Genomic DNA, 72,089 nt, shown 5'->3' on the forward strand with positions numbered 1-72,089 from the left:
ATTTTTCAACAATTGCTGTAAGTTACAATTGTACAGTAGTTTTCGAGCTTTTATTTAACTCACTTCTTCTGTCTGTCTGTCTGACTGTCCAGAAGTCTAGATCAGGGGTCGGCAACCTGCGGCTCGCGAGCCGCATGCGGCTCTTTTGGTGACAATGTGCGGCTCTTCAGCTCGGTGCACAAATATTCATAATTATATTATTTTATTTTTAAAACTCATGAAAATATTAGTCTGCAACATCTCGGTAATGAACGATATAATAATACATATAAATAATAAACACTCGCAATTATATTAGAATATTTAGTTACTCCATTTTTCAATGTAGGCTACTTCCTTATTGTATAAAACTGAGTTATGTAAATGTAAACAATGCCTGTGCTTGGATCATATTTATCGGGGCGCGGGTTTACCTACACTACCGCCCAGCAAGCCATAATATAATCACTCAACGCCTAAGCGTCGGTGACGGTAAGCGGCGCTCTCGTGAACCTGATGTAGTGTGCTCCTTAAAACTAAGGTAGGCGCGTAGTGTTCGCGGAATAGCCCTGGGCTCCAAATTGCACCCTGCAGAGACGCTGGAGGACGCGCCCTGATTTGATTTAGTGAGTGACCCATGGTATTGTAAATGAATATAGGCGCCATGGTGCTCACGGGTAAGCTCGGGGCGCCAAATCGCTCCCTGTCGGCGCGCCTAAAGGCGAGCCTGATTCGATTGAGTCAACAATCATTGTTGCCCATCGTGTCTTTAGTGTATATAGGTTTTTTTTAAACGAACGTAGACGCCATAGTGCTCATATGTGAGCCCGGGGCTCTTTGGGTCTCACACTAGACGAGGTGCTGGCGGCTGCGCCTGTTGCAGTTTTGCCGCTGAATATAGTAGTACCCCTTACCCGCTATGCAGGACGCCGATTAATGGATGCCAAGTGCTAACATACCCGCTCTGGAACTCTGGGAGCCAAACCGTGTATCGACAAAATCGCACCCTCCCGGGCGCTACCCATAAGAAATTTTTTTCGCAGAAATCTTTTTGGGAGTATTCTCATTTACTCTCCAAAGTTTCATGGGCACTAGGATGAACGGTGTCGAACCGCAACCGACTTTTATTTTTTTTATATACCGAACCCTCTGAAGGCGCCGCCCTTGCGAAATTAAAAAAAAAAAACATGTTTCTTGCAGAAACTTTCCCTGGAGTATTCTAATCTACTCCTCAAAGTTTTATGACGATCGGATGAACGGTGTACATTCGCAATCGACATTTAATTTTATAAACGAATCGCTCCCTGCCGGGGCGCCACCCCTGCGAATTTGAAATACTGCTCAGGAGTATTATCAACAAATTCCTAAAGTTTCATGGCGATCGGATGAAAGGTGTAGTAATATATATATATATTATATATATATATATATATATATATATATATATATATATATATATATATATACTATATATATATATATATATATATATATATATATATATATATATATACATATATATATATATATATATATATATATATATATATATATATATATATATATATATATATATATATATATATATATACCTAATCCTAATCACAGATTATAATATTGAAATTAAAATGTTAGCGGCTCTTTAAAAGTTGGGAAATTTGGTAAATTGTAACTTTTGGCTCTTCTGTCTCAAAAGGTTGCCGACCCCTGGTCTAGATCGAAACGTGAAGTGTGAAATTGCAGGCAGTTCTAATTGACATACGGGTACATGGGTCAAGACATGAAGACAATGCATTATGACATTAAATTTGACTTGATTGGATGCCTACTTAATTTTTTATGAATTAATTAAAATTTGGACCGAATTAGTAGGCAGTTCTATCCACACGCGTCATCACGGCCGTCTTGGGCGTGGAGCGATGGGGGGGGGGGGGGAGTCTCTACGACAAAGCGCGTCATCACGTTCAATAGGCGCGCAATGGTTTTTAGTCGGGTCAGCAGTCTAGTTCTTTACCACTAGACTATCCCATACTTTACTAAATTAAAAAGCTTGTAAAAAAAAAAATTAAAAAAAAAAACGTTTTAAACAAGCTTCTATGTAATAATGCACTAAAAAGTAGAAAATAAATTATACACTGCTATTTAAATAACTATAAAGAAAAGCTTGGGTCTCTTCCAAAATATTAGACACTACTATTTAAATTACTATAAAGCGTGGGTCTCTAGTCTCTTCCTAAATATTAGTAAAGGTATCCAAAAAATACTAAAGTGACCTACGCTTTTCTTTATAGTAATTTAAATAGTGTCTAATATTTAGGAAGAGACCCACGCTTTTCTTTATAGTTATTTAAATAGTAGTGTATAATTTATTTTCTACTTTTTATTTCTGAATGGCTTTATCTTTGGTAGGTCAAATTAATAACAATCTACATATTCTTGAGTATAAACTAACCTTACATTTTTTAACTTCATTAATTTAAAAAAAAAAAACATTTGGGCTTGTGTTTAAATTAAAACTCGTTATCATACAAGTTTATATTTTATTTTGCGTTTTTTAAAACGGTTTTAACAAATTGTAATAGGAATTGATCAAAATACTCTGTTAACAGAGTTCTGACAAGGTTTTGAAAAAAATATAGATGTTTTAAGAAAAATTCACAGCAATTTTTAGGGGGGGGGGGGGGTTATGCTGAGGTGTGACGTCATTTTAGGGGGGGGTCTGGCTTTGTGACGACGTGTGATGGGCAGGGGGGAAGAGGAGGTAAAAATCTTCCAAGAAAGCGTGACGTCGTTTATGGATGACCCCTAAGGCCGATTTAGTCAAACAGAAATGAAAAGGCTACAAGAATTGTCACAATCGATTAAAAAAATCAACTGATGCTTTAAGATTAATTATACCATTACCATAGATCATATTAAAAATTGAAGTTTATTTTTATAGAAAAACAATTTCTCATACATTTACATTTTTCTATGCAACAGTAAAATACAGTAAAGCTAAATTTCCAACACTTTTTACCAGTAAGGGAAATAACACAAAAAAATCCACCGGATCATTTGGATTATATCCCTTATTGTGTTCTGGAAAGAAATTGGGAATATTCTATAGACAGACTAAGAAAAATAGGAAGATATTTATTGCATCCGTTGACCAATAATTTGCCTTTAATTTTAATTGCAAGAAATCAGTGTAATAAATACAAACCCAAACACTAATGCAGAAATTCTTCCATGGCATCTCTTCACCCTAAAGAAATTGAATTTATATGGAAAACAAAAGTCTGTAAAACACTGCGCTAATGTATTAATATTCTTGAACCCTCAGTCAAAATATTTTACAAATTTACTTAAGCTTCGCAAAAATAAAATCAAGAAAAAAATATGCATAAGAACTTTTTATTTGACAATGATTTACAACTATTCCAGTAAATATTTTCACATGGGTTATTCTCTTGACATGGGTTATTCTCTTTGGCAAATATTTTAAATGAATAACTACCCTGAAAGCAGTAATATAATTGAAATAAAATCCATACATTATGCCAAGAGTCATAGCATTTAGCTCAAATGTTTCCTGATTTTAGAAAGATTTGCTTTTTAGTTATTTTTACTTCTGACAAATATAAAGAAACGCTCTAATAATATTATAAAAAATAAAATATACATAAAACATGCATATTAAAGGATAAAAAAATATCGTAAATTAAAAATTAATTGGTGCTAATTTATATAAAAGATGATTCCATTAAACGATTCAAAGTAAATATAACGTGTTTTACATCTGAGAAATGTAGGGCTAGCTAAAACAAAGGAATAAACAATTTCTTCGACAATACATCATGAGGCGGTTAAAACCAATGCAGTTTTATGTTAAAGGAAATCTACACCTACAACTTAGATTTGATAAGGGTGCCCTACCCTTGCTTTTTTTTTACACGTTACCACACGAAAATTTAAAAAATATTCTCTCAGGGGAAGAGATTTAAAAATATTAAATATTCAAGAATTAAATGCATGGCCACTTAGCATAGAATCAACAAATATATTTATCAAATGTACATTTAAAAACAGCTCTATTTACAAGCAGTATCAGATTCATGTGTTTATCCTCCGATACCTGAACACCAAGCTAACAAAACAAGTTGTGATGTTCTGGTTTGAGGCTAGACAAGCCTAGCAGTGATGGTTAGGACAGCCAGCAGTATAAAGATGGAACTATAGCCACACCTGAACCCACAACATTGACAACACTTGATCTGACATCCATGAAGAATTCATTGTATTCTTTGACAACTGTGGCTCTGTGGAAAGAAAGTGGACATTTGACATTTTGACATGGACATTTGACAAGTTTAAGTTTCTTAATAGGGTTTCTTTCAAACACTTTGAGGTAGGGGTTCAGAAATATTTCCCTGTGGGGTGGGGCTATAATTAAAGTTATTTTTAAAATTTAATATTTTCCTATTTTGTCAGTGAACCCCCCCCCCCCCCCCCCCCCCCCCCCCCACTCTCCCTGTCCCAGGTAAGATGCTTGAAAAAAAACATTACTTTATTACTGTAAATCCCTAAAAATTTCTGTCAAAAATCACTACTTGAATTATGGCCCAGAGATTCCTAGTTTAGCTACAGACTTCCAGCTCTCATGACTCAGTGGAGGGATATGGTCAAATATCAGAGCACAGGTCTGATTTTTTCAGTACCTCTACATGCAACTTGTGAGACTACTCAGCTTAAAAGGATACCCGACTGGTCAGAAACAAACCTGCTGGTGTAATCTTGACCTGATGGTACATCTACCACAAAGTCAAGCATACCAGAGAGCAACATTCCCTCTAAGGGGAAAAGTGTGCAACTTTTGTGCGCTGTGTTCTAAAAGTCTTGTACAAGAATATAAGTATTTTACAAAATGACTGCTGCAGGTTTAAAATTACTGCATGGCCGTGCAACTGCACAGCTTAGAGGGAACACTGTCAGAGAGTACTATAACCATTACAGACAGTTGCTCAAGCCCTTGGAAGGATTTGAACTAGGAACTAGAATGGTAGGCAACTAACATTTTATCTCAACATTTTGAACCTAGATCTAGCTGGTAATTGGTTCTTACCTGAATTCCAAGTTGTCAATGGGGTTTTTTGGTGCAGTCCAGTAGACTGTCTTGTTGGTCCACTGCTTGTGGACTTTATGGGTGAGGCCACCAGAGTTCTGATACAAGACATTAATATTTTTTTTTTACCAAGCTAAATTGCAAACACTACAGTCTATACTGCTCATGAGCATTGAGCGTACATGTCACATGTCTATAGCTAATATTTAACACTTTTTAGTGTAGGCATAGTTATTTGTTAATCTCTAAAAGTATAAAACACTGCTCTGCAGTAGGGGTCTATTGTCTGTTCTGAATAAAGCTGACTAAACTTAATTTTAGTCATTTTGGTTACTTTAATAATACTTTCCTTAGTGCTATATTAAAACTAAAACAACTTTAGAATATAGCCCTTATATTTCTGCACAGTTGTCCAATCCAAACTTACACAAATGGTTTTAGTTTCATCATCAGCCGTGAAGGTTCCATACTGGACTTGGTCGCTGATGTTGGTCTGGCCAGCCATCCGTACCTGGAGTGAGAACCCCTGGAAGTAGTGCTGGTCAGCTTTGATCATCACTGAAATTACAAGGAAAATGTCAGCTTTGATCACTGAAATTACAAGGGAAAAGGTCAGCTTTGATCACTGAAATTACAAGGGAAAATGTCAGCTTTGATCACTGAAATTACAAGGGAAAATGTCAGCTTTGATCACTGAAATTACAAGGGAAAATGTCAGCTTTGATCACTGAAATTACAAGGGAAAAGGTCAGCTTTGATCACTGAAATTACAAGGGAAAATGTCAGCTTTGATCATTGAAATTACAAGGGAAAAAGCTTTGATCACTGAAATTACAAGGGTCAGCTTTGATCACTGAAATTACAAGGGAAAAGTCAGCTTTGATGATCACTGAAATTACAAGGGAAAAGTCAGCTTTGATCATTGAAATTACAAGGGAAAAGTCAGCTTTGATCATTGAAATTACAAGGGAAAAGTCAGCTTTGATCATTGAAATTACAAGGGAAAAGTCAGCTTTGATCACTGAAATTATAATTCAAGGGTTTAGGCATGTCTAAGTTACAAAAAATGCCAAAGTGGTCTGAGGTCTACAAATCTTCCTTTGGGCTTAAAAATTAGTGTTACAGAAATATGACGGTAAGGGAATTGAAGAGGTATAACCTAGGGGTAATTGGAAAGGTTAATCTTCGGTAAGGTGCAAGCTAAAAAATAAAATAAAATATAGCCATATTGATAGAGCGAGAGAAATGGATTTCGATTTTGGGACAAGCTATATGAAGTATAACGGTAGTAGTTTCAATGACAAATGGTTGCTAGTTTCATGAATGGTCAATTGAATATATTAGGAGTAGTCATCCTCCCTCCTCCCCCCCCCCTCAATAATCTGTGGTCCTATTCAATCATGTGATTTAGACAGGTCAGAAGAAAACGTTCTACAAATAATGTAGAGAAAAAACAAATCTTCAAATCACCCAATCCAGGAAATGGAGCAAACCATCCTGTGCACCCCTCCTACTTCCACATTTGACCTACCTTCTACTTGACTCTCGGCTGTGATGGTCCCACTGAGAACATGGATGCTGAAGTATGGGGTCCCTCCCAAAGGTTCTTGCAGGGGTGATGACCAATTCCCCTTCACCACGTGATGCCCGGGTCGCATGGCTGCACACGACTCCTCTGGCGCCCCACCAGAGTAGGCCTCCACCATCAAGTTCAGTGCGATGGTGTGGCAGACGATAAAAGCAACGAATCTGAGAGAAGCCATTTCTGTCGATGTAAACATTTAGTATGCGATTAGAAAAAAAAAATGTTACAACTTTCGGTTTTGGACAAGGATACGAATACAAGGGGAAAATGGCAGAGTAACGCGAGTAGGCACTGCTAGAAACACTACAACACTCATGACTACGCTTTTTCTAGCTACGCATAACATTCAACAATAACACACATGCCCAGAGGCGTAGCGAGGGGGGGGGGGTGCGGACCGCACCGGGTGACACCATTTAGGGGGGGCGACACCAAGGCAAAAAGTAGCAAAATATAGAGAAAACTTGAGGGGGGGGGGGTGCAAATCGAAAGTTGGGGGGGGGGTGCAAATCGAAAACTTGAAAGTTTGTCGCTATGCCTCTGGGGGGTGACAACATTAAGCGCCGCACCGAGTGACACCCGACCTCGCTACGCCACTGCACATGCCTCATATGTTTTGAAAAGTTCATTGACAAAGAATATGAGAAATAAACATTACTGATGTGTGTGTGTGTGGGGGGGGGGGGGTAATATGTGTTTATGATGATGTTGAGCATCGCCTTAGGGACTCAGCTACCAAAATTTGCAGTTTCCGCTAATAACAATATACACAAACTGGTACCAGAGATTAAAATTCAAGCTGGTTATATATGAAATAGTTATCAATGCATATTTCTAAAGGCTTTGTAGCTGGTACTAAGTTTAATAGGTAACTTTTCTTTCTTGGGCCCCACAAGGCTGTGGAGGGGGGGGGTCTGGTTTACGGACCCCATTTTACTCCTGGAATTTTTCCCTGCGGCCTTACTTAGTGGAGGAGGGGGGAAGAGGGTCAGATTTACGGACCCATTCGGCCCCTCTCAACTTGCTGTCCAAGCCTTGCGACTTAAGTTTCACGGCAAAATCACCCAGCCGTCTTTCAAGTTGGCTGTTGCAGCCAGAATAGTGCATGTTCCCAGATTTTATCTGCATACATACTGATACGTTTACATATTAACTTATCTACATTCGGAATTTTCAGTCGAATTTTTAAAAAAAATATTTTTTTAAATCTGTGTGAACCAAGACGTGGCTGCTACTAAACTAGGTCAAGTTTGAGAGGGTTGGCCCCCACCCCTCCCGGTGGTACAAAAGCCACGCATTGAACAGTGTACTGTAAGCAAATAGTCTACTATACAAGGATCTTCAATGCTGGATTTATTTAGGTCAGGTGTTCCGGTTTGGGAAAGGTGGTACATACAGACCAGAATGTGACGACACTTAAATTTTAAAACGCTAGAAATTTAGTTTTTTCTCGTTTTTTAAAGTCGAAAGTAAAAGTGCAAAACCGTTCCAATTTAAATATGTGCATTTAGTAAAAAAAAAAACGCGCACAATCCATAGATTTTTTTACTTTATATGGAGGGCTGGTTAAGAATGTTAAAATATTGATCCTAAATGTAACCCTAACCTTAACTTGTGACTTCCTGCTCAGAATTATAAGCCAAACAGACCTAACTGAATAAGAGCATGATTACGGTTTTTAATACTAGCTACACGGTAGTAGTGATATCTAGCCGGCCCTTGAGCTCACGCAACAAATATGACATTACTGCTTTATTTCCATTTGCCCGTTAGTTACAAATATAACTTAATTTTTTATAGCCGATAGCTTTTTCTTTTCCGAAAAGCTGAAAATGTCCAGTAAAATGGGACGTGCTTAGCGTTATTTGAAAAGTAACCGGCTGGCGGTCTTGCAAAAATGTACATTACTTTGCTCAACTTCACGCCCAATCATTGTATGCAAAACAACGAATGACGAACAATCGTACAATTAACATCACATTTGCTTGACTAAATTTGTGGTCTAAATGTTAGGCTGAACTACTAAACACAGTTGAGTATTTAAAACACTCTAGAAATCCAAACAATAGGTAGATCTATATAGATTCTAAATACAATAGCCCAATAAATTTTTTTATGAAGTTAAAGAAGGTATATTCATGAGTTAGGATCTTTTTCGGTTTTCTAAAATTAATTAAAAAAAAAAACCGGGAAAATAAAACACGATAAAGGCTTAAAGATTAAAGAATTTTGTTGTTAAAATATGGCAAGAAATGTCCAAGCCTCACCTGTATCTTCCGTGGCCACTGGTTGAATGATTCCTACAGGTGGATGGTGGCAGGACGCTCAGGTGTGTTGGTGACGTGTAGCGCGCTCCAAAACTTTCAGGTTAACCAAGATGTCTACCATGGTCCCCCCCCCCACCACTCCCCCAACCCAGGCTTGAACACTTGTCACAAAAGAAAACACCCCGCGACACCCCATCTACCCCCACCCCCCTCCTCGTGCAACTGATCTCACGCATAGGAGGTCAAGCTTGTTTTGTTACGCCTGGGTCGTAGGACCTGATTACAATTCATCATGGGGGTGTGGTGTTGGTGGGGGGAGGGGGGAATGGAAGGGGAGGTACTCCTTCAAGACTAGATGTGTGTGTGTGTATGTTTGTTGACCGTTGACGACAAAGGAAAGTGGGGGAGAGGCTTTGTATAAACTGTCTCACCATTCTAGCCTTAGTTCCTCCTTATCGCTCAACACATTCGTCAACAACACACATTTTTGTATTATGTTTTGAATATTTATTTTCATAATGAGGCACATTCGAAACGATAAAATAATTTTAATTAAATTATTAGAAGCTTACACGATACGCAACAAAATTATTTAAAGAAACACATTTCTATAGAGTAATGTGAAAAAAAGGGACAATAATATTTTGACAAAAAAAAGTGTGATGTAGATCTTGAAAAGATTGGCGTTTAACAAATAAGCAATTCAGCGGCAACCCTAGTAGGTTTATAGCGTCACACCTAGTAGGTTAATAGCCTCAAACCTAGTAGGTTTATAGTGGCAACAAGTGAAGGAATGCAATTATTAGATAACAAATTAATAAATTGAGGAAGATCAAAATAGACAAAATAAAAAATGAAACAGAGTGCAATTGGTCCGTTAATTGAAGCGAGTTAGTGAAGCCTTAGAAATCAGGAACAATGGCATTAAACTTAAACAAAACCGCGTCACAATTTGTGAAAAAGTCACAATTGCTTTACAATGTTTTCATACCACTACAAATCAGAGTTTCTTTCAGGCATCTCTTCGGGGTGGGGGCTAAGCCCCCCCCCCCCCCCCGAAATTTTTTTACTGCCCCCCGAACGAAATGAAATTTATATAATTTATATAGAAATTAAATACTTTTAACAGTGTCCGCCCCCCCCCCCCGAAGAAAGTCTACCGCCCCCCCCCCCCCCAAAAAATTTCAAGTGCCCCCCCCCCCCCCCGGAGAAAAAAGACTGGAAGAAACACTGCTACAAATCACATTGCTAAATGTAGTCACTTTTATACAAAACAAAGATTGTTACATGTTTAAATATACTAACATACAACAATTAGTTATAGCTTGTATGTTACAAATAATAGTATACATTATAATCTTCTATTTCAAGATTATGAACATTTAAAAAAAAAGATTTATTGAAATATAATTTTAATTTACATGACATGAAGTAAACAAAGCATTTATTAAATTACAAAAAAAATAGATTTTTAGCTCTTTCATACGGTTATTCATAACATTTTGAGTGATCTAAGACAATTAGCCAATAATGAATATTGAAGGTTTTGAAGGCGGCAAACACGAAAGGCTACAGGGAAAGTTTGAATATGTGAAGACAGCAGACGATCAGTAGCAGGAGTGGGGCCGGCACAACCGGCATGCCGGCACCGGTAACACTAAACACCGGAGAGTTGACGTCAACGAAAAATTCACGGTAACCCTTGACAACAGTTGCCCTGAAATAAACAGTAAACTTTTTTTTACACAGGAATTGTGAACATTTAGTGAGGTATTGTGAAGGAATATTTAAACACTGTGGGAAGGTGAATAAATAGTTGAACATTTACAGATGAAAACTGAACAAATATAAATATTTTATTAATTTTATCGAGGTCAGGGAAGTTGAAAAATTACGGACATTTCGTGCCAAAACTCGGATTTTAAAATAGACGGCGAAATGACACAGAAATTTAAATTTTCATCTGAATCTTTTATTCTAAGTAAACATCTCCATAGGACATTGACGTTATTTAGGAAACTTTTCTTTCTCAGTTTTTCGATTTAGTTTCCCCAGTTTATATCGTAGGGACTTATGGATATTGTGTTTGTTGTGTAAAATTGTCTACTGCTACTGTACATAATTCCAGTCTATCGTCTCCTGAACGTAATATAATTTGTATTGAAAATATTTAGGCTATTTTAACTTATAAATAGGATCTGTGGCATCTTCATTAAGGAGTCGTGTATTAAAAAAATATCACATTATGTGATATTGTCACATAACCTATGAGGCTTATACCAGCATCTTGCCTCGAGTTGACAAATAGCATGATCTCCCCTGTATAAGCCTCTGCGAGCGCCCACTGCCAAATGTTGTGTGTTCATGTACGATCCGCATCCAAACAGCCCTAGGGGACGCTACTCTACCCTTTCACCCCAACCACAATAAGGGGCCTACACTACACAATTGTCTGTCGTCTGATCGGTGTGTAGACCGACTTTTTAATGACCCGGGGATGATTCACGTGGGGTCAAGGTCAGAGCCTACCCGCTTGTTTCCGTACAACTTCCATAGTTAAAAAAAATATTGAAAAGGAAAAATTAGATTTAATTTTCAGTGTAGTGCACTTATAATATCTTAATGTATGTGTACACTACCTCAACATTCATCTTTTTTTTTCTTTGGGTAGAATAACGATTTTGTTTAAATTTTAGTTGGCTAACACAGAGCTAACTTCAGGTTGAGAGCAGGGTGTAGTAAGTAATTTTGCGAACAGACATTTAAAAAAAAATAATTGTCAGAAGTGGGATTTGAACCCACGCCCACATTCGTGGACCAGAACACTCATTCCGCTGACAGCGTTAAGGTTATTAACCTTGAGTCTGGCGCCTTAGACCACTCGGCCATCCTGACATGACACAAGTAAAGATTATACAGGTTTTAACATCACTTTTATATCACGTTATAGCCCCTTGTATGTCCTATAATATGCGGGTTAAAATATTTAGCTGAAGTTGTGTCTGCAGGACAAGACGTAGAGGTTTCCGCTTGATTAGCTTAATTAGACTATTATAGGTCACGTGATGGAAACATAGCAATACACCGAGCGGTTTAATTAGTTTTAAATTTGATAATTGAATAAATTAGATGCTGGCTGTGACATATACGTCCTTTAAAATATTAGAAAGGGTTAGAATGAGTAATCCGTTAAGTGAAGCATATGAACAAAAATAAATAGAGAAATATAGAAAGAAAGATAAAGAAAGAAAAAAAGGAAGAAAAAGAAAAAAGAAAAAGAAAGAAAGAAAAAAGGAAGAAAGCACTAACCATACCTGTTGAGTTTCCACGTATGATAATACATCTAAAATGAGGTGAAGTTAATTGACGAAATCAAATCGTTAAACCATATAAGGCATCTCGTAAATGTAGCCTATGATTATTAAAACTATCTTATTATTTATCTTCTTGCACAATCATCTCAAAGCTTTCAAAAGAGTTCCAAGACCTTTTCGGTGGAGGGGTCATTTATTTCTAGTTCGGTCAATGACAAGACGTTCCTGAACTAAAGGTCAAGGTCAGTACAAGACTTACCTGAACAGAAGGTCAAGGTGAATACAAGACCTAACTTAAGGTCAGGGTGAGTAGAAGACGTACCTGACCTGAAGAGCAGGTCAGTATAAGACTGAACTGAAGGTCAAGGTGAGTACAAGACTTACCTGAACTGAAGGTTGGACACTTCCTCATTAGGAGCGATCCAGGTCAAGGTCGTCGTGTTCCATTTAAAGTGCTTGGCGTGGGTGATGCCCTGCTCGTTCTGGGGGTAACAAAGAGACACATGAATCACAAATAAAAGCGTGTCGAGAAGAGACAAGATGTAAACAAAGACACAGCAGGAAACATTGCTTCTCACGATCAGGGGAGGTAAATATGATATTATGTAAATTAATGGTTATCGTTCTTTAAACACGATGAGTAATCCGTAGATTACATATTTTCCGTGTTAAGTCTGTTTCACAAGCTGCGTGGAAAATAAATTATATGTTACTATTTTTTCCCCAAACATTTCACTTAACATAAGATATATTAGAATTTATTACATTAAATTATACTGATATATGCTTGTACTCCTAGCGCATACTTAAAAAACAAAATATACGAGGTGGTGGATGAGGGGGGTGGGGGAGTGAAGAGATTCAATGTTCGGATTTCTACGATACACATTCAAATTTTCTCGCCTTGTTACCTATGGCAACAAGATGAAAACAATCGACCGTTCCGGCACTTACACACATCAACTTTGCGTCATCGTTCGTGACCTTGAACTTGCCGAACTTCCTTGCGCTGGTCAGGTTGGTTTCAACTTTGACCTCTCGCACCTGCATGGAGAAGCCCTCGAAATAGTTCTTGTCGGCGCGTATGGTCACTGGAAGAGTTCAATAAGTACATTGTCTTTTTTATTCTTCAAGCAAAGGTAAAATAAAATAAAATAAAATCAGTCGTAAATAGTTGAATATGTACATTGTGTTATTTATTCTTCAAGCAAAGTAAAAAAAAAAAGTCTCAAATAGTTGAATAAGTACATTGTGTTATTCATTCTTCAAGCAAAGGTAAAAAAAATACAACAGTCGTAAACAGTTGAATAAGTACAAGCAATGGTAAAAAAAAACAGTCTCAAAATAGGAACGAAACAATATAAATGATAATAAGCTTGTAGTAATACACATTTTAGTTTAGGTACAATCGTCTAGAGTCTAGAGTCTAGATTTATACATCAACCTTAAACTCTAATTATAACTCAAGCTACAGGTCAAGCGCAGTTAAAAAAAAAATCTAAACCATAACCACAGCCATTCCACATAGTAAGTCCGAAATCTTTACCAGTTAAAAATAATGCAAATTATGTTTAACTAGTGAAAATTTAGAGTCCGGTATTTTTACACGATTACATTTCAGTCTATACCCCGTATACGAAACAGTACAGATGACACGAAATTTTTTTTTTTAATGTTTTGATTGTTCAATGGACTGCTAATATTGGACAAAAATATCATTAAGTGTTAGTGTTAGCTAGTTGAAATCTTTAACTTCTATGTTGGTCAGTTGAGGCCTTTACCTTCTAATTAAAATCTTACCTTCTAATTGAAATCTTTACCTTCTAATTAAAATCTTACCTTCTAATTGAAATCTTTACCTTCTAATTGAAATCTTAACCTTATAATTGAAATCTTTACCTTCTAGTTGAAATCTTTACCTTCTAATTGAAGGCTTTACATTCTAATTGAAATCTTTACCTTCTAATTGAAATCTTTACCTTCTAGTTAAATCTTCACCTTCTAATTGAAATCTTTACCATCTAATTGAAATCTTTACCTTCTAATTGAAATCTTTACCTTCTAATTGAAATCTTTACCTTCTAATCGAAATCTTTACCTTCAATAGTGTCCCCACGTTGCACCTTGTCCTTGTTGATGAGGATGGTGAAATAGACCGGCAGTGTGGACGGTGTCTGCAGGGGTACAGAGGTGTTTCCTTTGACCGAGTAGTGGAAGGGCATCATGCTGCCACATGTGCCTTCTGGTGCCCCATCAGGATACGCCGCTGCCCTCCCTATCACCAGTGTGGCCAAACACATCAACAGATGGCACGACATGGTGTGTATACTTGCTGTGACCTGCTGTGTTGGTAAAGCTAACAATACTGGAAATACTTGCTGTGCTGTTAATACTTGAAATAATGGATATATTGGCTGGTAACTGTTGCAATAATGAATATGCTTGCTGTGTTGGTAATGCTTGCTATGCTACGTATGTTACCCTAGGCCTCTTAAGATTTGTGTCCTGTGAAATAAACACAACAAATATTTACTAAACAAGAGAGCGTAACAAATGTCAACACACTGTGTAGAACACACACAGAACGTCTTGCTATAATTAGCCACACACATTGATAGTAGTGCCGGAAAATACCTGTCAATTAAAAAAATGACAAATTAAAATACCCTCAGGTGACAATTTAGTAGCACGTCAATTAAGGTAATTTTAGGTGGAAGTTTGATTAGAATTACTGAGGGGCTGGGGTAGGAGTTTATATATATATATATATATATATATATATATATATATATATATATATATATATATATATATATATATATATATATATATATATATATATATATATATATATGACGTCACGCGCCTGAAGATGGAGTAGACGTTGATTATGATGTGGTGGTCTAAAGCAGTGTTTCTTTCAGGCATGTCCTCGAACACACCGCAATAGTTTAGCTGATGAATAGAGAACCATAAACGTCCTGGTGATTCTTTAAAATAAATGGCCCTTAAGGATATGGGTATCTAGAGTTAGGGCACATTTCTAATGATAAGGGTAGAGTTAGGGCACATTCCTAATGATAAGGGTAGAGTTAATGCACCCTCCTAATGATAACTGGTACATAGAGTTAGGGCATATTCCTAATGATACATTTATTCACTTATTTTTTTAATAGACTATACATATTATGCGTCACTGTATTTCTGTACCAATAAGGGTGAAATATTTAACCTACGTGGTAAGAAATATCTGCAGACTAGTTTCAAAAGGTTAATATTAGTAAGTTTAGAAAGGTATGTATGCGAAAATCAAAGGTAGCATCGCTAAGTGTAATCCCACCTTTGTGATAAAGTGGGATTAAGCTTCTAGATCTTTATCGTACACCCAAAGCAGTTTAAAAAGTTCAAAACAAGATCAGCGAAACGTTGCCAAATTTTAATTCCCGCGGTATTATACTTGTGTGCGTATGTGTGTTAATGAGTACACTATTTTTCATAACTAAGTATTCTATATAGCTATTAATTTTATCAGAAAGAAGTAAACTGAGATATCAACAATCTGACTAAGATTTACTTTCACTTTCATCTTCTGTAAGCAACAAAAGAAAAAACAACAACACAATTTTGTTTAAAAAAATATTTTGTGGTCCTGTTTTCTTAAAGATTTAAATCTTGTCACCACAGGTTATGAAGTGTACATCCTAACTAGTAGCTCAGCCCGAAATGTGGAGGAACTGACAAAAGTTGAAAGACAAATCATTGCTGATAGCGCAAAGGTGTGAAATTTGCGGTACATAAATTAAGATAAAAAGGAAAACACCATCACCAGCGTAAAATAAAAACACAAATACCATCACTTGATTTGAATATTTTAAGATGGTATCAGGAGCTGACGTCACGCGGGGTAGTAGGGTAGTAGGGTAACAAGTTCTTTGTTCTTTATTGTCGAGTACTGCCATCTCGTTTTTATAACGTAAGTAAGTTAATTTATGTTTAACGACATACGAAACGTAGGGAAAGTCTTATGTAAAACTGTTTCTATTTAGTGTGTTAAAGAGTTTCATTTTCTTTTACAGACCGATATACTTACAGACATACTGATTGACATACAGACACACAGACACATACTGACATACATACGGACGGATAGAAGGGCAGACACAAAGATATACAGACAGACATACAGAAAAACGGACAGACAGACGGACCGACGGACGGAGAGACGGACAGACGGACAGACGGACAGACAGACAGACGAATAAATTAAGTTGTAGCGAATACTAGGTCTGTCCGGAAAGCTCGCCTTAATGGATGTTTTTCTAATTTGAGCGCCGAACACGGAAGTTAATTAGCGTCAGATAATTGTCGTTTAGATTTAGTTTATTGCAAGCAACTGATGGGGTTTTAACACGTACATATGTGGGGAGTCTACTGGATTAAGAGAACGCCCAATAAAAATTGTATATAGTACTAATAATTTTTTTAAAATGAAGGTCCGTGCCCCATCTAGTTTTTCCCTTATCTATGTTTCTCCAAACAATCCTGAATGTCCGTGTCCCCAAAAATCTTGAATGTCCGTGTCCCCAAAATCTTGAATGTCCGCGTCCCCAAAAATCTTGAATGTCCGTGTCTTGTCCGTGTCCCCAAAAATCTTGAATGTCCGTGTCCCCAAAAATCTTGAATGTCCGCGTCCCCAAAAATCTTGAATGTCCGTGTCCCCAAAAATCTTGAATGTCCGTGTCCCCAAAAATCTTGAATGTCCGCGTCCCCAAAAATCTTGAATGTCCGTGTCCCCAACAATCTGGAATGTCCATGACCCACCTCCTGGACAGTGTACTATTACCTGGTAAGTGACTACGTCACTCAGTGTCACCACGATGGTCCAGAAATGAGGTCAATGTAAGCCGTGTGTCATTACGTGAAGTCAATGTAAGCCGTGTGTCATTAAAGCATCACGTGACAGATATGGCCCGGCATGCAGCGAAGGACATTTTATCTGCTTGAGTTCATGTTACTTAATTTATTCTTTCAAATATTTCGTGCCTTCCAGGCAAAAACCAAGACCCTCAAAATAAAATTTAAAAAAAAAAGGCTTTAGAATTAACATACTTTGGTATTACTAGGTCCTTACGTTTAATTTTCTACATTTTTCTCCTCTTGAATCTAGTGTTTTTCATATGCATTTTTTAAAGTACGATTTTTTAAAATGAAGTAGTCTTTTCCACACAAGTAGGCGTTAAAACCCGATCAGTTGCTTGCAATAAACTTGATGTTCATTTTCTGGATTTGAAGTCATTAAAAAAGCACTTTATTTTCAAATTTTAATAGGACTTTATCTTACTTCTCATTAATGGATGCTGAATTGTGAAGCTACAACGCCGGATGTTCCAGCTTAGTTGAACACCTATATGAAAGAAAACTCAAAATCTAGACTTAAAATACCGCCTATTGTGATGTTGTATTACATTTTAAAATCATGGTTTCACTCACCAAACAGTAGTGCTAAGCTGTTGCTTAACTCACATTACAAAAAATGTAAAACGTTTGTGTTTTTCTCAACTCACATTACAAACACTTAAACTTTGGTACTGTTGCCCAACAAATTTACAAACATTTAAAACTAGTTCTAGCTCAGCCAGTTGGTGTAGCTGTTGAACACGACAAAAATAGCGCTATTATGCAGAAGAGCAACCACTTAAGCAAAAGTATGTTTATAGACGCTGATGTAATCAATGGAGCACGTCCCACCCAGCAGACATGTCGTCCAGCGGTCCACACCACTTGACCTTGATGGGCACCCATCCATGTCATTACCTAAGTAAAATAGTGTTCCTTTAGGTGACCCTTACCCTGCTTTTCTCACGTCTGTAACAATCGGACAACTTTAATTATAGCTATCCTATTCTTTTGTCGAGTTAGAAAGCAGATACGTTTATAAGGGTATACAATTATAAAGATCTTACAAAACGTTTTAACACCCTTATTTTTTTATTGCTCCTCCCATTTGTAGAAAGTTAACTACGATTAATGGACGTGTGTAACCGGGCGATAGTTTCGAACATTTATTTATCTGATTTATGCATGATGTATTGGGTGGTGGTGGTGGTGGCGGTGGAGGCGGGGGTTGATGGGGAGCAGTATCTAAAAAAGCCTTCTCTTTTTGTGAATATGAAGACATGTTTTGAAATAGCCCCACCACCCCCCGAAGAAAGTCTACCGCCCCCGAACGAAATGGAATTTATATCGAAAACACATTAATACTAATAGTTTCGCTGTCTGTCTATCTATCTATCTGACAAGACGCTCTAGAGAAAACACAAGGAAAATAAAAACATGCATAGTATTTCGAAAAACGAAGTATGACGTCGACACATTTAGCGCACAGAGTAGAAAATAATCTCAAGCCGGATAGTGCACACATTGATATGACGTCATTGATTTGGTCTAATTTGGTCTAATCTAAGTGGTTTGCGTGAAGTTTCTTTCATACAATTCTTCGGGTAGGGGCGAAGCCCCACCCCCGCGTAAGAACGTCTGAGCCCTCCCCCTCTCCCCAACTCAAAAGAAATTTCCTCATCGATACTCTATAATAAAATTACCGCCTAATTAATGTGTCTCATCTAAAAAGTGGTTTTCTTGCAATTTCTTTAATGCAATTCTTCGCGTAGTGGCTATGCGCGACACCAGTGTTTCTTTCAGACTTTTTCCTCCACGGAGAGGGGTGAGGGTACTTGAAATTTTCGGGGGCGGGGGTAGAATTTTCGGGGAGGGGGCGGACACTGGAAAAAGTAAATAATTATATTTCGTTGAATGGGACGGTAGACATGTTTTTTAGAGGGGGGGGGGGGGTGGGGGTGTGGGGGGGGGGTGTGTGGGTGGGTGGGGGGTGGGGTGTGTGGGGGTGGGGGTGGTGTGTGTGGGGGTGGGGGGTGGGGGGGTGTGTGGGTGGGTGGGGGGTGGAGTGTGTGGGGGTGGGGGGTGGTGTGTGTGGGGGTGGGGGGTGGGGGGTGGTGTGTGTGGGGGTGGGGGGTGGGTGGGGGGGTGTGGGGGTGGGGGGGGTGTGGGGGTGGGGGGGTGGTTTTAGTTTAGAGAAAAGAGACAGCACTATCAGCCTAGCGCCCGGTGTATCCTTCCTCAACGGGCCATTTTTCTCGTCTATAATAATAGTTTCGCTGTCTCTCTATCTATCTATCTGTCTGACAAGAACGCTCTAGAGAAAAGACAAGCAATTTAAAAACATGCACAGTAATTCGAAAAACGAAGTATGACGTCGACACATTTAGCGCACAGAGTAGAAAATAATCTCAAACCCAGAGAGTGCACACAGTAATGTAATGACGTCATTGAAACATTGAAAAAAAGGAAATGTTGTCTAATCTAAATGGTTTGCGTGAAGAGTTTCTTGCATAGAATTATTCGAGTAGGGGCGAAGCCCCACCCCCCGCGTAAGAACGTCTGAGCCCCCCCCCCCCTCCCCAACTCAAAAGAAATTTCCTCATCGATACTCTATAATAAAATTACCGCCTAATTAATGTGTCTAATCTAAAAAGTGGTTTTCTCGCAATTTCTTTAATGCAATTCTTCGCGTAGTGGCTAAGCGCGACACCAGTGTTTCTTTCAGACTTTTTCCTCCCCGGAGAGGGGTGGGGGTACTTGAAATTTTCGGGGGCGGGGGTAGAATTTTCGGGGAGGGGGCGGACACTGGAAAAAGTATATAATTATATTTCGTTGAATGGGACGGTAGACATGTTTTTTAGAGGGGGGTGGGGGGGGGGGGGTGGGGGGGGGGTAGGGGGGTGAGTGGGGGGGGGGTGGTTTTAATTTAGACTTTTTCCTCCCCGGAGAGTGGTGGGGGGTACTTGAAATTTTCGGGGGTGGGGGTAGAATTTTCGGGGAGGGGGCGGACACTGGAAAAAGTATATAATTATATTTCGTTGAATGGGACGGTAGACATGTTTTTTTAGAGGGGGGGGGGGGGGTGGGGGGGGGTAGGGGGGTGAGTGGGGGGGGGGGGGTTTAATTTAGACTTTTTCCTCCCCGGAGAGTGGTGGGGGTACTTGAAATTTTCGGGGGTGGGGGTAGAATTTTCGGGGAGGGGGCGGACACTGGAAAAAGTATATAATTATATTTCGTTGAATGGGACGGTATACATGTTTTTTGGGGTGTGGGGGGTGTGGGGGGGGGGTGTGGGGTGGGTGGGGTGGGGGGGGGTGGTGTGGGGGGGTGGGTGTGTGTGGGGGGGGGGGGGCTGGGGTGGTTTTAGTTTAGAGAAAAGAGACAGCACTATCAGCCTAGCGCCCGGTGTATCCTTCCTCAACGGGCCATTTTTCTCGTCTATAATAATAGTTTCGCTGTCTCTCTATCTATCTATCTGTCTGACAAGAACGCTCTAGAGAAAACACAAGGAATTTAAAAACCTGCACAGTAATTCGAAAAACGAAATATGACGTCGACACATTTAGCGTAGAGTAGAACATAATCTCAAACCAGAGAGTGCACACAGTAATGTAATGACGTCATTGAAACATTGAAAAAAAGGAAATGTTGTCTAATCTAAATGGTTTGCGTGAAGAGTTTCTTGCATAGAATTATTCGAGTAGGGGCGAAGCCCCACCCCCCGCGTAAGAACGTCTGAGCCCCCCCCCCCTCCCCAACTCAAAAGAAATTTCCTCATCGATACTCTATAATAAAATTACCGCCTAATTAATGTGTCTAATCTAAAAAGTGGTTTTCTCGCAATTTCTTTAATGCAATTCTTCGCGTAGTGGCTAAGCGCGACACCAGTGTTTCTTTCAGACTTTTTCCTCCCCGGAGAGGGGTGGGGGTACTTGAACTTTTCGGGGGCGGGGGTAGAATTTTCGGGGAGGGGGCGGACACTGGAAAAAGTATATAATTATATTTCGTTGAATGGGACGGTAGACATGTTTTTTAGAGGGGGGGTGGGGGGGGGGGGGGGGGGGTGGGGGGGGGGGGGGGTAGGGGGGTGAGTGGGGGGGGGGGGGTGGTTTTAATTTAGACTTTTTCCTCCCCGGAGAGTGGTGGGGGTACTTGAAATTTTCGGGGGTGGGGGTAGAATTTTCGGGGAGGGGGCGGACACTGGAAAAAGTATATAATTATATTTCGTTGAATGGGACGGTATACATGTTTTTCGGGGGGTGGGGGGTGTGGGGGGGGGGTGGGGGTGGTGTGGGGGGGTGTGGGGGGGGGGGTGGGGGTGGTGTGTGGGGTGTGTGGGGGGGGCTGGGGTGGTTTTAGTTTAGAGAAAAGAGACAGCACTATCAGCCTAGCGCCCGGTGTATCCTTCCTCAACGGGCCATTTTTCTCGTACTTTTATATGTGTCCGCCCCCCACTCCCCCCGAAAATATCAAGTACTCTCCCGGAGAAGAAAGTCTGGAAGAAACAGAAGTGAGGTGGATGGGGCACACCCGTAGAAAGGCAGATGGTATCATCGCTAGAGGGCATTGGAGTGGAATCCTCAGTCTCTAGTTCGAACCCCCGGGCAGATGAGGCTCTATAGCTGGAGACAGCAACCCATCTAGGAGATAAAACTCCAAAATCAAACAACTCCTGCCTTGTAGTTTGTTCTTGGTTGGACAAAAGCTAGGGATACAAATCCGGTAAGAAGAGCAGGCTGAAATCGGAGTCAATGGCCTATACGGCGCATAACTATTTCACACGAAAAATTGACGATGAGATCATCAGAGAGAGGGGGGGGGGGGGGGGTGGAGGTTTCGTGATGGTCAACACAACAGCTTGCGTAATTATTAGTAAATAATCAGGCTAAAAGTCCTGTTTCGATACAATTTGGGCACAAGAACCAGATTTGAAATCTTCTGGCTTAAGGTAGAAACCATAAGGCAGAATGTAAACAATTAAACAAGTCCGTATGCCTGTTAAAACAATACCGCAAAAATATGCAGCGATTTTGTTCTCATTTGAAACAGACTTAGGCAGAGGCGTAGCGAAGGCGGGGGGTGCGGACCGCACCGGGTAACACCATTTAGGGGGTGACAACCAAGGCAAAAATAGCAAAACGTACAGAAGAAAAATGCTTTTTTGCCAGTTCCATTAATGATTAATTAAAGTTAAATAGTCTTTTAAGTACAAATCGACAACTATTACTAGAAGGTGGGGGTGACACAATGACGTGCTAACTATAGAGAAAACAATGCTAACTGTATTATTAACAGATTATAGATAAACATCGTTATTATTAAGTTTCCAGCGATTAAAGCGTATACACAGATACACTCATACACACTCATATACATATATATATATTTTTTTTTGGGGGGGGGGGGGGCTGACACCACGAAGTGCCGCATCGGGTGACACTCGACCTAGCGACGCCACTGGACTTAACAAAAAATTAATTTTAGAATTTTAGAATTTTTTACTGGTGAAACTTTCAGATAAAGATAACAATTTGGATACCTTGGGGCGAGCCACAATGATATAGCTATCTATCCCTCCATCAGAACTAGCTATCCAGCAGAACTAGATTTATACTATCCATCAATCATGACTAGCATTCGTGAGGACATCAAAGCCAACAGGGGAGATAAATCCACATGTCCACTGTTTGTATAATACAGGGCCAGACAACTCTTGTTTGCTCCGGCAATTGAACAGTCTCCATACCTGAGTTACAACAGTGAGTTGCGTCCCTTGTATAGACACTGTGCTGTAGATTTACTAGAAAAGCCAATTAATTAGGCAGGTTTAGTAGAATGTCTTTCAATGGTTCTCACCGGGGTACCAAGTGGCCCTGTGTGTCTAGTCTATTCTATAAAATGCATTATTCCATGGGTTCAATAGTTGACTGCATGCTATATGTACCCCTGTATGAGAACCTCTGTGACGTCATAGGTCAACTACTAATTTGTTGATGAAGACGATCCCCTCTCCTTACAGAGAGCCTCGGGTTATATAGCTAACTTACACTTGTGGGGGGGGGGGAATTAGTAATTAATTATAAACGTTTATTTAAAAAAAAATGACAATATGTCACAAGTGTGACAATTTTTAAAGCCAGCCTGTCACGTACTAAAAGCTGTACGTGATTAAGACTTTTTGTCGTGACTTTAATTTCACTTGATTGAGACATTTTTTGTCATGTACTAAAGGCTGTACGTGATTTAAGACTTTTTGTCGTGACTTTAATTTCACTTGATTGAGACATTTTTTGTGTGTACTAAAGGCTGTACTTGATTAAGACTTTTTGTCGTGACTTTAATTTCACTTAATTGAGACATTTTTTTTGCCATTAATATAATTTAAATCGGAATTTTGAAATTTAAAAAAAAGACAGTTCGAGATAGGTTAATCACAAAATGTAACGAAGGAAAGGGTAATGTGTTCCTTTAAAAGGCAAACAGTGTCCACATGCAGGTAATATTTTAACAGTCGCACCTTGTATTTACACTGCACTACAACGCTGGACTTAAGTCATTTAATTCTTATAATAACACGGGAGGGAAACCTGTCGTGTAAACCTCATAGTTGGGTTGTCAGTCAGGGTTGGTCATGTCATGTTTTGAAAGTAATGTTAGTGGTGTGGGGGTTGTTAATGTCAGGCTGGCGATGTCGGTTGTCAATGTCATATTGTCACAATCCTGTTAGTGATGCGGGGGTTGTCAATGTCATGCTGTCACATTCATGTTAGTGATGTGGGTGTTGTTAATGTCGATGTCATATTGTCACAATTATGTTAGAGATGGGGAGGGGGGGTGTTAATGTCATTTTGCCATGTGATATTGTTAGTGTCAGGTTGTTTTCGGGTTGTCATTTCGGTTTGTCAGTGTGGTGTTGATGTTTTCAGGCTGACAGCGTGGTGTTGATGACACCGTTTTAGCAAATGTCAGGTAGTTGAGACAAGGGACAGCATGGGCTTTACCGTCTTTTGATGATGACTATGGAACCGTATAATATGTTACATCCTATTTGTCAAACATCGGGCCGCTGTGAATAACACTAGAGTCTAACCTACACGGTTTTCTGATGGTTGATAATAGTTGCTAGAGGAAAGTCTTGGGACTTTCATCATGTCATAGTTGTAGTCGACAATTATGACAATGTATATGTTCATAAGAACATCCGGATATATATATATATATATATATATATATATATATATATATATATATATATATATATATATATATATATATATATATATATATATATATATATATATATATATATATATATATATATATCTGTGTATGTGTATTTACCATAGTGTGCTCACAGCTCCATCAACCTACCACAACTTAACTATGTCACCTTTGTCAAGATTTCGGCCATCGTAGAAAAGAACACAAAAAAAAAATCTTCTCGTTACACAAGGGAGATGACAACTAGAGACTCGAGGGATACATGAATACATTATATATTAAATTAACTTTTTAAATTAATCGAAAATAACATAAATTTTAATTATAAAGTTTACGTTTACACATAACCAAAAGTTCGTTAAAATTCTGTTATTACATTTTTCTCCAGTTACGTTGATGCAAAGGTAAAAAAAAAAGGGGGGGGGGGCACTCAATCTTCCATGACATATTGTGCTGACGCCTATTGTTGTTGTTGAATACCTTAGTTAACTATCAGGCTAAACAAAAATACGACGTGAAAATAAATCAGAAGCACATATAAGAGTGTGTCCTACCTTTATTGTTCCCGGTAGAAGGACCCCAAATAAATGGTAAGAAACAGAGAACAGGTAATATGATTTCTAAATTAACCAGCAGCCCTGCGTCACGTGGGGAACTGACGTCATCGGGAGGCTGTCGTGATCCAATCAATGATTGCGTCCCTCTCTCTCTCTCACTTGTCTCCCCTCGCGACAAGGGACGCAATAGGTAACAAGTCGTTCAGAGTTACACAAACTTTTTTTTCTTCTACATTTGTTTAGCTATAGGTATCAAGTCGTACAGTGCTACACAATGTATTCGTCCTTCTACATTTGTTTAGCTATGGGTACATTTTTAACAGGTAAATCTCTTTTAAAAAATCTCGGGGACGAGATTACATCAGCTGGTCTTTGCTATGTTTAAATATATGGGGACTGCAGTAGCCATGGGGGGGGGGGGGGGGGTGAAGAACGCGGTGGGCATGGCGGGGGGGGGGGGGGGGGGATTTGCCGTTTGCTTTAATCTTCTTGACTAAAAAATATTGGTAGGTTTTTCTCAATCGTTTAAAAAAGGTTGTCAGAAGTGGGATTTGAACCCACGCCCACATTCGTGGACCAGAACACTCTCCTGCTTTACGAAGGAAGGTGATTAACCTTGAGTCTGGCGCCTTAGACCGCTCGGCCATCCTGACATAATATAAAGAGAGAAGGGTGTATTGATATAGTCTAGAGAAAAGAAATAGAAATTATTATGTGTTTAAAAATAATAGCAAACATTTTGTGTATAAAGATCCTAACAATGTATAATTAAGATAAACGAGCCGACCCGCAGCGTATCATACGCCGCTATTTAGTTGTTTCATTTTCTACTTTTCAGTAATTCATAATTTGTGAATTCGACAGTGCCAATGCTGCCACTGAAAATATTTGCTTTAAAACACTAACCCCCCCCCCTTTCCCCTAACCCCGTCCCTACACCCCCCCCCCCCGTGAAAGCAGCCTCCTCTTAGTTATTTCTTAGTTACCTCCTGTAAGTTTAAAATCGAACTAAATTATCTGCCCCTAATAGAAACCCGACTCTACGGCTCTACGATTTGTAAACATTTAGCTTTGTAAACATTTAGCGTGACCACATGTCACCAGGCCATTTGGGGTGGGGTGGGGGTGGTAGTGATAGTGATAGTGAGAAAGAGAGGGGACTGCAAGGAGGCGCTTGCAGCTTGTTTTCTAACGGCTCCCAGAAGAGAATTATATATATAGATTATATATTTAAAGATATTGCAAAAAGAATCGAAAAAAATAAATAATTCAAAATGTTTGTCAGAAGTGGGATTTGAACCCACGCCCACATTCGTGGACCAGAACACTCGCCTGCGTTACGCAGGAAGGTGATTAACCTTGAGTCTGGCGCCTTAGACCACTCGGCCATCCTGACTTTGACTTCAATTCTTTTTCCGAACCCTTTCTTATTTACTATTCTCTCCTTATATAAAACTATTTATACAGAAGACAAGTTGGTTTTTTGGAAACTATGAATGTACTAGATGGATAAAACACCCCCACACCACATTATAAAGCGGTACTTGTGACTCCTGGGATTTAAAGCCACTAAGAGTTGGGCAGCTAATGAGTACCTTAAAGATTAGCCGAGAGTTGAGTAAGAGCTTAAGTTTAGAGTTTAGGTTAGTAGTTTGTCTGGTTAGTAATAATGGGTTGGTAATGGGTTAGTAATGGGTTAATAATGGGTTAATAAGAACACATACGATGCCCAATTACGTGAAAATACCGGAGTGTTGGAATCGTGTAAAAAAAGTTCTATGACTAATAATTGAAAGAATGGCGTTTGTCTGATGATAGTCAGAAATTTAACTGACCTAGCTGAACTTTTCCTGAAAATATTACGATAGTTTTTTTAATGAGAAAGAACTTTCAAAGCGAATTTATCTTAAAAAAAAACAACTTACGAAAACAAAAATAAATTCAATATTGTAAATATTATTTTTATCCCATAAATTAATTAAGAAATTGCGGTTTATTCTTAATAGAAAAATAGAAAAAGCGAACTTCTATTTTTTAAAATAGGCTTCACATGTAATGGCGTTGGCGGAGGTCATGTAGACATATAGTAGTTGATTCAAAGTGCGGTAATTCGTTTAAGGATGTGCGTGTGTGGGTGTGGGTGTGTGTGTGTGTGGGTCGGGTGAGTAATGGCCATGGGGATGGGGGTGATTGTTTCACAAATCTTAGGCCAATGTACAAAATACGCTGTCAAGTTTAAGCGCTTCGGACTTTGGCCAGTACGTCCCGGCCAGTGCGCGCATTGGCCGGCCAATGTACGAAATACGATCTTAGTGCTAAGTTCTTCGGGCTTTGGCCAAGAGAGCCGGCCAATGCGCGGATTGGCCGGCCAATCCTAGCATTGGCCGCACTTCGGGCTTTGACCGTAATATATATATATATATATATATATATATATATATATATATATATATATATATATATATATATATATATATATATATATATATATATATGTGTGTGTGTGTGTGTGTGTGTATGTATATGTGCATGTGCGTGTGCGTGTGCGTGTTCAATTGCTTGGATGCTTACGTGTATATATGTGTAGGTGGATGCGTGTGTGCGTGTGTGCGGTTCCATGCGTGTGTGTATTGAAGTGGGTGCTTTTGAGGGTGAGAGATGTATAGGGTGTGTATATATATGTGTGTATTTGTGTGTTTGTGTGTATGTGTATGTGCATGCTGTGCTTTTAGTTTAACAGACGGGTATTCCCTGATTCAGTCTTATTGCTGGTTGACTTTTAAAATGCACATGTAAATCAGAATGCTGATTAATCCTTCTATATGCACACACAACCACACACACACACATTACCACACAACCACACACACAACCACACACAACCACACACACACACAACCATACACACACTCACATACACACACACTCAAGCTACACCGCCTGAACAAAATGATGCAAACATTTAACTAATGCATCGCTAATGCATCTTAGCCCTATGAAGACTCCCCAAACTTTCTCGACACAGAAATTCGTGAACCATATCTCACAAAATTAGTGTCGACATTTTTCTCTAAGTGCGAATAGTGAAAGTAAGCTGAGCCTAGTTACGCCACATTCTTCAGGGGCGATGAAATATTTCTTTTAATGGCTACCCGTCATGCATATGGCTCTGAGCTTGAGTGGCGGGGTGGGGGTGGGGGGTCGATCACCTAGACCTAGGTACACTTCACCTAATAATTGATGAGCAGAATATAGAAAATCTGTCAACGTTCCATATTGTTACAGGGATGATTAGAACTTGGTTTTGTTGGGGAGTGTCGAACGTTTGTCCGATTGAGGTAAATTAAATGACCGGCCAAAGTCTGAAATAGCTCTTCATTTCGGCCTTTGGCCGGCCAGTCCGCGGACTGGCCATGGTGGACCGGCCAAAGTTTTAATTAGAAGATCATCTGGCTAGGGACGACTGGCCAAAGTCCTAATTAGAAGATCATGAGCAGATTTTGGCTTTTTATGCAGTAAGGATCATGAAATTAAGTCTTTATTGATTATTAATTACAGTAAATGACAGAAATATTCAAATTTTTTATTGTACTATAGTCTCAATCTATCAATATCATCATTTGTTACGAGTTGAACTTTTATGGCATTTAGAATTACATAGCAGCTTGTTATTTTTACACTTGAAGCGATTTGTTGTGCCCTTAATTGTGCAATTGCTGCTAGTGTAGCCTTGGCCCCCAGTCAATGATTGTGAAGATTCGATGGTTCGTAGAGATTTTTCCTCAGTGCCAACTGACGACTTTATGAGCAGTTTTTCGTGAATAATTGAAAACTCACTTCTAGAATATATTTGTTTTAGAACACCATTGTCACCCACTTCATCATCTTTAAATTTTGTATTTGATGTTTAAAGCATCTTAGCACCTTGAGTTTGCAAGCCAGTATGAGCTGCTGATCTGTGTTCCATGATGTCTTGTTTGTTGTGACACAATCTGAAGGTAATGTTCCCTCCGTACCCTTCGTCTGCTTCATTGGGTATTCCACAAATAGCAAGGACATCGTTGCCACAGGATCCAAAAGAATGAGCTGCACTACAATGTTTTTCACAAACTATACAGAATCGGTTGGCCACAATATTGCCACGCAACTGGTCTGGACGTTCCGCCACGGCAGTAGATGTGTTAGCTGAGGATGTCGTTGCATTTATGGCAACCTCTATTTCTTGTTCAATGTTCTCAAGATCTTCCTCAGTAACTATTTTATCGAGAGCCCATATATGGAAACTAACATGGATTTACATTTTTTTCTTTTGACAGCCATCTGCTATGTCTGTCTCATGGTCTGACGGCCCTTTTGATCCATGTCGCCTTGCATATAGAATGCTATACAAACAAGAGCTAAACAATACGTTACTCTCAATGAAAACGCACCCAGAATAATGAAAATGCGATCACAACTTAGTCTAGATAGAACATTGGCCAGGACATCCCGGCCAGTGCGCGCATTGGCCGGCCAATTTACAAAATACGCTGTCAAGTTTAAGCTCTTCGGACTTTGGCCAGTACGTCCCGGCCAGTGCGCGCATTGGCCGGCCAATGTACGAAATACGATCTTAGTTCTAAGTTCTTCGGGCTTTGGCCAAGAGAGCCGGCCAATCCGCGGATTGGCCGGCCAATCCTAGCTTTGGCCGCACTTCGGGCTTTGACCGTAACATATATATATATATATATATATATATATATATATATATATATATATATATATATATATATATATATATATATATATAGTCATATCTGCGGGATAAAATCAAATCAATAAATCAATAATTTAATTACCTGTCGCTGTCCATGTTTTCGCCGTAATGAGATATTTTTCCTTTAAGTAACCCGTCATTAACGAAACAAACATGGCAGTTTGATTGAAAAAAAAAATCAGATGTTTACAACAACCGGGAAACACGTCAGATCTGTCGTACTCTGCCATCACGTGGTTCACTGTCCACCATTTGCCTAGTGAGTCGCGGCAATTAAGTTTTTCTTCTACCATTTCGATAATGACGTGACATCAATTACTTACCAGAATGTTAATGGAATTTTTAAGAACATTTTGGAGATAAAAGTATGCCATCAAAACAAGGAATTTAATTCTAAAGCTATTTTCTTAGAGCCATTGATGTATCTTTTTCATAATAGGTCTACTTGAGCATATGAGCTTTGTGATATATATGATTATTTACTACAATCATGGAGGATCCTATACATAATTCGGAGTTTTAACTAAATGTAAAAAGAGAAATTTCCTAGAAAACTGATTCATGAGTAATGAATGCTATCTTGTATCTGAATAGAAGTTGCAAGCAAGAAAAAAAAACCCATCAAATTAACGAAATGATCTCGATTGTAAAACTCTGGATGTGGTCATAAACCTCGTTCCCCCCACCCCACCCCTCCCGGTCACACATGAGAGAACCGCACGAGACGGGTGGGAACTTAGTCCTACAAATGACTGGAGATGATCAAGGACATAGTCCTACAGACGGTCGATTGGACAGTTTTACAATGGACGAGGACTTTCTACTATAGACAGGAGGGGGCATGATTTACGCGACGTGAAGATACACATCAGAGGGAGTTTACAAATCAGAGGGAGTTTTCCTTAATATGTTTAAATTGACCAATCAACGAGTTTTTAATAACGAAAGTTAATTCACAAATACATCTTTACGAAATTAAATTAAGATTCATATAAACAAATTTAAAAAAGACTTATGACGGCCTAAAGGTTTTTTTTTTACTTAAAGATCATTATAGATCTAGTGTGTTCGTTTCAAGTACATTTACCGTGTATTAGATGCTATTAATCGCTTTTCATAACCCCGCCCACACTCAACACGAACCTGCGAAGTTACATATACACACGAAAGTAGGTCAATAGGTTAAAGGTCATGACTCACGTTCAAGACATGTTTCCCCAGGAAAATGTTTTGCCCCGCCAGCTTTTAGCGTGTAACGTATTATAAATACATGATGAGGTTGGTAAGTTTCTTATTCATCCCTTCATGAACTCCTTTTGACCTAAATTTTTATTTATAACATTTTTAACATTTACATTTTACCTAATTAATGTTCCAAAAAAAAGAGGTTTTAAAATAGCCAATTAAAAATATTTTAGAAAAGATATTTAAAAATGAATAAAATTAAATAAAAATAAATAAAACCGAACTAGCAACAACAATAAAGTAACAAATTGCATGTTTAGTTAACACGACGTATTCCACAAACTTATCCAGCATACTTTGTACAAAACTAAGGGTACAGCTAAGTTAACAACAAAAGACATTTTCCATAAATCCGACACACTCGTTTATTAATTAAAAACTTACCTTAATTATTTGACTAACCCTGCAGCCATACAGCAAATGTGCTAGAGAAAAAGATTCCTCTATCGCCTCAAAGGGAGTGAATCGTGAGGTCATCCGGAAACCAGCTTGGGTTTTCTCCCTTTTCTATTTAAAAAAGGTCTAAAAAACTTTATTCGCCACAGGCATGGGAGGGTGGGGGAGGGGTCAGAGAAAAAAAAAAATATCCGCAGCAGACGAGTAATGTACCTTACGTCTGCTTACTGTACTGTACAGCCAGTCTACGTGAGCTGAATCTAATTGCACGAACTAGTGTTTACAAAAATAAAATCTTAATATGTTGCCAAATACTAGGGCCATCATATCTACCCAGTCCGGTACCACTGCTATTTAATATCAACGCAATAAAAAATACAATAAAGATACTCTTAGAATAAAATAAACTATTATAAACTTAAAATTATCTTTTCCACGATATTCCTTTACACGCCATGTACACAGAGCTTATATGTGCAGGGATTAGCCTCCGATTCCATCCTCCCACCCCCACCCCCAAAATAAACATCTGAATTTTCATATATAACCATATAATATGTCTACTGTAAATACAACGCTATACGCAATTTTTACTTAACATAAGCCAGCACTAGGGTTATAGGCATACCAACTAGAGGTTCTTAGTGTGTTGTGCGTGTGTGTGTGTGTGGGGGGGGTGATGCATTTTCTTCGGTAATCAATAAACTGTTATCTGTATAAAGAGACTATAAAACAATATGTTAACAATACATTAGTCATTTCTTTTATGCAGAGGCGTAGCGACTCCTCCCTGCGCCCGGGGACAAACTTTCAATTTGGCGCCCCCTCCCCCATATATTTTTTATATTTATAATTCAAAATAGCAGCTAAAATGAGCTTATTTTGGCGCCACTAGGGTCTGCGCCCGGGGACATATGTACCCCCCCCCCACCCCCGTCGTGCGCCTATGCTTTTATGTAATTGCTCTAGTGTAAAATTCGTCAAAACTACACAACACCTCCCTATCATTGACTGAGTCTACCATTCCCACACACCTTCTCTACTTTGTTTTTGTGGCGACTGCACCCATTACCTCATGACTGAACATTAATTTAGCAGTAAAAACAACACCAGACCAAATCAATAAGAAAAAGATAACTGGTATGAGATCAGCGACAGGTCGTGATGGATTGGACTGTACTCATAAACGGGAGGTAATTTAATTACATCTGCAGGCGGTAATACAAGAGTGCCTGCCCTTGGTGATAGACGGTGTGATATTTAACAAGATTCATGTCAGTCAGGTGGTAAAAAACACATTTTAAAAATTTGTTTTGTTTTGTATTTAAAGTAATATTGGTAGGTAAGGATGTACACGGTAACTGCTTAGTGGAGAGAAGAGATAGGTGGGATGAAACAGTCATGGGGCATAACAAATAAAATCTATTTAGGGCCTAGATAAAACAGTTATGGGGCATAACAAGTAAAATTTACTTAGATAAAACAGTCATGGGACATAACAAATAAAATTTACTTTGATAAAACTGTCATTGGACATAACAAATAAAATCTACCTGGTATGCTTTTTACCTAGTTATTGATGTTTATGCCGAGGTTTCAAGCCGTGGTGATGGTTCTATCCAGAGACATAAATAGGTCGGATTTCACCCGATTCCCCCACTCCCCTCCTCTCAGTAATCATGTGACGAATCTGCTTGTGGCAACATTTATTACATCTGTTCACAAGGTTTGCTGACAACAATTTGCAATAGTTGCTTCTATTTTTCATAACGACAAAACTATATTTTCTGGCTTTTAATTGAAACTGTCCCGTAGCTATCTGGTCATAGGTTGAATAGTTTAAGCAGAGTTTGTCTGCTACTTCATATCTCGTCGATGTAGGCTTAGTTTGAGTAGAAATGTAGGCTTAGTTTGTTGTAGAACTGGTCTCTTTCATATATTCTCTTCCCAACCTCTCAAATCTTACCAGCCTTCCAGTGTTTCTTCCAGACTTTTTTCTCCGGGGGGGCACTTGAAATCTTCGGGGGGGCGGTAAACTTTCTTCGGGGGGGGGGGCGGACACTGTTAAAAGTATATATTTTCTATATACATTATATAAATTTCATTTCGTTCGGGGGGGGCGGTAAAAATTTTTCGGGGGGGGCCAAAGCCCCCCCCCCCCCCCCCCCGCAGAGATGCCTCGAAGAAACTCTGCAGCCTTCCTAACGCTATAAAGAGTATAGAAGAAGCTACATCAATGAAAAATAAACACTTATTTTCTAGACAGTAACTTAGAAAACTACAACAAACAATCACGTCACCAGGGTTTGGATTTTTAACTTTTATTTTACAAATTATATTTACACAAGTTTTTAAATAAATGTGTACACACATGTGTACATAGACGTAGTGACGTCTCAACAAAACATGTACAGGTGAGGTCAGACCGGAAGATGTAAGCTCTAATTAAATCAACTAATTAAATCAATTAAATAGGTCCAGGATTGTGAATTGAATCAAGCTGGATGTGACGTCATAAGGGCAGAACTCTTCAGTGAATTCGGGTTGGAAAAGATTTTATGGCTAGAATAACGTCCAGACGTCTAAACTTGACCGACGTGAACACTCAGACGACGTGTGGCAGACTATGAGAAGTCTAATGAAGCAGAAGACCAAAGCATCACTGGGATTTGTACCTAAAGTCCTTGGGGTGAAAAGTTGTACTCTAACCACCGACCACACGAAATGAAATGTACAATGTACGCTTCGTAGGAGGGTACAGCATATTATAGAAACAAAGAAGTGAACTCCCGAGTTTACAAAAAGTAGAATTTTAACTCACGAATAAAATATTTATCCAATTTGGCACAGAGATTTATCTACTTAAAAATAAAAAATAAAAACCAGATAATTTCTAGTTTGTCATCATATAATTATTTTCAAGGAATGTTTAAAATAATTCGCATCTAACTTTTTTATTTGAATTCCACTTGGAAGCAACCGTATTATTTAAAAACTTTTATTTTACATAAACTACAGATATTTAACATTATATGGTTAGTAGGCCTATACAAGACAAATGGTATAAATAAAAAATGTAATGTAATCAGATCTGCATAATTACTAATTAATTATGACTTACCGGAAGGCACTAGTGCTAAATAAGACATGGTGGTTTTATTTTGAAAATAGTTGAACGATAAAACTTAACTATAGTTTAGTTTACTTTGAAAATGGTTGAACCATAAAACTTAACTATAGTCTAGTTTACTTTGAAAATGGTTGAACCATAAACTAACTATAGTCTAGTTTACTTTGAAAATGGTTGAACCATAAACTAACTATAGTCTAACGCTAAGATTTCAAGCGTTGAATGGCCGGTTCTCATGATACGAACAATGGGGTACGGCTAATCTACAAAACACAACTGTGTTGGCTGTAGAATAAAACTGGAGATACTTAATTAATTTTATGACTTACTGATGTGAGTTTAACTTTATATACCTTACAGTTTAACTTTAATGACATACTGATGATATTTTATAGTGAATTTAAATTTAATGATGTACTGATGATATTTTACAGTGAGTTTAACTAGTGAAATTCTGATTACATTTTAGAGTTGAGCTTTAGTGATGTTTCAATGACATTTTACTGACTTTTTGCTGACTCCGTTAGATCAATATCAGTCACTCCACCCTCAACCTCGCCCTCCAATAAATACAACAGTAAATTGCAATACAAATGTAATACCAATTTTTCTTAACAAGACAAGGAAGAAATAAAAGTTCAAATTTACATATGCATATAAAAGTAACTACTGATTATTTTAAATGAATGACAATGGTAAGGTTAGGTGTAGTTAGGTACCAGCTTAACATCAACTAGTATATTATGGGCTCTACAGTTGTTTAAAATAAAGGTTTAGTTTAAATATTTGAAAACTTTCAAACGTTTAGTTAACTAAGTGAGCTTAAAATAATTAATTCAATGACACCGTGAGACCAGATGAAGCCTGTAACATTACTCTAGGGTTACTTGGTCTAGGGACTCAGGAGCCAGGAGTAAGCGGCCCTGGATGTACCTTAACTTTTATATGATCAATGCTATGAATATAGAAGGCTAAACGTTACGCTACAGATGCTGGTAAGTCCGGTGCTATGTTTTACATACACCGTTTGCTTCAGCCTCGGTTTGAGCTATAACGGCTGAAGACTTGACCAGTCTCCTGTAGTAGACAAAGCAGACAGCAAGACCTACACAGAACACCAACAGCAGACACACACAGACGATTAGAACCAGCCGAACAGTATCGGAACCTGCTGGTGAGGGGGGAGGCGAGGCTAGCAGGGGAATGAAGCTGTTCCAAAATTTGTGGAACTGCGCACGTAGGTGGTTTCCCTTGGTTATGGTGGCGTCTGTCCCGTTGTTGTCGATGATGAAATAACTTTCGTCGGGAGAAAAAGGCTGGACTTGTGAAGTAGTTTTATTTTTGGATGGCCATCTGAGAAATAGTAGATATTTCTATGTAGGCCTATATATGCATGCACATAAATATTATATATATATATATATATATATATATATATATATATATATATATATATATATATATATATATATATATTTGTATATTCTGTTTAGTCGGGCACATAGGCACTAACTGGATCACAAACGCCAATATATCTATAGCCACAAGCTCTAACAACCATATCTGCCACTACGATAAGCCGCTATCTCTACCACTATCTCAACCACTCTCTACCACTATCTGCCACTATCTCTGCCACTGTCCGAGTCCACTCACCCAGTATGAACGAAACTGGACCACGTCTCTATAAGCTTCAGGCTGACCTTCCTGTCCAGGTGTGTGTAGCTCCTGACAGGGTGACCATCAAGTGGACAGCCGAACAGGTAAAACAGATCATCGCCGTGTGGGACACCTGTGTGAGAACGATGTTTTCAGGTAAGGGTTGGGACGTCAGACACGTAAAAAAAAAACTGAAAAAAAAGCAACCCACAACAAAAAGCGTGATCTTTTCGAACTACCACCCCAATTTGTAACAGTTTCACGAAAGTACTGAGAGTATAAAAAAAATAAAAATACCATCGTTCCCTACTCTGTCGCCCCCACCCCACCACAGTACAATGAAATCAACATAAATTTAGACCCGAACAATTTATTGACATTTATTACCATTTCTGCTACAGAAATGGTTGACTAGACACATAATTCCTGCAAGTATTCGGGAAATCTATGTCAAAATTTACATTCAAATGCAATGATCGATCAAGAAAGTATTTAACAGCCAAAACATCTTGACTGATAAAATATTGTTGTTTTCTGGTCGATTTCAGAAAGAATTCAAATAAAAGTCACATGGTGTATTTAATACATGCAGGATGACTAGGATGGCTTTGTGATCTGGCTATTGGTGAGACGAAATGGTCAAAAAAAATTATTAGCAATTTAGTAAGTAAATATATTAAAATTGAGGTTGTTAACGACAAATTGCTTAAAAAATATAAAAAAAAAAAAAAAACTCAAGCATTTCAAGTAATGCGGAAGTTTAGAACATTTTACGCGAATTAGGGTCGTGTTTAAAAAGACGGACAAATATATCTATACGTCAATCAAATGGAGAAATATAGTTAAATCGTTTATTTTTGTTTTGCTGGGAAGTGACAGTTCTTTATCTGGCCAACTCACCAATCCACTGAGGGTGTATGGACAAAGTTGACCTGTGCTCAAACCGGTACAGGAACAAATCCAACTGGGGCACCTCTCGCAGCATATCAGCGAACTGGAGGGTGGCGGAGTTGAAGACTATGTCACCACAAAACTTTAGGAAAAAGAGGATACGAACCCGTGAAACAGCAGGGTTAGTGGTTATGTGGTTCATTTACTGCTCAAGGAATGTAGACTTAGTGTGGGTGGTTAATATATATATATATATATATATATATATATATATATATATATATATATATATATATATATATATATATATATATATATATATATATATATATATATATATATATATATATATATATATATATATATATATATATATATATATATATATATATATATATATATATATTTGTGTGCGTATGTGGGTGTGTGTATGTTTGTGTGAGTGTTGTGTGTGAATGTGTGAGTGTGTGTGAGTGTGTCTGAATATAGACAGTTTGAACACAAGACCTGATTAAAAGTCTAAAGGCAAGTAATAAAGAAAGTGTACTCTACCATGATTTAACGTACTTCAGATAAGGCCAGTGCTTTGGCTGTGATGTTGTCTGGATCTGACCATGGTTTGTATAAAAGTTGGATCAAATCTGAAACAAGAAAACAGAATACGGTTTGTATAAAAGTTGGATCAAATCTGAAACAAGAAAACAGAATACGGTTTGTATAAAAGTTGGATCAAATCTGAAACAAGAAAACAGAATACGGGTTTGTATAAAAGTTGGATTAAATCTGAAACAAGAAAACAGAAGACTGGTTTTTATAAAAGTTGGATTAAATCCGAAACAAGAAAACAGAACACGGGTTTAAAAAAAAAAAGTTGCATTGAGTCTATAACAGAAATAGAAGACAGGTCTTTCAAAAAACGTTTAAGTCTACAAGTAACAGAATTTGACCAAAATAAAATCTTCTTACTGTGACTCTTTTAGGAGTTTTAAGTAAGAATCGTGTGAAAAACACATCTTTCGAAATAATAATATAAAAAACAACTAACTAACAAATAGTTCAGAATTTTGAATTTTTTTTAGCTTTCAATTAAAGGTAAAACAATAAGGTGTCATCCATAAATGACGTCACGCTTTTTTGACGATTTTTACCTACCCCCTCCCCTCCTTCACACGTCGTCACAAAAAGCCAGAAATTGCAGTTAAATTCTTTTTTAATCATCGATATTTTTTCCAAAATCTTGTCTGAACTCTATCAAAATAGAGTATTTTAATCAATTCCTATTACAATTTATTAAAACAGTTTTCTAAAACGCAAAATAACGTCTTAAATTCGTTTTCTAACATTGCTTTTTGATAATGCAATAGTGTGACGTCGCACCATCTGAACCCCCCCTCCCCTCCCCCTCATCACACACCGTCACAAAATTACGGAACCCTCTCCCCTACGAATATGACGTCATTTATGGACGACCCCTAATCAAACTACAATCATAGAGGTATATTCACTTTTTAACAATTTCTTAAAGACCTTCAGATTCATTAACTAAATGTGTCTGACGTAAACAAGCGCCTACCTGCCGCAAACGTGTGGAACTGCAGCCTGGGGTAGAAGTCTACGATCATCTTCAGCACTTCATCGTACGGTATGTCCAGCGGCTGGGCGGGTCTGGCATCGTCCGTGTCGTTGACGGTTGGGTGTTCAGATCTCATGATGACCTCGGCTGGGGGAGAGAGGAACCGGGCGGAGTTACATGCTGGGGATACTCATCAACGCCCCCCCCCCCCCACATATTACAGGTCAGCGACACCCTTACTCCCCCACACCAGTCTGCGACCCCTTACACCCAAATATTACAGGTCAACGACCCCTTACACCCCCACATTACAGGTCAGCGACCCCTTACGCCCCCACATTAAAGGTCAGCGACCCCTTACACCCCCACATTACCAGTCTGCGACCCCTTACACCCCACATTACAGGTCAGCGACCCCTTACGCCCCCACATTAAAGGTCAGCGACCCCTTACACCCCCACATTACCAGTCTGCGACCCCTTACACCCCACATTACAGGTCAGCGACCCCTTACACCCCCACATTACAGGTCAGAGACCCCTTACACCCCCACATTACCAGTCTGCGACCCCTTACACCCCACATTACAGGTCAGCGACCCCTTACACCCCCACATTACAGGTCAGAGACCCCTTACACCCAAACATTACAGGTCAGCGACCCCTTACACCCCCCCACATTACCAGTCAGTGACCCCTTATACCCCACATTACCAGTCAGCGACCCCTTACACCCCCACATTACCAGTCAGTGACCCCTCGTCTTTGACCAGCCCCATCATCACAGCTTCAGCCTTGACCTTGTCCTGCAGGTTTGACCCCACTGGGTTGGACACAATCATGACCCCGTCTATGACGGGTGTGAAATGGTGGTAGCCTTGTGTGTACTGAAATAACATGGGATATCTTAGGAGTCATACACTGTATGGGAGTATTCAGAGTAGTGATACATAGTATGGTAGTATTTATAGTAGTGATACATACTTTAGTAACATTGATATAATTAACATCGCTGATATAAAAACATGACAGCATGCATTTTTACTTTCTCGTATACGAAGTATGTATACGAAATATAGAGGACGTTAGTATTGTAATCGTGCAAAAAAAAAAATCGAGGTTTTTGCAATATAGGCTCACATTGTAGCAAGTATAGAAGGATAGACTTACATAGTAGCAAGTATAGACTTTGAATGTATCAAGTATAGGCTTACATTGTAGCAAGTATAGACTTACATTGTATCAAGTATAGACTTACATTGTAGCAAGTATAGGCTTACATTGTAGCAAGTATAGACTTTTATTGTAGCAAGTATAGACTTACATTGTAGCAAGTACAGACTTACATTGTAGCAAGTATAGAATTACATTGTAGCAAGTATAGACTTTTATTGTAGCAAGTATAGACTTACATTGTAGCAAGTATAGAATTACATTGTGGCAAGTATAGACTTTTATTGTAGCAAGTATAGACTTACATTGTAGCAAGTATAGGCTTACATTGTAGCAAGTATAGACTTACAATGTATCAAGTATAGGCTTACATTGTAGCAAGTATAGACTTACATTGTAGCAAGTATAGACTTACATTGTATCGTGTTTCTGCCAATGTTCTGGCGTCCACTTCACGAAGACACCTGAGCGTCCTATGCCCGTCCACCCTGTCTTGGCACCCTAAGGCCACCAGGTGACTCCTGGGTCCACTGTAAGCGTCGGTCTCCTCCCTCCTAGACATGAGCGCCCAGTCGACCGTAGGGGACCCACTCTGTAGGATGGCACGTTGGAAGTACACTGTGGATAGGTACACATTTCAAAACTTTAGGCGGCACGGAATCAACAGGAATTTGGGCGGCATGGAATAAAAAGGAATACTAATCATTAAAAAAGTTTTTAAAAACCCACGTTTTCTGATTGAACTAAAAAGTAGAAAATAAATGCTATACATCACAATAATGCAAGCGATCACTCTACTATAAGCGATGAAAAACGTGGGGCGCCGAAGTAAAAGTTATATTACTATTGATTAGATAATACTATTGACTTTTATTAGGGAGCTTGTAGAGAGTCAACAGTATTAGAAACTGTAAGAAAATCACGGCGCCCCACGTTTTTGATCGCTTATAGTAGAGTGATCGCTTGCATTATTGTGATGTATAGCATTTATTTTCTACTTTTTAGTTCAATCAGAAAACGTGGGTTTTTAAAAACTTTTTTAATGATTATTATTTTCTACTTTTTAGTCTTTGTTTGTTTGCATTAAAATCTTGCTATCGATTTTATCTTTTCACTTTTTTTGGGTAAACGAAGACAACTCGTAAAAAGACAACTCTTAAAAAGACAACTCGTAAAAAACACGTTGTGTTAACACATAGATTTGAACCCGTGTCGAGTGGGATAGCAATCGTGTGCCCAACCACTCGACCATATCGTCTCCCCCAAACTGGCCTACCTCCTGTAAGTTTAAACTCGGTTCAAACTAAATTATCTGCCACTAAGCCTGTGGCGATGTGGGATCGTTCGCTTCACTGCGCTCGAGGTACGCGTCGCTCGTTTTTTTTTCTAATGGCTCGCAGAGGAGAATTATATATATAGATTATATAGCGGTCTAAAATGCTCAATAAAATGTTTCCATTGATCAATTTAGTAATAATAACAATTGAATATTCAATGGTCATCCAAAAGAAAGCTTCCCTGAAAATTTCAGCGCGCTAGCTAACTGGGAAGTGCCAGAAATTTCGATCGCAAGATTTGATTGGAAAGACAAACACAGAAACACAGACACAGAGAAAGCAAGTTAAAGATAATAATCATTAAAAAAGTTTTAAAAAACCCACGTTTTCTGATTGAACTAATAAGTAGAAAATAAATACTATACATCACAATAATGCAAGCGATCACTCTACTATAAGCGATGAAAAACGTGGGGCGCCGAAGTAAAAGTTATATTACTATTGATTAGATAATACTATTGACTTTTATTAGGGAGCTTGTAGAGAGTCAACAGTATTAGAAACTGTAAGAAAAACACGGCGCCCCACGTTTTTGATCGCTTATAGTAGAGTGATCGCTTGCATTATTGTGATGTATAGTATTTATTTTCTACTTATTAGTTCAATCAGAAAACGTGGGTTTTTTAAAACTTTTTTAATGATTATTATTTTCTACTTTTTAGTCTTTGTCTGTTTGCATTAAAATCTTGCTATCGATTTTATCTTTTCACTTTTTTTTGGGTAAACGAAGACAACTCGTAAAAAGACAACTCGTAAAAAGACAACTCGAAAAAAAATCGTTGTGTGAATACGTTACTGACTAGAACACATAGATTTGAACCCGTGTCGAGTGAAATAGCAATCGTGTGCCCAACCACTCGACCATATCGTCTCCCCTAAACTGGCCTACATCCTGTAACTTTAAACTCGGTTCAAAGTAAATTATTTGCCCCTAAGCCTGTGGCAACGTGGGATCGTTCGCTTCACTGCGCGCGAGGTACGCGTCGCTGGTTTTTTTTCTAATGGCTCGCAGAGGAGAATTATATATAGATTATATAGCGGTCTAAAATGCTCAATAAAATGTTTCCATTGATCAATTTAGTAATAATAACAATTGCATATTCTATGGTCATCCAAAAGAAAGCTTCCCTGAAAATTTCAGCGCGCTAGCTAACTGGGAAGTGCCAGAAATTTCGATCGCAAGATTTGATTGGAAAGACAAACAAACACAGAAAGACACAGAGAAAGCAAGTTAAAGAAAACGTGGGAAAAACGTGGGAAAATAGGCGTCATGGATTTAAAAAGAAACTGGGCATCATGGATTTAAATAGAAATTGGGGGTCATGGATTTAAAAAGAAATTGGGCGTCACGGATTCAAAATCAATTTTGAAATCATGACTTCAAAAGGAATTAGTAGGTCAAGCAATTAAAAATGAATTTGGATGGCACGGAATAAAAATGTATTTTGGCGTCACAGAATCAACAACAATTTCGGCGTCTTGAAATGAAAATGGATTGGGGCGTCATAAAAAAAACCACCGGAATTCGGACGTCAAGGAAATAAAATGGGAATCACGGGAAGAAATGGGTTTAAAAATTGTCATAAAATCTCTAAGAAAAGGTGATTGGATTTACAAAATTAATAATGTTTTTTTTAAAGAATAATTGAAATTGGATACATCTAATGATTGTATGATTGTTTAACTGTCAGTTTCGGCATCTTATGATTGTATGACTGTATTTTTTGAATACTCACCCTGAGAGAGGGGAGATAACAAATGGAGACCAACGTCAGTACTTCCGGCACTGTGACCTTGTAAGGTGACCTTCCCAGGGTCACCGCCAAAGTTGGCGATGTTCTCGCTGACCCAGCGTAGTGCTTGCAACTGATCAAAGATGCCGAAATTCCCAGCTATGTCAAGGTCAGGTATACTCAAGAAGCCTGGGGGTCACCGATTAACAAACGATTTGTATCTTTTATTAAAAGCATTAGTAATGGAGTGTAAACACTATTACATAAAGTAAAAAAAATAGCGCATTTACAAAAAAATATATCATTCGTGTCGTTGCTGTTCTAACTTTAATTACGTAATAATCTCATTAGAAATTGTAAAGAATTTAATGGTTTTGGTTTTTTGAGCTTACTGTATGATGTCAATGGAACGGAGTGGTCTAGCGGTAGAGAGCTGGACTGCTAACCCGTAAGTCTCGAGGTTCGAATCCGGGTTCACGTCAGTAGAACGTCCCCGAGTCCACCCAACTCTGATGGGTACCTAACTCACGTTAGGGAAAGTAAAGGCGGCTGGTCATAGTGCTGACCACACTATCTCTTCATATGCCGAGGTCACAGAAACAGGTGAACTCTACTTCACTTGCCCCATAGACAGTCAGGTTTGAAAGGGAAACTTTACTTATATGATGTCATCCCGGATACAATTTGCATGATTGGTCAAAATAGCTGGAAGTGGTGCCTGTATTATGGCTGCTTGACTCAAAATTTCAGAGAGTTACACCTGTATTTTGGCTGCTAGAATTTTTACACTGACGGGAAGTGACACCTGAATGTGACAACGACCATGTACCCTGAACTCACCTAGAGCTGCTAGCCTGTAGTTTGACAACGACCATGTACCCTGAACTCACCTAAAGCCACTAGCCTGTAGTTTGACAACGACCATGTACCCTGAACTCACCTAAAGCTGCTAGCCTGTAGTTTGACAACGACCATGTACCCTGAACTTACCTAAAGCCGCTAGCCTGTAGTTCAGGGGTCTCCAAACTTTTCAGCCCGAGGGCCGCATTGACTATCAAATATCGGTTCGGGGGCCAGAGTTATTTGAAGGCACCTCTTCGGGGTGACGGAGGCTTTTAGGTGGGTGTATAGATCAGAAATTAGATTTCCCTCTCTTCTAGTTTTAGGTTCAGAAAATTTAATGACTAGTTATGTCAGCAGCAGAGGCCAATTTCTATACCCACTCTTCATCAGACATTAATGGCTGTAGCTTGCCTTTACTTTCCAGGAAGTTACCTATTTCCTTTCTTAACTTAAATACTCTGCTAAGAGTTATATCACAACTTAGCCATCTTACTACTCTGTGTTATGGTAAATCTTACGATTCCTTGTCTGTATCTCTCAACGTATCATTGAATAATTATTGTCTATGGTTGAGCCCATGTAACCTCATGAAATTCTCCATCTTCAAATTTTCCGTGGACAAAAAGATCTCCGCGGGCCGGATGAGAGGACCTCGCGGGCCGCATCCGGCCCGCGGGCCGTAGTTTGGAGACCCCTGCTGTAGTTAAATGTGACAACGATCATGTACCCTGAACTCACCTAGAGCCGCCAGCCTGTAGTTGAATGTAACAACGATCATCTCCCCTTCGCTCGCCAGTACGTCACCGTGAAACATGGCGCCCATCCCCGCCATATTGGAGCCACCGTGGACATGCACCAACACAGGAAACAGACCCTTCTAGAAAATTGAATGTGCCGTATTTACATTTTTATAGCTTTGAACATCTTTCCAACAAAGACAAACTAAAAGAACAGCGGACAGATAACATAGAAACACAAGACAACAAAAATCACCGACTTAATTATAAAAAATTGGACTGTAAATTCGAAGCGTTTATCTTTCTGCCGTATTTCTTTAAAATGGCATTTTGACACACAAAAAAACAACTAATTAGTAAACTGTAGGCGAACGTGTAAATTCAAGAGAATTACTTTTTTGTTTAATGACCAGCAAACAAATAAAATATGGGAAGGCGTGGCGTAGTGGTAGAGCGCTTGGTTGCTAACCCGAAAGTCTCGAATCCAGGTTTAAGTCCTTAGAACGTCCCTGAGTCCACCCAGTTCTGATGAGTACCCAACTCAAGTTGGGGAAAGTTAAAGGCAACTGGGCATAGTGCTGACCACACAATACCTTTATACCGAGGTCAAGAAACGTATGAACTGTACTTCATCTGTCCAATGGATCGCTAGGTCTAAAGAGGAATCTTTAAGCAAATAAAAGAGACTCACTTTTCATATACTTATCAAAATAGAATTACTTTGGACAGTTTGACCGGCACGTAAATAAAAGCGACTTACTTTGGCGAGTTTGACCGACTTACTTTGGCCAGTTAGACTGACTTACTGTGGACAGTTTGACCGACTTACTGTGGACAGTTTGACCGACTTACTTTTGCCAGTTAGACTGACTTACTTTGGCCAGTTAGACCGACTTACTTTGGACAGTTAGACCGACTTACTTTGGACAGTTTGACCAACTTACTTTGGACAGTTTGACCGACTTACTTTGGCCAGTTAGACCGAGTTACTTTGGACAGTTTGACCGACTTACTTTGGACAGTTTGACCGACTTACTTTGGACAGTTTGACCGACTTATTTTGGACAGTATGACCGACTTACTTTGGACAGTTTGACCGACTTACTTTGGACAGTTTGACCGACTTACTTTGGACAGAATGAACGACTTACTTTGGACAGTTTGACCGACTTACTTTGGACAGTTTGACCGACTTACTTTGGACCATTTGACCGACTTACTTTGAACAGTTTGACCTACTTACTTTGGACAGTAAGACCGACTTACTTGGGACAGTTTGACCGACTTACTTTGGACAGTTTGACCGACTTACTTTGGACAGTTTGACCAACTTACTTTGGACAGAATGACCGGCACGTAAATGTTGAGGTAGAGACAGTCTTCGTCCATGCTCCCGTCATAGAAAGGGGCGTGTTCCCGGATGTACTTGAAGTCTTCCCGTGACTGGACGCATGCTGAGGGCAGCGACGTGGTGGTGATGGTGCCGTGCCAGTGGGACGGTGGGGTGGGGTTCTGGAACATACAGGTGGACATCGTTAGCAGTTATTTCACAGGACTGGTAGAAAGATGGACACCATTGGTACTTAAAACACAGGATTCGTATTAAACTGGACATTAGGTCACCACTTACAACATCGGAATGGTCTACAGTTGGACATTCAGTTAACACTTGCAACGTAGGATCAGTGTTCCCTCTAAGCTGCGCGTTTGCGCGGCCGCGCAATAGTTTTGCGCTGCCGCGCAGGGATTTTGTAAAATAAATATACTCTTGTATAAGATTTTTAGAACATAGTGCACAGAAAATACATTTTGCACAGTAGTTTTCCCCCCTTAGAGGGAAAATGCATAGGATTGGTTCTTATTCTTACATAACATTTTAACTAGAGTCTTATGTGCAGAGTTCATTTCCATGTTGTTTTTTTTTGTTTTGTTTTGGCCATTGGATTTATGTCCGAGTTGAGTGGGTAGGGATATTGTCCGGGGGAGGGGGTGGGGGGTGGGGGTGGGGTGGAGTTGGGGGATGTGTTGACACCCAACTAACTAGAGTTGGAACCCTGGAGATCTGTACTTCCAGTCTGCAAGTTAAATAATACAGCAGCCATTTTGGCTTCAACTTCAAACTAACACTGGCAACACGCCTCTAAAGTTTGTAGCGTGTGTACACATCCACTCTACTTCACCTGCTCTACTGAACACTGGCCACACACTCGCCTCTAAAGTTTATAGTGTGTGTACATATTCACTCTACTGCACCTGCCACACTGACCATCACGTCGGCATATATTTCAACTATACAAAGTTATACAGTAGAAGAGTCCCTCGAGTACATACGAGTAAAAAACAACATACACGATGAAGCTTTAATGAATTTCTGAAGCCCATTTGCCCACCCAGTGGAGAGGGTGATGGCAGTATAAAATGTCTAGAACTTAACGTTGATTTGATGTAGGACTAAGGACCCCAGGGTAATTCTAGTTACGTTGGTGCTTCGTATTATTTAAATACAAAGATGGTATTAGGGAATTGTGCGGGTCAAAGAATTGGAATTTCATACTGGGTTGTGTATGAAATAACCTTATAGGCGGATCTAGGGGTGGCTAGAGGCTTGCTTCCCCCTTCGCCCCTACCGCAAAAATTAAAAAAAAATTTAATAAATAAATAAAAATAATTCAAAAGTTGAAAACAATTTAAGAGAAAATGTAGGCTTTGAAAAGTTTACTAATCATTTGCTAAATTTCAATTATTTTTTTATAATTTATGTTAAACGTTTAACTTTTTATTTAATCTTAACGTTTAGCCTGCTTGTTAGTTATAGGGACTTGCTTCGGCCCGTTGCTCCAAATTCATAAAATTATGCATACATAGTATATATCTAGCCCTCCTCCCCCCCCCTAAAGTCCGCCTCTGTATAACCTTCACATTAACACAATTGAGGGGAAAATGTCAATATTTATTTCTCCTCATATCTCGCGTGACTGAATTTGTTTCCCCACGTCCGGCACGCCCTCGTCTATCGCGAGATCTCACGAGATCTCACGAGAACCCACGTGACCGCAGACGACAGCAGCGTTCTCCCGCCGTAACTGACCTTGTTTCAGCGGCCACCTCGGGTGGTTTTATTTATTATGTCGTCTGCTTGACGCCACTATCACCGCGGTGTAGCCGTGTTCCTGTCTTGATAGAGTTACTCCGTGGAAATGGAATCAAATATGGGTTATCTTTTCTTTTTTTTTAGTTTTGGCCCTAATCCAAAAACTTGTGTTGTCTCGTTTTCTTTAATATGTGTATTTAACAGTCAGGATGTACTAGAGGGGCTAGAGCCCCCCGCCCCGCCCCCACCCTGATGTAACATAAACATGATAGTATTTTCAAAGCAATATAATCTATAATCGACGGTGGAGCTGCGTGGTCGGGTGGAAGAGCACTTGACTGCTAACCCGTAAATCTCGAGTTCGGATCCTATTGCGGTACCGAGACTGTATGACGTCCCTAAGTCCACCCAGCTCTGAAAGTAAAAAGATGGCAAATTTCAAGACTGCGCTATGGATAGTTAAGTCTGAAAAGGGACCTTTACTTCTATAGACAATGTCGTCCTCGAGTCATCTTAACGCAACCCGTTTATAACTGGGAATGTCACAAACCCGCAACATACGATCTTAAAATATATACGTAGATTTTCGATCGGACTTTACTCTTTTCAATCTAGGTCTCAACATGTGAGTTTACGCAGCAGTACACGAATGTGTTTCCTAATGAACAACTAAACAAGCAAACGTTTATCGAAGCCACATCATCGGATGTTTGCCCAAATTATTACATCATCAGATGTTTGCCCAAATTATTACATCATGGGATGTTTGCCCAAATTATTACATCATCAGATGTTTGCCCAAATTATTACATCATGGGATGTTTGCCCAAATTATTACATCATCAGATGTTTGCCCAAATTATTACATCATGGGATGTTTGCCCAATGTATTACATCATCAGATGTTTGCCCAAGTTATTACATTATCGGATGTTTGCCCAAATTATTACATCATGGGATGCTTCCTTAAATTATTACATCATCCGACGTTTTGCCCTAGTTACGTTGCCACATAAAAATGATAACCGCAGTGTAACATGAAACTTCCACCTGTTTTAGCGAGGCGAGAAAAACAAGATCTTTGTTTACCAACAGCTGTTGTATGTGTCTGAGACTTGCAGTAGGGAGGGGGAGGGGCGTGGTTCATACAGACTACATCTAACTAGAATATATCTGTTTCATACAATATCAAACCGGTTGTGAAAGATCTGGTTTCTACACAATATCAAACTGGATGAGATATATCTGGCTTATACAAGCTATATAAAATTGGCTATGGGACGACGTGGCCTAGCGGTAGAGAGCTACTGCTGAACCGAAAATCTAGTGTTCGAATCTGGGTTCAAGTCAGTAGAAAGTCCCCGAGTCCACTCAGCTCTGATGGGTACCTAACTCACGTTAGAGAAACAAAGGCAACTATGAATAGTGATGACCACATTATCCCGAGATAATCTGAAGCAGATGAGCTCTACTTCATCTGCCCCAGGATGCGATGATCAAACTGGTCGGACTATGTCAGTTTCATATAGGCTATATCAAAACGGTTAAGATAGACCTAGCTCATTGGGCGACACAGAAAGAAAGTGCTCAGGTTGTATATTTTAGCGATGAGTTTTGTATGTATTGGCACAACAGAGTCCAACTTCTCTGTAAAAACTTCGTTGAGCCAGAGAAAAATAACGGAAATTCAAATTACAAAGCAACAAATGTTAAAACTCAACTAAGATTAACACAAAGCATAGAAGTGGTGTTCTTAAATTCTTAATTAACAAATGTTTTTTTGTGTAATGAAATGCTTAAATAGGTAAACAGTACCTTAAAACGGAGTTCCTTCAAAGGCGGGGCCGCATACGGGACTCCAAGATATCTCTCAACCTCTTTTCCGTTAGGGCGGACATGAATGTATCCCCGAATCCGACCGTACACCGTCTTTCTCACAGGGTTTAGATCCCGCTTATCCTGACAGTCTATCACAACGACAAACCACAACACCAGCAAGATGCCCCGCTGTCTTGTCGCCATGTCGCTAACCAGATCTGAAATAAATTGACAGCCTTTAATAAAGGACAAACAGTAGTTCAAAGATATAATTCATGACACTATCTTAAACGTAGAAAGTTAATTTTGTAGTTCAAAGATATAATTCATGACACTATCTTAAACGTAGAAAGTTAATTTTGTAGTTCAAAGATATAATTCATGACACTATCTTAAACGTAGAAAGTTAATTTTGTAGTTCAAAGATATAATTCATGACACTATCACGTAGAAAGTTAATTTTTTAGTTCAAAGATATAATTCATGACACTATCTAAAACATAGAAAGTTAATTTTGTAGTTCAAACATAATTACATGACAGTATCTTAAACGTAGAAAGCTATTTTGTAGTGAAAAGCTCTTTAAAGCTTTTAGGACGTAGATTATCATTGAATTAGAAAAATGCACAAAATGCTGGCTCGCAACGAATTAAATAGAGTCTAGCTGTTGCCTGTACATCAACATTTTTTAGAATTACGTGACGATTTGAATCACAATCTGGTGTGTCCTTGAAGGTGATCTAGCACTGATGCAAAAACGATTCTATTCTACTTTAAAGTCACGTAACAATTTTTGACAGTAGGTGTGACGCTGTATGGTCTTAAAACAGTGGTCAAGATTACGTTTATGATGAGGACTGTTGTTAGAACTAGGATTGGTGCTGTTGTTAGGGTAGACATAACTGCAAAAAATAAATAAAAAATTTCGTTTCGACTCACCTACCAGTTTTAAAAAATGTGTCGTGTCAGTGTCTTTGTAGGGGCATCAGTTAGACTTATTGGATATACTCGCCCACGTCGTGGTAATTAGTTCAATCAGGTAGACGACGTCACGTGATGACCTTGTTTGGGGCGAATGTGGGCGGGATGTTTTAATGTGTGTCTGTGTGTGTGTGTGAGAGGGGTAAGGGGGTATATTTCTGTCCACTGACCCCCACACCACTGTTTTTAGCCCTACACCCCGCTCTACAAAGCGGACAAACAACTTTAGTGTGGGGTAAATAATGGTAGACGTTTGACGTGGATTAAGTTTTGACGCTGATGCATGAATAATGTCACAATAAGCGTCAGACATTACTTGGTCGAGGCGAAGAGCTAATACAGAGGACCAGAGATTGGGGATCTGAACCACCCACACTAATCTATAGATTATCCACAGTTGAACTCTTTACATTAAGTAACATAAAGATTTGTGTCGAGTTTAATTTGAAGTCAATGCTTCTTTTTTTTTTTTTTAGTTGGGCACTTGGTACATACAAGCAACGAACACCTAGGACCGGATGATGAACGGGCAGTTTGAGAAGCCTTGATACGTCACCGTGGCTACAACATAACATCGGCTGTGGGATGACGACAACACCAAGCCAGTTTTCCTAAATTAAACCAGGTACTCCCTGTTGCTGAGTGAACTCAAACGAACGACCCATCTCATGAAAAAGTGACAGAATGAAATAGCCAAACCTGTACATTACTGATTTATATTACTTGGCATTTAATTAAAGAGTCATACATTTCTAACAGTATAACAAGAACTCGGAATAAAAAATCAAATACGTCGTTTGAGGATAACTTTCACAGTCATCAATAAGAATTACATGGACGCTAATATTCTGGAATAGGCTTGAAACTGCCATCTATGTGGTAGGTGGCAGATTGCTATTTTAGACCGAACAGCGTGCATTTAAAGAACATTTGGTTTTTAAGGTATTTAGAAACCATTGGCGAACGTGTATTTAGATATGATTTAGTCTAGAAAGTTTGTTGACAGTACAGCATGTATTAGAGAAGATTTTGTTTAGAAGTTTTGTACACAGTACAGCATGTATTAGAGAAGATTTTGTTTAGAAGTTTTGTACACAGTACAGCATGTATTAGACAAGATTTTGTTTAGAAGTTTTGTACACAGTACAGCATGTATTAGAGAAGATTTTGTTTAGAAGTTTTGTACACAGTACAGCATGTATTGGACAAGATTTTGTTTAGAAGTTTTGTACACAGTACAGCATGTAATAGAGAAGATTTTGTTTAGAAGTTTTGTACACAGTACAGCATGTATTAGAGAAGATTTTGTTTAGAAGTTTTGTACACAGTACAGCATGTATTAGAGAAGATTTTGCTTAGAAGTTTTGTACACAGTACAGCTTTTAATTAGAGAAGATTTTGTTTAGAAGTTTTGTACACAGTACAGCTTTTAATTAGAGAAGATTTTGTTTAGAAGTTTTGTACACAGTACAGCGTGTATTAGACAAGATTTTGTTTAGAAGTTTTGTACACAGTACAGCATGTATTAGAGAAGATTTTGTTTAGAAGTTTTGTACACAGTACAGCATGTATTAGAGAAGATTTTGTTTAGAAGTTTTGTACACAGTACAGCTTTTAATTAGAGAAGATTTTGTTTAGAAGTTTTGTACACAGTACAGCTTTTAATTAGAGAAGATTTTGTTTAGAAGTTTTGTACACAGTACAGCATGTATTAGAGAAGATTTTGTTTAGAAGTTTTGTACACAGTACAGCATGTATTAGAGAAGATTTTGTTTAGAAGTTTTGTACACAGTACAGCATGTATTAGAGAAGATTTTGTTTAGAAGTTTTGTACACAGTACAGCTTTTAATTAGAGAAGATTTTGTTTAGAAGTTTTGTACACAGTACAGCTTTTAATTAGAGAAGATTTTGTTTAGAAGTTTTGTACACAGTACAGCATGTATTAGAGAATATTTTGTTTAGAAGTTTTGTACACAGTACAGCATGTATTAGAGAAGATTTTGTTTAGAAGTTTTGTACACAGTACAGCTTTTAATTAGAGAAGATTTTGTTTAGAAGTTTTGTACACAGTACAGCTTTTAATTAGAGAAGATTTTGTTTAGAAACTTCGCACACAGTACAGCATGTATTAGAGAAGATTTTGTTTAGAAGTTTATTAGACAGTACAACGTGTAATTGGAGAAGATTTCATCTAGAAGGTGTAGTTAGAAATGTGCTGTTGATGTGCGATTGAGATAAAATAAATAAATAATTTCCATGTGAAATGTTTTTATAACCAAGAATAACATTTGCAAAGCCTCGCCGCTACCTTTAAAACTTTATACTCTCAGAGGATGCACAAAACTGCGTTATGCTCGTGAATGAATTAAACGTGTGTCTGCGTGTGTTGTTATGTGTGTGTGTGTGTTTGAATGTGTTTGGGTGTGTGTGATGTGTTATTGTGTGTGTGTGGTCAATAGCAGGACTGAGTGAACCTTGTTTTAGATGAATTAACTTTACAAAAAATTGTTTAAATATTTTACAATTATTTCCGTCTAAGTAAGGCGTCAGACTGATAGAATCATCCAGACATCCAGGCACTTGTTTGGATAAATAAAACAAGCAAACCTCAAAATATACGGCCTAAACGAAATAGCGTAGAAAATTATGTTTTTAAAAATTTGGAATCGCAAACAAAGCTAAGAAATTCAAGAAATACTCGTTTCATTACTCTCTCTGACTCTACCTTTCGTTAACTGCCGCACTCGTACGCACCAGATACACATCAAGGTATAAAACATACTGAATACTCAAGGGACGCAACCATGATATACACAATACAAGGGACGTCACAATCCCTAACAAGACATAACGTAACACTACTAATTTCAGAAGATTTTAATTAATTCATACAAAATTAAATAGTCATCCTATTAAGTCAAATTTTATGTAAAAGTGCATTATCATCAGGTCTTGACCCACGTGCCGAATTTCAGAGAAATTGATCTGTTAGTTCAAGGGGAAAGTAATCGCCCAAACATGACGTAACTAGAATCGAGTTAGGGGTGGTTTATCATTTTGTTATATTTGTTAAGTTAGTACTGTGGCAATACGTTATACTATATTTGAATTAAAATTTATTATTAATTTTGAGTACAAGTGTTTCTGCTAGTATTGTTTGAATGAGCTGACGCTACGATGGAAACACCTACTCTCGTATTGTCTTGCTATTACAGCAATCTCCAATAAAGAGTGACTCGGATAGTGTGTCATTCCGTCACTCTTGGTATTGGCACTTTGTCTTCGTTTGTGCGGGGTGGGTGTGCTGTGGTTTGGGCATAGTTTGCTCTGGGTGTGGAGAAGGGTTGTGTGATGTATGTGTGTTGTAACGTGGGGTGTATGGGGACATGTTTAATTTAACCGCTCATTATGTGAAATTAATATTTATTTTACAAGAACTACAAGAAAAAAACACACGAAAAACGATTGTTTTGTCCCTAATGCCTTTCTTTTCTGTACTCGAAACAGAACTTTCAAAATTACCACACCATAGCCAAACAAATTGTAAAAACCCACTCACACAACGTACACATACACGCACGCACACAGACACACACACATAAATACATATATATAGCCTATATATATATATATATATATATATATATATATATATATATATATATATATATATATATATATATATATATATATATATCATGTATTACCCAGTTTTTTTTGCGCTAAAGTGTTCACAACTTTCGCCTCATAGACTCGCTAAGATGTCCATCGAATCTTGACATATTTATTATCCCAATAAACCCCTGATCAAAAGACCCCCAAATAGCCGACTCATATTTTTATTTTCTCTTTGAATTAGCTGTAAAATTGTAATATTACATAGAGTTATCTCTCCTTTAGAAAACTGGTAAGACGGTTATCTCCCCTCTACGATCCTCAAGGATTGATCCTATAGAATCCAATCCCAACTTGGTATTTGATTTTTCCGCCCATCCTTGGTGTCACGAATTCGAATAATAAAATCTAAGTCTGGCTAAATTTGGCATCTGTATACGTGGCGATTTTTGAAAAAATCCCCGAATAAATACAGTAAGTGACTTTTATGAACCGAATGAATGCTGTAGAGTTATTTTGTAAGAATTATGTCCGTTATCAAGGCTGGTTTAAGGATCTTTTCCGTTAGCAAGGCTAACCTAAGGATCTTTTCCGTTATCAAGGCTGATTTAAGGATCTTTTCCGTTAGCAAGGCTGACCTAAGGATCTTTTCCGTTAGCAAGGCTGACCTAAGGATCTTTTCCGATTGCAAGTTATCAGTGCTTCGGATAACGATATGTTGTTCGTCAAAGCTCGAATCAAGATCGATAAGTTGGAAAACGAACAATGAAGGTCGGGTACCCTCAAACGGAAATGTATTGAACAACTCTTTAAGTGGTAATGTAATGCACCTATTTATAAAAGAATTACTTTAAAAAAATGTCAAAGAGCCGATAATTGAACAATAATTAAGATCGATCAAAAACCGAGCCAAATGCAGCACATTAAAGAACATTTTAAACAAACTAGAACTGAACTAATGCAAGAGATGACTATTTTAAGTATAAACCTTAGGACTTGTCTATTTCTAAAAATAGATCTCAGTAGACCCTAAAGTCAGTCACCTTTCACGTGACGTCTTACATTACGTCATACAACACATGAACCTGGTCGTTACCTCGGTCTTTACCCCTGATCGACAATCAAAACTTTGCCTGCGATCAATACATGGATCGATGCCACATCATAATCGAATCAGCACTTAACGAGTGCCGCCCTTTTTTAAGTCTATCGATAACAAAGGCGGCCATTGCTTTGTAATTGTCTGCTAGATTCGCGCGCTTGACGTCTGCTACTTCAGTCTCTGCTGTTAGCTCCAGTCTCTGGTGTTTGCTACTCTGTCATCTCCAGCCATCGATGCTTCTTTCTCCAGCCGTTGATGTTTCTTACACTGTCATCTCCAGCCATTGATGTTTTTTACACTGTAAGCTTCAGTACCATATGTTAAACCCCGTTGCATTGTCATCATATTTTCCCCACAAAAACAGTACATATAACTGAATAACCGGGTAAATAAGATTGCTTTTATTTACCCAGTTATTCAGTTATATGTACTGTTTTTTAAGATCCGATTTACAATTTTTGTAAAGATTTGAATTCAAGCCTTCAGACACTAGTGCGATCACCGTTTTTAGAGTTTTGAAATTCCCTTAAAATAAATCATTTTCAGTGTTTGTATGTCTGATGTAAACGATGTCTAGCTATGAACTACTAGTTTTGTCTGACTGACCGTATTAAAATAGTTTTTAAACGCGACTTACCTTAAGTAAAGTGAATGAAATCTAATTTGTGTATCAAGCTTGCCTTACACTATAGGAAAAAAAAAACACTAGTCAAGTATATCCATTAGTCAGTTAATGAATAAACAGCAATTACACGTGCACGATTTTATTTAATGTCTTGAATCATAAACTGACGCGCAGGCTGCTGGGTTCACTAGCAGCTACCTGTGATGTGAGACTTGCGTGCAGCCAATAGCTAAACCTTTATAGCGTTTTTCTTTAGCCTTATTCATAAGGCGTTCATAACACACGGAGTTAACGAGCCAAAAAATAAAAACTAAACGTTTTATGTTTTGCTGCAGTCAGATTGAACGTATTCTAAACAAATTTCCGGCTTTAAACACCTTTTTTTTAGTCAGAAACGCCAATGGAAAAATACGCAATGCAAACAGTTAGACTAAACAAAATAAAGATAAAATGATTTTATAATATCTTATGTTATCACAGCTCTTTTGATTGCCTAAAGTCGGAAGTGTTGATCTAAATACCCGGCGGAAGAGGGTCACATGAGTACATTTGAAACATACGGAGGAACGTATGTTGTAAGGGTTAGAGAACGCCGTCAACCTTTTCATTGTTTCGAAATTTCCAAAATAATTACAATATCATTAATCTCTTCATCCATGGCATGTAGTACACATTTTAGCTCAAGAATTTCTGCTAAAAAAATAACCCCCCCCCCCCCCCAAATATAAAAACTCTAGCTTAAAAAAACATTGAGTTTTCGTTTCTATGGAGCCGTGTAGACTGGGTGTGGTGAACAAACACGGAAGTCGAGGCTTGGCATTGATCTCCAATAGTCGGCGTCTGCCCATAGTACAACTGCAAACATGATCTTCTAGAACATTCGGACTCTCACACGAAGATAATCAGATTAATTTAAACACGTTTTGCTACGGTATTTTTTTCTCGTTTTTCATTTGGGCTGATGGGTCTAATCTGTAGTCCTGGAATGGTCATTAGGTCTCACGTGAGGGGGGAATGGTCATTACGTCTCACGTGAAGGGGGAATGGTCATTACGTCTCACGTGAAGGGGGAATGGTCATTACGTCTCACGTGAAGGGGGAATGGTCATTACGTCTCACGTGAAGGGGGAATGGTCATTACGTCTCACGTGAAGGGGGAATGGTCATTACGTCTCACGTGAAGGGGGAATGGTCATTACGTCTCACGTGAAGGGGGAATGGTCATTACGTCTCACGTGAAGGGGGAATGGTCATTACGTCTCACGTGAAGGGGGAATGGTCATTACGTCTCACGTGAAGGGGGAATGGTCATTACGTCTCACGTGAAGGGGGAATGGTCATTACGTCTCACGTGAAGGGGGAATGGTCATTACGTCTCACGTAAAGGAAAAAAAAATTGGTGTAAGATACAAACTAAAGGGTAACTGATTTTCTAACAACAAAGTTTTTGCATTGGACAAAACATACAAGTCAAAAACACAACATACAAAGTGATTTCCACACCCCTAAACTCCATGTGATTTCTGCACCCCTAAACTCCATGTGATTTCTACATCCCTAAACTCCATGTGATTTCTGCACCACTGAACTCAATGTGATTTCCACACCCCTAAAGTCCATGTGATTTCTACATCCCTAAACTCCATGTGATTTCTACATCCCTAAACTCCATGTGATTTCTGCACCACTGAACTCAATGTGATTTCCACACCCCTAAAGTCCATGTGATTTCTACATCCCTAAACTCCATGTGATTTCTACATCCCTAACCTCCACGTGATTTCTGCACCCCTTAACTCCATGTGATTTCTGCTGTCTGCACCCCTAAACTTCATGTGATTTCTGCACCCCTAAACTCAGCCTTTCATGTCGTTACCCCCCCCCCTCCTTCCCCGTGGGGTTTTCAGGGCGTACACACATTTTTCAGCATTCCCTATGTTGTCATTGTTATCAATTAAATTTACCCCACTTAGTGTGATCAAGTAAGAACATTGTTTTAATGAGCATACCAGTACTTCATGTACTTCACGATATCTATTTGGCTATTTCACCTTTTTCGCTTTTTTTTAAAGAAAAAAAAAAGGGTTATTATTTTAATTGTTTTATTCCTCTTTAATATAAAAAAAATCAAGTTTATTACATTCACATTTCAATAGACATTTTGAGTAACATTAAAAACCATATTTTTAGATATACAATAAAATTAAAATTTAAAAAAAATGTATCAAGCTAGAAAAAAAAAGTTTGAGAATCGCTTGTCTTTAGAGTAGGCTACCTGCTTTTAAGTCGCAACTTCTTACAAGCACCAAGTGAAAGGAACGAATACGCAATTCGGAAAGAGTAATTACCCTTGAAAACTAGCAAGGGATAAACAAAACACTTGATCTACCTCTTGCTTCAGCGCCACCTAGCGTGAGATAAGAGCAACAGAGACAGGTATCTGCGGGATAACAATCTTAGGCATAATTCAATGTCCTTTTAGCGCAGTGAACTACGTGCATCAAGTGAAGATTGAAGAAAATACACGATTGGGATACTACTATTATTATAGTATTCTAACAATTAATAAAAGGCCTAATAATAAGAGGCCTAAAAAATAATAATAGTAATAATAATAATAATAATAATAATAATAATAATAATAATAATAATAATAATAATAATAATAATAATAATAATAATAATAATAATAATAATAATAATAATAATAATAATAATAATAATCATCATCATAATAATAATAATAATAATCATAATCATAATCATAATCATAATCATAATCATAATCATAATCATAATCATAATAATCATAATAATAACAAAGCAATAACAATAACAACAACAACAATAATAATAATAATAATAATAATTATTATTATTATTATTATTATTGTTATTATTATTATTATTGTTGTTATTATTACTATCATTATTATTTTTTTAAAATTATTTAAAAATAAAAATAAAAGCCAATTGTCTAGATTTTGGGATTTATATCTGCCCAACAAACTTTTCAGCAAGTGTTATTCACGGAATTGGGGCAATGACTGCATTTATAGATGTCCACTCAGTTATTATCCATGTCTGGCTTTAGTTGGAGAAAGTGAAGACACGCGATTCTATTGTATTTGTTCGGGCTGTTGGTTTATTCACTACTTACTCAGAAAGGTCGTTTAGTTTGGGGGTTGTAGAAATTTAAAAAATTTAACAAACGGTCAACGTTACCTTTCAAATCTTTTGCATTGAAATTTTACTTGAATTTGTTTTGTTATATATATATATATATATATATATATATATATATATATATATATATATATATATATATATATATATATATATATATATATATATTTATATATTTATATATTTATATACATATTTACTTAAAGTAAATTTTGCAAGCTTTTACGTAACTAGTATTTAGACCAACAAAATTGATATACTCAAGACATCTCATCGCTGTTAACTTTTATGCCCAAATTTTACAAGCTTAAATATTTTCTAAAAGCTTTAACATTTCTTTCAAAGCAACACATGTTGCTAGTTGCTATTTTTTTTTATACAGAGTATAGAGGCAGGTGAGTTGCAAAAGTCAACGGTTGAGACTAAAGTCATATTGTAAAAGTCAACGGTTCAGACTGAAGTCATATTTTAAAGTCAACGGTTGATACTGAAGTCATGTTGTAAAAGTCAACGGTTGAGACTAAAGTCATATTGTAAAAGTCAACGGTTGAGACTAAAGTCATATTGTAAAAGTCAACGGTTGAGACCAAAGTCATATTGTAAAAGTCAACGATTGATACTGAAGTCATATTGTAAAAGTCAAAGGTTGAGACTAAAGTCATATTGTAAAAGTCAACGGTTGAGACCGAAGTCATATTGTAAAAGTCAACGGTTGAGACCGAAGTCATATTGTAAAAGTCAACGGTTCAGACTGAAGTCATATTTTAAAGTCAACGGTTGATACTGAAGTCATGTTGTAAAAGTCAACGGTTGAGACTAAAGTCATATTGTAAAAGTCAACGGTTGAGACTAAAGTCATATTGTAAAAGTCAACGGTTGAGACCAAAGTCATGTTGTAAAAGTCAACGGTTGATACTGAAGTCATATTGTAAAAGTCAAAGGTTGAGACTAAAGTCATATTGTAAAAGTCAACGGTTGAGACCGAAGTCATATTGTAAAAGTCAACGGTTGAGACCGAAGTCATATTGTAAAAGTCAACGGTTGAGACCGAAGTCATATTGTAAAAGTCAACGGCCAAAAAGATGAAAACTTTGTCACTTACCACAGGTGTTTCTCGTCCAACTCGTTAATCCACGGGTTAATTATCAGACTCGTTAATCCACGGCTTAATTATCAGGCTAGTTAATCCACTGCCTAGCTTTATCAGACTCGTTAATCCACGGGTTAATTATCAGGCTCGTTAATCCACGGCTTAATTATCAGGCTCGTTAATCCACGGCTTAATTATCAGGCTCGTTGATCCACGGCTTAATTATCAGGCTAGTTAATCCACTGCCTAGCTTTATTTGACTCGTTAATCCACGGCCTAAAGCTAACCATTAAATCGTTAATCCGCTGCCTGACTATTGAGAAATATCATAAGAGATCTTACGTAAAAAGTATATTATCTTTGGCAAATGTACGAGAGCAACTATTTCAGCTTCCTCTTTCAATTTCACTCACTCTAAGAAAAATAATAATTTAGATTTCGAGAAAGTAATCCATTATTTTCATAGACAAATACTGTTTTTGTTCTAATTTTTATTTTATTTTTAAATGAAGAAAATATTTCGATAATAACTTAAGAAAACAGAGAGGAACGAAAGTACAAACACCTCACTAATGATAACCTTCCAATAGTCGGTGCCACACATCCAGGAACGGTAACTCTCTTCAACACGCGAGCAAATATTTCTGTGGAGCCGGTTCATATTTCTGACAATCTAGCAGTGCCAAACGGAGTTTGGTGGTTGAAGGTGTGGGTGGTTGATGGGGAGACAAGGGGGAGGGGTGAGTGGGGGAGGGGGGTTGTTGTGTAGACAAGAGGGGGGGGGGGGGGGTGAGTGAGTGTGTGTGTGGGGGGGGGGGGGTTGGATATACAAGAGGGAGGGGTGAGTGTGTGTGTGTAGGGGGGGGGGTTCTTGGGGAGACAAGAGGGAGGGGTGAGTGTGTGGTTCAGTGTGTGTGTGTGTGGGGGGGGGTTCTTGGGTAGACAAAAGGGAGGGGTGAGTGTGTGTGTGTGGGGGGGGGGGGTTCTTGGGTAGACAAGAGGGAGGGGTGAGTGTGTGTGGGGGGGGGGTTGGATATACAAGAGGGAGGGGTGAGTGTGTGTGTGGGGGGTGGATAGACAATATGGAGGGGTGAGTGTGTGTTTGTGTGTGTAGGGGGGGTGGATAGACAAGATGGAGGGTGAGTGTGTGTGGTGTGCGTGTGTTTGTGCGTGTGGGGGGGGGGGGAGTTCCTGGCGGGTTAACTTTGGGTGGTTCTTGTATAGAGTATATTTATGAAGGTGTGTGTGGTTTTTTTGGGTAGAGGAGAGGGAGGGATGAATGTTGAGGTTCTTGGGTAGGGTGGTAGGGTGGTAGGGTTGTATGTGTGGGTGGTTCTTGGGTAGGGTGGTAGGGTTGTATGTGTGGGTGGTTCTTGGGTAGGGTGGTAGGGTTGTAGGGTGGTATGTGTGGGTGGTTCTTGGGTAGGGTGGTAGGGTTGTAGGGTGGTATGTGTGGGTGGTTCTTGGGTAGGGTGGTAGGGTTGTAGGGTGGTATGTGTGGGTGGTTCTTGGGTAGGGTGGTAGGGTTGTAGGGTGGTATGTGTGGGTGGTTCTTGGGTAGGGTGGTAGGGTTGTAGGGTGGTATGTGTGGGTGGTTCTTGGGTAGGGTGGTAGGGTGGTAGGGTTGTATGTGAGGGTGGTTTTTGGGTAGGGTGGTAGGGTTGTAGGGTGGTATGTGTGGGTGGTTCTTGGGTAGGGTGGTAGGGTTGTAGGGTGGTATGTGTGGGTGGTTCTTGGGTAGGGTGGTAGGGTTGTAGGGTGGTATGTGTGGGTGGTTCTTGGGTAGGGTGGTAGGGTGGTAGGGTTGTATGTGAGGGTGGTTTTTGGGTAGGGTGGTAGGGTGGTAGGGTTGTATGTGTGGGTGGTTCTTGGTTAGAGGGGATAGGGTAGTAGATGTTAGTGGTTCTTGTAGAAGTGATAGGGTTGTATTTATGGGTGATTCTTGGGTATAAGGGATAGGTTTGTTGATGTGGATGGTTCTTGGGGAGGAGGGGATAGGATTGTGTGTGTGGGTGGATCTTGAGGAGGAGGGGATAGGATTGTGGGTGTGGGTGGATCTTGGGGAGGAGGGGATAGGTTTGTGGGTGTGGGTGGATCTTGGTGGGTGCTTTAGGTATGTATGTTGTGACACGGTGACGTCAGTGTATATGTTGAGAGATAAAATATTTCATCTCACCGGCGACCTCTCTCAAAAACATAACTTTGGAACAATCGCCTGGCTCTACATAATTCGTAAAAGTTTTGCTGTGTAGCCTCCCTTCTCCCCTCTCTCCTCACTAGTCTCCCCACTCTCCCCCCCCCCCCATCTCTCCTATAAAAGTCCCGCGTTTGTTGATCCACTGAACTATAAAAGATGTTTTAAACGATCTCGACATAAGAATATTCCATTCATACTCATTCTATTCATACTCTCCACACTTTTGCTCAAATTACATAATATCATGTAGCTCTGTAAAAGTTCTAATAATAGATGTGCCTGTCGTTTTAACAGCACGCGAAAAAAAAAACGCGATTTTCAGCCGATCAATTTTGATAATAAAACAAATTTTTAATTTTTAAAGTTCAGACACATTTTACTAAAATTCAAGGGACCGATTCCTTTACTAAAACCTAATGTTTATTTTCTTGTTTCGGTGCATTGCCATGAAAGCCTCTAAAGCTTATAAAGGATTAATATTGATATCTACCTATTCACTGATTGAAAAATCTGTATCTTTAATTTAATTTTTAAGGACTAAATTATTTGTATTTAGATTGAAATTTAGATATATTCGCGCCGTCATCTTAATAAAAAAAAAATGTTTAATCGATGCATCAAAATTGCGTCAAAGTTGATGACCATACTAAAAACTTAGAAATACCAATTCAACAGAGATTAATTGTCAGAAGTGGGATTTGAACTCACGCCCACATTCGTGAACCAGAACACACACCTGCTTTGCGTAGATAGGTTATTAACCATGAGTCTGGTGCGTTAGAAGACTCGGCCATGCGAGTTCTATATTTTGAGAATGATGCCTTTACATAGACAAAAGATTTCGCAATAAATATTTTTTTAAAAATTAATAGCAAAATTGTTGGTTATGACGATTCAAAATATTTATAATTATGATAAATGATACATTTATAATTATGATAAATGATATGTTTAATTCAAAGGTATGTTAAAAAAAAATTGTAAAATAAAAAAAAAATTCCAAAAGTATTGTCAGAAGTGGGATTTGAACCCACGCCCACATTCGTGGACCAGAACACTCGCCTGCGTTGCGCAGGAAGGTGATTAACCTTGAGTCTGGCGCCTTAGACCACTCGGCCATCCTGACTTGATAAATAGTGGGCTGCTATAAATGTCATTTGTGTTTCTTTTCGGAATTTTTCTTACGCTATTTTCAGCATTTTTCAGAATATGTTTAAGAAGCAAGATTATGTTTATTTCTGAACTTATTTAGAATCTAGATCAATATCTAGTAGATCTAGTTACTTTAGGCTGTTTTAAATTTTATTGTAATTTGATCACGTAAACTGCATTAAAAAAAAAAAACAAATAGGCCTAAGGGAAATAACTGACAAATCAAAACGATAAAGGAGTCACCTAGAGACGGCCTAGCCTAGATCTAGATCTAGATCTAAATCTAGGCACTATGGTCTATACTCTATAGAGATCTAGTCTATTAGAAATAGATTCTAATTTTCTAGATCTAGAATATCTAGACTAGATCTAGATACTACTACTACTAGATTTAGATTGATCTGCATCTAGAATCTACATTTACTCAGAGTCATTTAGTTGAATTATTATTAGTACTAGTCTAGAACTCTGGTAATCTATCGTTTTAAGTTTAGGTAGACCTACGTAAAATCGCCCGCGACTAGATCTAGTAATGTGAAAAACAGGTGACTCCTTAAATTTTAATAATTATTTCACATTTTGAGGAGGATTTACGTTTTGAAAAATACAAGAATGTTTCCTTGTTTCATTTATGCACTTGTTTTTAAACATTTGAATTAAAACTTTTCAGTAATAAATGAAGACGGTAATCTATCGTTTTGGGTGCGTAAAATCGCCCGCGGCTTCTAATGTACGAAAAAGTTACCTCATTGTCAAGGCTTTAATTTAATTTAATAGATGTATATTTTTATATATTTGTGTCAAATATATTATAGATACATGAATAATAAACCTAAATCAATAGTTAAATATATCAATATAGGCAAGAAATTAACTTTAAACAGCAGTGTTTACGAGCAGGATTTCCTATATAAACAGCAGCCATTTGTATAATAGAGTTGCCTTCCCCTGAATCTTGCGCTATAAGTTAATAAAGAACTTAAGATGGCTGCTATACTCTAGTAAATGAGCATGGTTGCATCTGTTGGAAACATCGCTAGTCTTCATTTATTATTGAAAAGTTTTAATTCAATTGTTTGAAAACAGGTACATAAATGAAACAAGGAAACATTTTTGTATTTTTCAAAACATAAATCCTCCCCAAAATGTGAAATAATTATTAAAATTTAAGGAGTCACCTGTCTTTCACATTACTAGTCGCGGGTGATTTTGCGTACCCAAAACGATAGATTACCATGAAGACTAGCGATGTTTCCAACAGATGCAACCATGCTCATTTACTATAGCAGCCATCTTGTTTAAGTTTTTTTTTTTTTGTAAACTTAAAGCGCGAGATTTAGGGGAAAGCCACTCTGTTTTACAAATGGCTGCTGTTTATATAGCAAATCTTGCTCGCAAACACTGCTGTTTAAAGTTAATTTCTGGCCTTTATTGATAAATTATATTTAGCCATTGATTTAGGTTTATTATTCATTTATCTATAATATTTGACACAAATATATCATAAATTACAAAAATATACTTCTATTAAAGCCTTGACAACGAGGTAACTTTTTCGTACATTACTAGCCGCTGGCGATTTTACGTACCTAAAACAATAGATTACCAGAACTCTAGATGTCTAGGGCAGGGCCTAGATCTAGATCTTGTCTATCTTTTCATGTAACAGTTCTAGATCTAGTAGACCTAGAATCTAGTTCATTACACATTTTACACATTAGCTAAACCTATAAAAATAATAATCCTCTAGATCTAGAAGATCAAAGCAGCATTGACTTTTACTTTACTCACTTACTTGACTTAGTCCTCTTTGCCAGTTACATAGGGCCTCCACCATATCCGATATACTTCCATTTTGTCTGGTCCCCGGCGGTTAATTTTGCAAACTCCCAAGACATCCCTGTTGGCTTCAGTTCTTTGAGAAGACTCCACCTCCAGGTTTGTCTTGGCCCTTGGGCGTCCTCTCTTGCCTGTCCCTGGGGGGGGGGGGGGGGGGGGGGGGGGGGGGTTGTGTTCTACTCAAGTGCATGGCGTGTCACATTTAGGTGAGCCTTTTGCATTGTGTCCCACCCAGGGCCACTTCCTCCTTCTTTATTGTACTGTCATAGGCTCCTTCCTTGTCTTTCTCCATAATTCTATATTCGGCACTTTGTCCTGCCACCTCAGTTTTAAAATCTGTCTAAGACATTTGCTTGTCTTGGAGACTCTTCATGTTTCTGCTCCATATAGCAAAACTGCCTTGACATTTGAATATAGTATCCTTATTTTATTGTGTTGGCAATGACAGAATTTTTCCAAATGGGTCGCAGAACTGTGAAAGCGTAGCAGGCTCTATTAATTCTAGCATGTATGTCCTCCTCTGTGCCTCCCCATTTGCTGATGTTGTTACCAAGGTATATGAACTCTTCCACATCATTTACTTGTCTTTCATCTTTGTTGATCTTGAGACCTACACCCTGGGAGATGGCTCCTAAGCCTTAAGTTAATCAACCTAGATCTAAGTAGTATTAGATCTAAACAATAAAAGATGATAGGTAGGGCCTAGATCTAATACAAAATTTTGTTAATTTTAAAAGTACTACTAGGGCCTGACTAAAAAGAATTACATTTAAAAACAATCACTTTTTAAATTCTATACTTAAGATAAGACAGAGTTTTTGTATTAACCACCAATTAATATATTAAACTTAATTACACATCTAAAAACAAAGTTTTCATATTGTTATAAAGGTGCAATAATTAGAAGAAAAATCCTGAATAATAAAATTTAATACGAAATAGGTAACCGGCTTCACAATTAAAATTTTGTAGGTTTTTGATGGTAAAAAAATAATATAGGCCCCTTGGTGAAGTCACCATTTAAATTTTCCTAGTTTAAAAGTTGTTTTCTAATTTAAAATATTTGAAAACTATATTCATGATATCATTTTCACTTAAATCTGGTTTAATATCTTATGTTTTCAAACTTTAAGAAGCTACTTAAATCTCCATTAGTACTAAGCACTTTTTAATTTCATATTGAAGCTTTACAGTAGATTTAAATGGTAGCTACAACTGTATCTATTCTAGATTAAGCTAGCCCTGATTTTCTCCAAACTAAGCACATTTCTTTGTAGTGGAATTTAATTTTTTTATATTTTGTAAACCTATGATAGATTTTCCATTATAGTAAACCAGCTTCAGCTGTAATTTTTGCTATGGATTCCTATGTACCATTGACTACATCTAACTGTAATATAGAGCATTTTTAATATTTTAACATCAAAAGAGACAAAAAAAAAGACATTTTAAGGGAGATAATAAAACATAAACAAGTCTCTACGAAATTACATCGATTGCTTCCCTTGACAGAAAGTTGTGTTAAAATCAAATTAAGTTGAAATGTTCAGTGTTGCAATATATCGTTTAAAAAAATTATAACATTCTCTGTATTTAAACGAATACACAATGGTTTAGCTACATTAAAAAAATTAGTGTCCACTTTGAGCCCAAACAGTTTGAAACTGGGTCGGCGCTTGGCGCAACTACCTCCACCTACCAGAGCGTCTTCTGACTACAAATGAGCAGTCAAATAACTCATGTTTACCTACACAATCCCACGACATCTATCTATATATATAATTCTCTTCTTCGAGCCGTTAGAAAACAAGCTGCAAACGCTCTCCCTACCTCCCCACCCCTACATGGTTTTAGTGAGCTGTGTTCACTCTAAATGTTTACAAGCAGAGCCAACGATTTTAAACGTAGGGGGGGGGGGGAGGAGGGGGGAGGGAAGGAAGGGGGGGGGGGTTATGGTCCTTAACGAGCTACTTATAGTGTTTTAAAGAAATATTTTCAGTGTCAGCGTTGGTACTGTCGAATTCACAAATTATGAATTATTGAAAATTAGAAATACTATTAGAAACAACTAAATAGCGGCGTATGTTATGCCGCGGGCCGGCTCGTATACAATAAACCTTTTCTTTACAATACTTACTGCCCTTTGCAATCTTAAGTCATTATTGAAGAAATGAATGGCGCAGACTTGACCTAATTTCAATGTTTTTCGCCATTATTTTATTTTCTTACCTGTCAAATACCTGATTCAAACGCTGTCACAAGTTAGGTCCCTCTGTTTGTTCGTTACGCCATCGCACCAATCAAATCTATTATAATCAAGAAAGAAATATATTTATACTGAGCTTTGAACACAAAAATCTGATTGAATACGAACTAAATCTAATTTTACGCTATTTATAAAGCTTGTAATTGAATTTAAATGTAAAAGCTTATTTATTTACAAAGTGAGGTAAATTGTTCACAGTTTTTTTGAAGAATGTAAACAAAGAACGTAGCTATTGCTATAAAAGAGAAGTAACTTTTATGAACCCGATCAGAACTCGACCTAGAGCTCCCGAGTTGAAGTCAGACGTTTTTATCTCGTGGTGTGAGCGATTTCATTCAACATGAAGATTACCTGGCTCCTCATGGTCGTGTGTCTGCTGTTTGCTGGGGCGTTCAGCAACCCTCATCACCACCACCACCACAAGCACCACCACCATCACCACCACTGTGGTTAACAACTGAGCTATGTGGAACAACAGCACTATAGGGTTACTTGTTGTTCATAGTGAGTTGCTCTTGCACAATGTGGATTTGTACTATATACTATTTTCTTGAATGCATACTGAATGTACAATACAAATAATTTAAAATAAAAATATTTTTAGTGAAAAACATGCATTACGTTTTTTTTTTGTTTTGAAAAAAATGTTTTGTTGAAAGTAATCAACGGATTTGTTTAAGACGTTCTCTGTGTACCGTCTTGTTGGCTCACGGAGGTTGCTAGTGTTAATCTGTCGTTTTAGTTGGTTATGGTAGGCCTATGTTGTATCTGCCTATAGGTTTAGGGCATGGAAGGGGCCGTGAGTGAAATGTACTAACAGATGATGTGATCTAGCGGTGTCGTCTGATAGGGTTAGTTTGGTGTTACAGGGTGGGATGTGATGTGTATTGCTAATCTGGTGATCTTGGGTGGTTGTTAATCTGGTGGTACTAATCTGATGATGCTATGTGGTGTTAATCTGGTGATGCTGAGTGTGGTTAAGAATACACAATATTGTCTTAACATAAATAAACTTTTGTTTGAAAAAGAATTGGACGAATAAGATTAGATAACAAAGGTATCAGCACACACCTTACCAAACATATATGAGAAGATTGCAAATGAAAGTCTTAATGGCAAATATGTAGCTAACAATAAAAGTAAAAAAGAATAATATTAACATTAGGTGTAGACCTGGTTGCTTGAGCAATCCTGTAAAAATGCTACTGTCACGAAACAAGCACGATGTTTATATTCTAAACGAGTACATGTTGCAGTGAGCTGTTTAAACAAATTAATATATGTTCTTTATCTTCTGTTTGTAATACTCTTACAAAATATAAACGACTAGCACTGTAGCATTTTAAGGAGAATGCTAGAATTTATTATGTGGGAGGGGGGGGTGGTTAAAGTGTATGATGTCTGACTACAGATCATGCACAAACATTAGTGTCTGACAACTACACAGATCATACACATACATTAGTGTCTGACTACTGCACAGATCATACACATACATTAGTGTCTGACTACTGCACAGATCATACACATACATTAGTATCTGACGAATGTAAATATACACAAACATTAGTGTCTGACAACTACACAGATCATCATATTGTATCGTCTGACTGCTGCTATTTTTAATCTAACCACATCATTAACCGCTTCTGATTTGATTAATTACATACCAGAAAGAATTATAAAATTATTTTTATTACAAAACGATTAAAAAGTAACGTACACAAATACGTACATTTCTTTAAAAAATTGGAAGGGTACTCATATTTTGAAATGTCAACGCAATTCACCGTTCTTGCGATCACAACGCATTTATGTTCAGAGTTTCTTCCAGGCATTTTTTTGGGGGGGCAAAGCCCCCCCCCCCCCCGAACGAAATGAAATTGAAATAATTTATATAGATAATATATACTTTTATCAGTGTCCCTCCCTCCGAAGAAAGTCTACCGCCCCCCCGAAAATTTCAAGTGCCCCCCGGAGAAAAAAGTCTGGAAGAAACACTGTTTATGTTACAGCTCAACCCCCTACCTAACGAAAGAAATAGAAAAGAAATGTAATTGATAAAAAATATATAAACTTTAAACAGTGTCCTCCCCCCCCCCTCCTGTAAGTTTCATTGTGCAATCACGGGAAAATCGCAACAGACAACAAAGGACACACCTTCGCCACAAAATATTAATTTTTGTTGCTAGGCAGTCGCTATCAAATATTGTTGTTGTGAAATTAGTATCAAGTTAGTGTTCACGATTATTTTAAGGCCTTTTCTGTTGCTCATTTTGGGCGACTTTTTATTTCTTTTTTTTAAAATTATCTTTGATAGTAATCAGTCCTGTTGGTTTCAATGTCTATGAATAGGCATGTTTGTTAAAAACATGGTAACTATTAGAATTACTGGCATGAGACTTTGAAAAATAAAAATACATTTCATTGTGTTTAAATATATTCCTACAATAGTATGGTCAATTTTAGATATTTTATATATAACTAGCGTACCCGTCCCCCGCGCGTTGCCGCGGGGATAGAATAAAGTCTGACGAAATATATTAGAAGGATATCACCAATGCTTTACCAATCATATGTTCTTAGACGCATCACCTTGTTTTCTAAAACTGTGTTATTTAAATGTCAACATTGCCTGCGTTTGGATAATAATTATCGGGACACGGGTTTTCCTACACTACCGCATGAAAATCTTGAGTGTATATTAATCACTCACCGAAATAATTAGGTAGAACACACTTCAGTGACCACCCATATGTCAGGGACGTAGAGGGGCGCTCTCAGGAGCCCCCCCCCCCCCACCCCCCAATTACACTACCGCAGAGGCGCAGCGTAAGGCCCCTGGCTCCTTAAAACTAACAGGCGCCATCGTGCTCATAGGATAACCCAGCGTGCCAAATAGCATACAATGATGCAGATTTCGTCATTCGCTAAAGTGACACAAATGAACAGGATTTTTTTCTTTAACACATACAAAAATTATTTGACGTGTTAAACATCAGTTCGACTGATGCAATATGCTAGCGTTACTAATGGTCTATTATTAGATGCTCGGTCTCAATTTCGGCCTGGATCGTCTAATAATAGATGCTTATTGCATCTTTCGCAAAGTGACGAAACTCTACAGTAGGTTCCTCATATTCAAACAGTTATTTTTTCATCTTTCGCAAGGTGACGAAACTGTACAGGATTTCCTCGCGTTACAAAGTTATTTTTAGAAGCCTGTTGTAGTTTTACCGCTGAATATAGTAGTACCCCTTACTACTCGCTATACAGGACGCTCGATTAACGGATGCCAAGTGCCAACTTAGTCGCTCTAAAACTCTGGGCACCAAACCGTGTATTGACGAAAGTTGTACCCTATATGGCGCCGCCCGTAAGAAACTTTAGTTTTCTTTTTCGCAGAAATATTCTCGGGAGTATTCTCATCTACTTCCTAAAGTTTCATGGTACTCGGATGAACCGCATCCGAGTTTTATTTTTTATATACCGTATATAGAGAAACAAAATAGCTCCCCCCCCCGGTGGTGCGCCGCCCTTGCAATATTAAACAATATTTTTCACAGAACCCTACCATTGAGTGATCTAATCATCTCCCCAAAGTTTCTTGGTACACAGATGAACGGTGTGAAAACGAAAAAAAAAACGAAATTTTATAAACCGTATATAGAGAAAAATCGCAGCCGCCCGTGGCGCCGCCCTTGCGAAATTAATAAAGGTTTTTTTTTACAGAACCCTTCCCTGAATTGTTCTAATAAACTCCCCCAAAGTCTCATGGCTATCGGATAACGGTGTCACACCAAAATCGACTTATTTTATAAACCGTATATAGAGAAAAATCGCACACTCCCGTGGCGCCGCCCTTGCGAAATTATAAATTATTGTTTACAGAACCCTTCCCTAGAGTTTTATAATGAACTCCCCAAAGTCTCATGGCTATCGGATAAACGGTGTCACTGCAATTCACTTTTATTCTTTTTATATACCGTAAATAGAGAAAAATCGGACCCTCACTTGGCGCCGCCCTTGCGAAATTAAAAATTTTTTTTTTTTACAGAACCCTTCCCTAGAGTGGTATAATGAACTCCCCAAAGTCTCATGGCTATCGGATGAACAGTGGGAAATCAAAATATACTTTTATTTTTATATACCGTATATAGAGAAAAACAAATCGCGCCCTGCCGGGGCGCCACCCCTGCGAATTTGAAATATTTTTTTTCGCAGAAACCTCCCCAGGAATATTCTCAACAACTTCCCAAAGTTTCACGGCGATGTGATGAGAGGTGTAGTAATGCATAAAGGACACACAGACACACACACACACACACAGACATACATTGCTTTATATATATATAGATAACAGGTCTAAAATGTGTACTTAGTCAACACATTTTATTTACTACAAAATTCATAAAAAAAATTGCAAAGTAAAATTAACCGAATTGTGTCTAGATTTCAATGTTGGAAAACAATAAATAACACCGTAAAAACTAATGTCTTTTTAAGAAATCTTAATACGTAAACCAGAAAGTGTTTCAGATGATTTTATTATAAACAAAATATGTGCTTCTACATTGTGACAGAAAATGCACAGATTGAAACAAAATATATTAATTATAAACAGATATACATTCAATATTTAGTCTTTCTTTCATATATCCATTCAAAATATTAATCTGGTAAACACAGTACAATACAGGCGTTATAACCCTATTAAAACTGTTGCTGTTA

At 38.2% G+C, this 72,089-nt stretch overlaps 3 protein-coding genes and 4 non-coding genes across 7 annotated transcripts; all 7 read right to left on the bottom strand.

The window, feature by feature from the left end:
* Positions 1–3,359: 3,359 nt before the first annotated feature.
* On the bottom strand, positions 3,360–9,030 carry LOC131954702 (putative defense protein 3). Its single transcript, XM_059318457.1, has 5 exons — positions 8,936–9,030; positions 6,615–6,848; positions 5,511–5,641; positions 5,084–5,181; positions 3,360–4,280 (listed from the first exon to the last, which is right to left on the bottom strand). The coding sequence occupies exons 2-5, from the start codon at positions 6,844–6,846 to the stop codon at positions 4,166–4,168; spliced, it is 576 nt and encodes a 191-aa protein (XP_059174440.1). The 5' UTR covers positions 6,847–6,848; positions 8,936–9,030; the 3' UTR covers positions 3,360–4,165.
* Positions 9,031–10,434: 1,404 nt separating this feature from the next.
* Positions 10,435–14,594, bottom strand: LOC131954705 (putative defense protein 3). Its single transcript, XM_059318460.1, has 4 exons — positions 14,348–14,594; positions 13,204–13,340; positions 12,634–12,731; positions 10,435–10,652 (listed from the first exon to the last, which is right to left on the bottom strand). The coding sequence occupies exons 1-4, from the start codon at positions 14,565–14,567 to the stop codon at positions 10,505–10,507; spliced, it is 603 nt and encodes a 200-aa protein (XP_059174443.1). The 5' UTR covers positions 14,568–14,594; the 3' UTR covers positions 10,435–10,504.
* On the bottom strand, positions 11,713–11,830 carry Trnal-caa (transfer RNA leucine (anticodon CAA)). The gene is made up of 2 exons: positions 11,793–11,830; positions 11,713–11,758 (listed from the first exon to the last, which is right to left on the bottom strand). It is a non-coding gene; the product is annotated as a tRNA-Leu (tRNA).
* A 10,865-nt stretch (positions 14,595–25,459) lies between the features above and the next one.
* Trnal-caa (transfer RNA leucine (anticodon CAA)) lies at positions 25,460–25,576 on the bottom strand. The gene is made up of 2 exons: positions 25,539–25,576; positions 25,460–25,505 (listed from the first exon to the last, which is right to left on the bottom strand). It is a non-coding gene; the product is annotated as a tRNA-Leu (tRNA).
* A 626-nt stretch (positions 25,577–26,202) lies between these two features.
* Trnal-caa (transfer RNA leucine (anticodon CAA)) lies at positions 26,203–26,319 on the bottom strand. Its single transcript has 2 exons — positions 26,282–26,319; positions 26,203–26,248 (listed from the first exon to the last, which is right to left on the bottom strand). It is a non-coding gene; the product is annotated as a tRNA-Leu (tRNA).
* A 9,138-nt stretch (positions 26,320–35,457) lies between these two features.
* On the bottom strand, positions 35,458–45,928 carry LOC131954703 (acetylcholinesterase-like). Its single transcript, XM_059318458.1, has 10 exons — positions 45,731–45,928; positions 44,397–44,535; positions 42,819–43,004; positions 40,161–40,363; positions 39,318–39,459; positions 38,574–38,720; positions 37,568–37,641; positions 37,010–37,142; positions 36,107–36,242; positions 35,458–35,803 (listed from the first exon to the last, which is right to left on the bottom strand). The coding sequence occupies exons 1-10, from the start codon at positions 45,926–45,928 to the stop codon at positions 35,458–35,460; spliced, it is 1,704 nt and encodes a 567-aa protein (XP_059174441.1).
* Positions 45,929–63,110: 17,182 nt separating this feature from the next.
* Positions 63,111–63,227, bottom strand: Trnal-caa (transfer RNA leucine (anticodon CAA)). The gene is made up of 2 exons: positions 63,190–63,227; positions 63,111–63,156 (listed from the first exon to the last, which is right to left on the bottom strand). It is a non-coding gene; the product is annotated as a tRNA-Leu (tRNA).
* Positions 63,228–72,089: the final 8,862 nt, after the last annotated feature.

This window comes from Physella acuta, unplaced genomic scaffold (genome assembly GCF_028476545.2).
Source record: "Physella acuta isolate Inbredline_101_S28 unplaced genomic scaffold, ASM2847654v3 ptg001020l, whole genome shotgun sequence".
NCBI lineage: Eukaryota > Metazoa > Mollusca > Gastropoda > Physidae > Physella > Physella acuta.

Excerpts from the sequence above, each read along its gene's own strand:
- LOC131954702 (XM_059318457.1), bottom strand. The coding sequence starts at position 6,846 with ATGGCTTCTCTCAGATTCGTTGCTTTTATCGTCTGCCACACCATCGCA. Across the intron at positions 5,182-5,510 it reads ATGAAACTAAAACCATTTGT|AACTCTGGTGGCCTCACCCA; the intron begins GTAAGTTTGGAT and ends GTCTTGTATCAG. Across the intron at positions 4,281-5,083 it reads ATTGACAACTTGGAATTCAG|AGCCACAGTTGTCAAAGAAT; the intron begins GTAAGAACCAAT and ends TTCTTTCCACAG.
- LOC131954705 (XM_059318460.1), bottom strand. The coding sequence starts at position 14,567 with ATGTCGTGCCATCTGTTGATGTGTTTGGCCACACTGGTGATAGGGAGG. Across the intron at positions 13,341-14,347 it reads ACGTGGGGACACTATTGAAG|TGACCATACGCGCCGACAAG; the intron begins GTAAAGATTTCG and ends GAACTCTTCCAG. Across the intron at positions 10,653-12,633 it reads GTGTCCAACCTTCAGTTCAG|GGCAACTGTTGTCAAGGGTT; the intron begins GTAAGTCTTGTA and ends TGTTTATTTCAG.
- LOC131954703 (XM_059318458.1), bottom strand. The coding sequence starts at position 45,928 with ATGTCCACCTGTATGTTCCAGAACCCCACCCCACCGTCCCACTGGCAC. Across the intron at positions 38,721-39,317 it reads AGACGAGGGGTCACTGACTG|CCGAGGTCATCATGAGATCT; the intron begins GTAATGTGGGGG and ends TCTCTCCCCCAG. Across the intron at positions 37,143-37,567 it reads AAGCACTGGCCTTATCTGAA|TTTTGTGGTGACATAGTCTT; the intron begins GTACGTTAAATC and ends TTTTTCCTAAAG.